Source organism: Manis javanica, chromosome 12 (assembly GCF_040802235.1).
Source record: "Manis javanica isolate MJ-LG chromosome 12, MJ_LKY, whole genome shotgun sequence".
In the NCBI taxonomy this organism is placed as follows: Eukaryota; Metazoa; Chordata; class Mammalia; order Pholidota; family Manidae; genus Manis; species Manis javanica.
This window is the reverse complement of record NC_133167.1, coordinates 16,475,189-16,534,757: the sequence shown is the minus strand read 5'-3', so window position 1 is coordinate 16,534,757 and position 59,569 is coordinate 16,475,189. Positions and strand designations below refer to the sequence as shown.

The 59,569-nt window shown below is 55.8% G+C and overlaps 5 protein-coding genes and 1 long non-coding RNA gene across 16 annotated transcripts; 3 read left to right on the top strand and 3 right to left on the bottom strand.

Annotated features, from left to right (window-relative positions):
• The first annotated feature begins 395 nt into the window (after positions 1 to 395).
• On the top strand, positions 396 to 21,628 carry ASIC4 (acid sensing ion channel subunit family member 4). The gene is made up of 10 exons (XM_017653427.3): positions 396 to 1,318; positions 15,507 to 15,651; positions 15,750 to 15,877; positions 16,067 to 16,229; positions 16,746 to 16,802; positions 18,764 to 18,917; positions 19,986 to 20,077; positions 20,160 to 20,239; positions 20,561 to 20,665; positions 20,836 to 21,628. The coding sequence occupies exons 1-10, from the start codon at positions 737 to 739 to the stop codon at positions 20,947 to 20,949; spliced, it is 1,620 nt and encodes a 539-aa protein (XP_017508916.2). The 5' UTR covers positions 396 to 736; the 3' UTR covers positions 20,950 to 21,628.
• Positions 21,629 to 21,784: 156 nt separating this feature from the next.
• CHPF (chondroitin polymerizing factor) lies at positions 21,785 to 26,408 on the bottom strand. Of its 2 annotated transcripts, XM_017659609.3 has the most exons (4): positions 26,095 to 26,408; positions 24,472 to 25,045; positions 23,775 to 23,954; positions 21,785 to 23,465 (listed from the first exon to the last, which is right to left on the bottom strand). In XM_017659609.3, the coding sequence occupies exons 1-4, from the start codon at positions 26,406 to 26,408 to the stop codon at positions 22,206 to 22,208; spliced, it is 2,328 nt and encodes a 775-aa protein (XP_017515098.3). In that variant the 3' UTR covers positions 21,785 to 22,205. The 2 variants fall into 2 exon arrangements, with proteins under 2 accessions (XP_017515098.3, XP_017515175.3); XM_017659686.3 differs by lacking the exon at positions 23,775 to 23,954.
• A 131-nt stretch (positions 26,409 to 26,539) lies between these two features.
• On the bottom strand, positions 26,540 to 52,351 carry OBSL1 (obscurin like cytoskeletal adaptor 1). 9 transcript variants are annotated; one of them, XM_017659302.3, is made up of 21 exons: positions 51,171 to 52,351; positions 49,415 to 49,684; positions 49,078 to 49,329; positions 48,611 to 48,913; positions 48,182 to 48,478; positions 46,947 to 47,219; positions 45,445 to 45,717; positions 44,539 to 44,811; positions 41,398 to 41,670; positions 40,333 to 40,608; positions 39,972 to 40,259; positions 39,504 to 39,779; positions 38,632 to 38,901; positions 38,201 to 38,473; positions 36,973 to 37,239; positions 36,048 to 36,160; positions 35,376 to 35,532; positions 35,041 to 35,202; positions 34,593 to 34,697; positions 34,040 to 34,309; positions 26,540 to 26,700 (listed from the first exon to the last, which is right to left on the bottom strand). In XM_017659302.3, exons 1-21 carry the CDS (start codon positions 52,180 to 52,182, stop codon positions 26,657 to 26,659), a joined length of 5,727 nt encoding a protein of 1,908 aa, XP_017514791.3. In that variant the 5' UTR covers positions 52,183 to 52,351; the 3' UTR covers positions 26,540 to 26,656. The 9 variants fall into 9 exon arrangements, with proteins under 9 accessions (XP_017514791.3, XP_036871748.2, XP_017514852.3 ...); XM_037015853.2 differs by lacking the exon at positions 26,540 to 26,700 and adding an exon at positions 33,190 to 33,554; XM_017659363.3 differs by lacking the exon at positions 26,540 to 26,700 and adding an exon at positions 33,190 to 33,324.
• Positions 26,973 to 32,915, top strand: TMEM198 (transmembrane protein 198). The gene is made up of 5 exons (XM_017659909.3): positions 26,973 to 27,214; positions 27,538 to 27,742; positions 29,982 to 30,557; positions 31,554 to 31,756; positions 32,139 to 32,915. Exons 2-5 carry the CDS (start codon positions 27,577 to 27,579, stop codon positions 32,274 to 32,276), a joined length of 1,083 nt encoding a protein of 360 aa, XP_017515398.1. The 5' UTR covers positions 26,973 to 27,214; positions 27,538 to 27,576; the 3' UTR covers positions 32,277 to 32,915.
• On the top strand, positions 51,684 to 55,939 carry INHA (inhibin subunit alpha). Of its 2 annotated transcripts, XM_037015858.2 has the most exons (4): positions 51,684 to 51,821; positions 52,530 to 53,245; positions 53,418 to 53,640; positions 54,944 to 55,939. In XM_037015858.2, the coding sequence occupies exons 2-4, from the start codon at positions 53,192 to 53,194 to the stop codon at positions 55,774 to 55,776; spliced, it is 1,110 nt and encodes a 369-aa protein (XP_036871753.2). In that variant the 5' UTR covers positions 51,684 to 51,821; positions 52,530 to 53,191; the 3' UTR covers positions 55,777 to 55,939. The 2 variants fall into 2 exon arrangements, with proteins under 2 accessions (XP_036871753.2, XP_017515286.3); XM_017659797.3 differs by lacking the exons at positions 51,684 to 51,821; positions 52,530 to 53,245 and having other exon boundaries at positions 53,274 to 53,640.
• A 40-nt stretch (positions 55,940 to 55,979) lies between these two features.
• On the bottom strand, positions 55,980 to 59,058 carry LOC140844938 (uncharacterized). Its single transcript, XR_012123522.1, has 3 exons — positions 58,659 to 59,058; positions 58,476 to 58,546; positions 55,980 to 56,438 (listed from the first exon to the last, which is right to left on the bottom strand). It is a non-coding gene; the product is annotated as an uncharacterized lncRNA (long non-coding RNA).
• Positions 59,059 to 59,569: the final 511 nt, after the last annotated feature.

Here is a 59,569-nt window from a genome sequence, read left to right as displayed (position 1 = left end):
TGGGATCAGGTGGTGGCTGGTGCTGGAGGCAAGAGTCAGCAGGCCACAGGTGGGGGATGGAGTTGGCTGACCCTTCCTGGGCCGTGGTCCCGAAAAGTGGCAGAAGGAGCTGAGGACTCTGGGTTCAGCACTCTTACCTGGGAGGCCTGGGAGTGGGGCCATTCAGGGACCCCATGAGTGGCTACGATATATATAGCAAGAGTGTGGGGGGCAGCCCATGAAAGCTCAGGAAGAGATGGGGAATCCCTGTCCTGGGCTGGGGGCTGCCCCCTCCCCTGGCCTGGCTCCTGCCGCCCATGCCGCTGGTGGAACGCTGTTGACATGTCCTGAATTATTAAGCATGGGGTGGGCTCCGGAGCACATGCTGAGCGGAGCGGCTGAGGCTGCACGGCGTGGCGGAGCAGCTCTCACTCCCTCGCTCACTCGCTCGCAGGGACACACGCAGGGGCTGACAGCTGTGCTGGTGCTGATAAGGGAAGCCACAAGGAGACGATCGAGGAGAGAGACAAGCGGCAGCAGAGGCACAGCAGAGGCAGCACCAGGGCTGCGGAGCTGCTGGGAGTGGGAGTGACTCCCCACCTCGGGCCCCCACCCTGTCCCTGTCCTCCTCCCGCTTGCCCTGAGTTTAGAAGAGCAGCCGCTGCCACCACCGCCACTCCGGAGGGCACCAGGGGTTTGCTGGCCAGGGAGGGACAGGGGCAGGGAGGCTCTGGCTGGTCCCAGAAGCCGGGGACAGATGCCGATCGAGATTGTGTGCAAAATCAAATTTGCAGAAGAGGATGCGAAACCCAAGGAGAAAGAGGCAGGGGATGAGCAGAGCCTCCTGGGGGCTGCGCGGGGGACAGCAGCCCCCCGGGACCTGGCCACCTTTGCGAGCACCAGCACTCTGCACGGGCTGGGCAGGGCCTGTGGCCCAGGCCCCCATGGACTTCGCAGAACCCTTTGGGCACTGGCCCTACTCACCTCACTGGCCACCTTCCTGTACCAGGCAGCCGGCCTGGCCCAGGGCTACCTGACCCGGCCTCACCTGGTGGCAATGGACCCTGCTGCCCCAGCCCCAGTGGCTGGCTTCCCAGCTGTCACCCTCTGCAACATCAACCGTTTCCGGCATTCAGCACTCAGCGACGCCGACATCTTCCACCTGGCCAATCTGACAGGGCTGCCCCCCAAAGACCGGGATGGGCACCGTGCCGCTGGCCTTCGCTACCCGGAGCCAGACATGGTAGACATCCTCAACCGCACTGGCCACCAGCTTGCTGACATGCTCAAGAGCTGCAACTTCAGTGGGCATCACTGCTCCGCCAGCAACTTCTCTGTGGTGAGTGCTGCCAGCTGGCCTGCCGGGCCTGGGGGTGGCCAGGAGCTGCTGGGGGCGGGGGCAGTGGTGTGCAGGGGCATCCTCAACAGAGCTTCCCTCCCTTCCTTCCACCACCAGAGGTTGGCCTTGTGTCTCCCAAGCCTGGTGTTTCCCTGGGCGTCCCAGCCACTCTCACAGGGGCTTACCCTGCTGCTCCTCTTCTTGGCTCTGTGGCTGCTGCAGCACCCAAGACTGGGGCCAGGGGTCTGGCCTGGGCCCCAGGGCCCTGAAGCTGCTCAGCTTGCAGGGAAGGGATGCACCATGCCAAGACAAGACCAAGTCTTCTCCTCACCAAAGAAGGGTGATGGGAAGATGGTGTTCTGGGGGCCCCAGCAAGGGAGGGAGTCAGGGCTGCCTCTTGGGGAACTGGCCCCACCGGCAGGCCGGAGAGAACTGAGCTTTGTGGACACTGGGGACCAGTGTCTCTTCTCTATCTCTGAGTCTCACACACACACCCCCTTTCACACTCTCTCACACATCCCTCTTTCATGCTGCCTCTCTGGCTTCTCCTGATTTCCCTCCCTCTGTTTTCCTGGTTCTTGCTTCTCCCTTGCCGGGCTCTGGCTCTTCCACTGAGAATCATTCATTCACTCTCATGTGCATGTCTCACCCTCACTGCTGCCCAGCGCGTGCACATACACACATGCCTACAGCTCAGGGACACAGTTTCCTACACACTCCCTCTCACACACACTCAGTGTCCCTGTCACTACACTCGCGTGCACACCTGCACACCCACACACCTAGAGAGCTACTCATCTCTGGGTCCACATCCCAGCTCTTACTTAGCTGCTGAGGACAGGGTAATGCTGTGGATGCTGTCTCCTCTTGTGACCACCCCTCATTCATCTCAATGCCTGCTCCTCATGGGGGACTGCTGGCGCCATCTCTCACATATGTGTGAACACAAACACACACCTCTCACAGGGCATAGAGAGTATCAGCTTGGGCTGCCCTCCCACAGTCAGGTGTGTGAGGTGAGGGGTGTGTCTTGTATGCTGTCTGTATGTGTGTGCTCCATTCATCCATAGTCATGGGGTATCTATTATTCCTGGTGCTTGAGATGCCTGGCCCTAGTCCACAGCTTACTTCCAGCACTGTGTGCGTGTCGGTTTCCATCCTTGTGACCACTGCCCAGTGCATATGCAAATGTGTGGCATCAACATGGTGCCCAGATGCCAGCCCCAGAGATGGGGGACTTCCCCTCCTTATGACCCAGGTTCTCATTAACTGCCTCAGTCTCACCAGGAAACACACTACCACTAGGTTCCTGGCCCCCACTATGCCTGCAGTCTCGGGGTCCGCCTGCCATGGTATGGGGGAGTCGGGTAGAAATAGAGGAAGTAATGAAGGAGGAGAGGACTGTGTTGTGAGAGGATTTGAGAGCCACTGGGTGCTTGTCCGGTTATACATCTCCTCTTCTAGGCAAGATCACCACTCCCGAAGCCAGGGCTGCGATAGTCCCCAAGGAGGTGGAGTACAGAGGGCGAGCGTGGCCTCTGGATCCATGCGGCTCCTCTGTCTGGGATCCTCGCCCCTCTGAGCTGAGAGTGACAGAGCCCAGTCTCAGCAGTTGCTGGGGCAGAAATCAATGGGGGCTTTGTGTCCCTGAGCTACAGAGCTTGCTTCTCAGGCCCTGGTTGGGGGTGGAAAGGGAAGGGAAAGTGTGAGGAAAGCTCAGTGTGGGGAGGGGAGAAAGAAATGGAGAGGGCAAAAAGGAAGGTGAGAGAGGCAGGGGTTTCCCTTCTGCTCCAGGAGAAGAGGAGGTGCCTGGAGGCTCTGGGAACAGGGAGTCTCTCTGAATCTTGGGGATAGCAGGGTGTGGGAGGGTAGACCTCCCACAGACCCTTCTATCTGTACAGCTGGAGAGAGGACAGTAGGTCTCAAGACTGAGGCTGAGGGGCAGAGGGGCAAAGCAAGCACTGAGGGACAGCAGTTCCCTTTTGGACCCTGTTTCCCCTGTATCTCATCCAGCCTGGACCCCATACCCTCTGCCCACATCCCGCGTGCTGAGTGTCACTCTCTTGAGCCTGGCATTCTAGGGCTGAGTCTGTGCAGATTCCCCAAGGCCTGGGATTATGGGTTGGGATAGGGGTACATGGCACTAGGGAAGACAGGAGTGTGTAATGGGGCAAGATTGAAGAAGGGGTATAGAGACGGAGACGTGGGCTCTCTGGCGGGAACATGAGGGCCAAAACAGACTCTGCAGTGAGAACATGGAGAGCACGATGGGGACCTGGGAGCTCTGGAGGGGAGATGGGTACAGGGACCAGTTGGAGGGTGACCTGCCAGAGCATGGTGGTGAGATGGTGGGTGACAGGGACAGGCTTTGTGTAAGGGGCTGTAAGTGTTTTCTGTTGCTTTCCCTGTTTCCTCCTTCCCACTCCCCACTCTGCTGTGACCTTTCCTCTGGAATCCAAGTTAATAAATGTCACATTTTCCAGCCTATTTTTACTCCGGGTAATGCACCCTCCCCCAGTCCCCTAAGCTGCTGTTCTTGCTTCTGTTACCACCGCAATCGCTCTTACCCCCACGCCCCATAATATCCCTCACTGACTCCTAATAGTCACCCACTCACTCAATCAACATGGCATGCTGAATGCCTACTATGTGCCAGGCTTCCCGCAAGGTGGTGTGTGGGGAAAACGAAGAAGGCATGCCCAGGTGCCCAGTCCCTGTCCTCAGGCAGCCTACTGTCTCGTGGCTGGAGTGGGAATAGGGATACTCTAAAGCTTAACCAAAGATGCAAGAGTTAACCAGCCATACAAGCACTGTCATGAGGTGCCAGGATTAATTGCCAAACGAGGTGCATGGCTAGTAAGAGCCTGAGCTTAGAGCAAGGCCACTCTGGGCTGAAGGAGGCTGGAGAGGCTTAAGGGATGAGGCAGGCAGGTGGGCAAGGTTTGGAGAATGGAGAGGAGGGAAGGAGGGAGAGAGAAGAGAGGGGCTCCTGGGTGGTGGGAATGCTGGCCCCATCTCTTCTCCTCTTGCTCTCCCCACAAAACTCATCTCATACCAACCCACGCCCCCTCCACATCCTGCTTCAACAACACCTGTATGTTCTCTGCCTTCCTCCCCAATTGCTACCACCATCAGCTGCCCCCACCCCAGTGCGCTGGGCCTCACACTTTCCCCCCTGCGGCTTGCTCTCAGCCTGCCCCCTTACTAAAAGGCAGAAATCACTCTTTCTCCCTAGGCTTCATTTCTTTAGCTATAAAATGCAAGGGTGGCTCTAAAATTCAGCATCTCCTCTCAGCTGGGGACTGTATGGTGCAGCGGTCAAGTGTGTGGGTCCTGGAGCCAGACCTCTGGATTCGAACCTTGGCTCTACCCTTTAAGCTGTATATCCTTGGAGAAGTCAAAAAAGCTTCTGTGAAAATTAGTTTCTGTATTCACTGAATCAAACATCAGAACCTAAAAAATTCAGGTGGTTATGAAGATTAGAGATAGCTGCAAAGAGCTTAGCACACTGCCCAGCATGCACACAGTGTGTACTCTGGAAGTGTCAGCTGTCATAAATGCCACCACCCCACCTCCTGCCTCTCTTACCTGACTGTCCCCAGTACCACCTGCTGTTTTCTGACCCATGTGCCGGCATCTTCTCTGCTCCCCATCACCTAGCCTTCCCCTCCTCTTGACCCTCTGGCCCTCCCCCTCCCCTCCCCTATTACAGCATTCCTGTGCTATCCAACCCTCCCAAATGTTCATCATGCGTGCATATATGCAGGAGTGTGCACACACACAGTAGAGATCAGTGCTCCCACAGAACATTCTGTGATGATGGACGTGTTCTGTATCTGTACTGTCCAACATGGCAGTCACTAGCCACACTGGCTATTGAACCTCTGAAATGTGATTGGTAAGACAGAGAAAATGATTGTTCCATTCAAATAGCTACACATGACTAGTGGCTGCTGCACTGGACAGTGCGGCTCCAGGTGGTCACAGAACAAGGTTCTGACTGCCAGATTAGACAGGGCTAGGAATTACAACTGGGAGCAAAGGATACAAGCTGATGGTTGTGGGCTATGACTGGAAGTCCAGCCACCTAATCTCTGGGCTGAGGCCCCAGGTTGAGGTGAGGATAGGGCTTGTGTCTGGGGACATCAAGGTGTCTGAAAACACCATATGAGCAGATTCACCTTTCTTCCACATACAGGACATGACCTTGGTCTTTTCCAGTCCATTGTTGGGAAGACTGAGGCATGGGGGAAGGGGAGAATCCTTGAGGAGTCAGGGTCAGGACCCAGCCCCACTCTGTAGGGTTCTCAGGGGTCCAGGCAGCCCCTAGGGGGGCAGGTAACCAGGGACCTGTGGGTGCTTCACTGTCTCCATCTCTCGGCTCTCAGACTTCCCTCCCCTCCCAGCCCTCCTTCCCCACACACTGGTGACTGCCGTGACTATTAATCACTCGCCCTCTTCTCTTCCTCTCTACTAATCAGGCACAATTAGACAAGGCCTCTTCCAGCTGGGCAGTGCCCCTCCCTGCCCTCCTCCTTCCTCCCCCCGCCCCACCCCAGCTGCCATCCAGGACAGCTCTGACGCAAGGCGAGCTGCAGGCGAGCCTTCTCACCCTCTCTGGCTTCCCCAGCCTCCGAGGCCCCTCAGCAACAGCCTGCCTTCCTTCCAAGCTTCCTCCCGAGCCCACCCCCTTCCCTGGTGGGGTCCGGCCAGTACTGGTAATCTCTACTACCTTGTTGGTTGGAGGAGGTGCTACTCCACAAACACCCCAACTCTCTGTCCTTGCCTCTGCAGGATCCTGCCTCTTGCCCCCTAGACACAGGAAGGGAGGAGTTCCCACTGAGGCTGGTCGGCTGGTCCAGGCCTCTTATCTATCAGATGAACGTATCTCTGACCCGTCCAACCCCCTGTCCCCTCTGGTCCCATCTTCTCAAGGCATAAAACTTGGGAACATTTAGTTCAGTATCTAGTTCAGGGGTGGTCCTGCCTTAGGAGCAAGCAGGTTAGGTAGGGAAGGGCACTAATAGGGATGGGTGGTGTGAGGAGAACTAAAGATCACTTACGAAGTGAGCCCTCTGCCCCAGCTGTTACCCTACGGTCAGAGATGCCCAGCGTTGGGGGGTTCCCAGTTTGTCCAGAGAAGCCTCAAATCTTGATTAATAAAAAATTTCCTGAACAAAACGAAAAAAAATTCCTTGAAAGCTATTTACAACTCAGATTGCAGAACACAGTGTGCTCGCCCCGGCCCCTGGCTGCTGCCCCTCACGCCCTCCTGAAGGGGGCGCGCTCAGCCTGGCTGCTTCCCATTGGCCAGTGGAATTGGAGGAAGGCATTTGAGTGGTGCGGCGGAGGGGCCACGGCGCAGGCGGTTACTGTTCCAGAGGGCTGGTCTGCGAGGGCAGCGGGGAGGGTCACGAGGGATGTGCCCCATCCGGCCCCACTCAGCAGCCCTGTGGCCTCTTCATTAATCAGGAATCAGCCCCGAGCTGGGCTCATTATCAGCTCAGCTTCTCGTGGCACTGCCGGAAGATGCTGATTAGCATTTGAAGAAATGGCCCACGCACGTCCCCCTCCTGTCTTCCCTCTTTCTCCCCTACCCTGGCGCCTTCCTGGACCCCCCACCCCTGCCCTTCTGCAGGGAAGAATCCGACCTCTCTCATGGCTGGCAGCAGTGCTGCTTCTGCCAGGCTCCGGCCGGGGGTTGAAGGACCAGGAATGGGGGGCAGGGAGGCAAGAGCACCCCAGAAGTCCTAGGAGTTCTGAGCCTCATGGCTGCTCAGGTTGCTGCCCCCGAGTCAGGAGGTCCCACTGGCAGAGCAGGGAAGCGAATGCGGGCTGGAGACAGGGTGGTAAGTGAGAGACGGACAGCCACCCTGGGGCAGGGGAGAAGGTAGCCTCAGGCTGGTGAGTTATCAGTATTTCCCTGCCCTTCCAGGATCTCTAGGCAATGCCACCGTTTTAGACCAGCTGGACAGAGGGAGTGGGGACAGCCAGAACAGCGGACAGGAGGCCTGAGTTTTTTTTTTGGCAAATCATGGTGGAGGCTTAGGGTCTTGGAGCCATCCCAGAGGGGTGGGGGTGGGAGGCAGGAGGAGGACAGAGACCTGGAGGGTGGAGATAGCAAAATTCAGAGTGCTCCCGTCTTTTCCGTTAGGGAAGGGGGTGTCTGCACTTCTCAAGCTGGGGCTGGAAGCGCTGGAAATTCAGCCCACCGCCCAAATGTTCATCATGCCCTTGGGACAGCCGTTTTGGGTTAGAGGGGGAGCAGTTCCAGAGAGACAGGCATAGTCTGCAGCAGCCGAGGCAGCAGCAAGAGTTCAGAGAGGAGCCACGGCATGATTAAGGGGAAATGGAGGATTGATTTAGGAGGAAAGATTAAAGGAGCTAAATCCGTGGCGCTTGGCTCAGCGGTGACTAAGCGTGGACAGGATAATAGCTTACAAATGTGTGAAAGGTGTAAATACCAAGTGGGGGGAGGGGAGGCGGCTCGGCGGGCCGAGGGAGCAGGGACGGGGGCTGGGCAGGCCCTCGGGAGTGCTGGGGGCTCCTGGGTGGCTGCTCTGCAGGGCTGGCCCTTCTCCACCGGGAGTGCGGGGTAAGGGGAGCAGGCTGTTGGGGAGCCCCGGCTTCCAAGCAGGGGTTCCGTTTCTGGGGCGCAACGTTGCCGACTAGGTGCTGACCACCACGTCCCACTCCCGCCCCTCTGAGGATCGGAGGTCGCGGGTTCAAATCCTGTCGGAATCCCTCTGTATCCCTCGGCACAAGGCCCTTCCCGCTGCTGCCCGGCTCGCCTACCGCTCCCGGCCCTGCAGCCACCTCCTCTGGCCTCCCGCCCAGCCGTCCCGGCTCGCACCCCCTCGCCCCTTCCCGGCCGCGGCGGCGGCAGTGTCTCCCTCCGTGGTGTGGAAGCCTCTCGCGGTGTTGTGTGCGGAGGTCACTTTGCCGAGGAGCCGGGAGCCAGGGGAATGCAAATGAGGTAAACCCAGGGAGGAGGGCGGAGGCGCCCGGAGGGAGGGCGCTCGGGCGCCTTGAAGGCTGCCTGCTCCGCGGGAGGGAGGAGGGGGCGACCAGGAGCGCTAGGCTGTGGGTGCGGTCTTCTGCGCGCGGCGAGCCGGGCCTGGACGCCCGAGTGCATGTGCCGAGCGGGGAGCGACGGGACCCGGAGCGGAGCACAGCCACCCACCGCCACCATCCCAGCCCGGGCTCCTGACCTCCCGTCCGGCAGCGAGTGTGTGCTCCACCGTGTAAGGAAAACTCTTGAAGAATAACTTTGCATCAAGGGGAGGGAATGTCAGGGAAGGCATTCGTTACAAACTACAAATATTCCCTGCTGGAGAACTGACCTTCTGGGCTTTCAGGCCTACGCGGGAGCTACTTGGTAACAGGTTTGGCGGTTTACCTGTTCTGGAGGCCCTGAGCTCTCGCCTCCCCCCGGAAACACGGAACGCGCCTGTATTCCCGGCCTTGTCCTGTGGCCCCAAGCTCTCCTGGGCCCCCAGCGGGTCTTAGCCTGTGTCTTGCAGCCTTGACCGTCTCCTACTTATCCTCCACCACAGCTCACACATTTACATTTGACCAAACACTATGCCCATGTCCTTCTGGACTCACAAGAAATTCTACCTGGGGGAGGACGTCTCCCTGAAAAGCTCTTGGAGGTGAGGGACTAAGGGGCTGTGTTGGCCATATGGTGGGGAGGGGCCAGGTCTCCTGGGGGGCGGGGAGGTGTATGTGGGGTATTCTCCCTCTGTTTTGACTGGAGCAGTATCTGATGCCCTTGCTGGGTGAGTGAGTGGGCTTACTCTAGGCAGCTTTACTCTCCAACCCAAATGGAACCCCTACTCCACTGTCCAAGGGCTTATGCCAACACCCCCACCCCGACCCATCACAGTACTAATCACAACAAGCAACAATCTGTGAATACCTGTGACTGTGGTTCTGTATTTTGCTCCCCATGCTGTACACCTGTGTGTGGACCTGGTTCATAGTGTGGTGGCTCAATAAACATGTTCTGAGTGAATGAACTGCCTCTGCAGCCAGAGAGCAAGCTCCTTTAGGGCAAAGACTTTCATTCTCTGAATCATCCCCAGCACCAAGCACAGTGCCTGCCACATTGTACAGCCTCAAGGAACAATGCTGGACAAATAAGTGTTGTGTGAATACCACCCATTTCTTGAGCACCTGCTATTTGTTGGTGCTGTGCCAGATGCATGTCATCACACAGTGGCTATAGGCACTGCCTCCAGTGCCAGATCTGCCATGTCATGACCCCGGCAGCTTCCTTACCCTCTCTGGTCCTCCATTATCTTGTCCGTAAAATGGAAATAATAAGAGACCTCTATTATAAGGTTTTTGTGAAGAGCAAGGAGTTTATTTATATACAGTGCTTGGCACAGAGTAAGCACTAAATAAATGCTTCATATTACTATTATTTATGTACATTATCTCTTTCCTTATAACACCTGTGAGGAGTGCCTATTATTCCCATTTTGCAGATGAAAAATGGAGGATCAGACAGGTTAAATGACTGAATCCACAGACAGTAAGGGCAGGTTCCTGATGGGTACCAGGTTGGACTGCAGGCCTGTACCTGTATGTGATTTCACTTTGTAGATGCCTTCCACATACTTTCTTTTGAGACTTAATGACCACCCTGTGAAATAAATCAGGCAGGAATTTTTATCCCTACTTGACTGATGAGGAAACTGAGGTCCAGAGAAGTCAATAAATCACACTATTAACTAAGGTTGTGCAGGCTATCACTGGTAGATCTGGAGCTGGGACCAGGTCTACTGAGTCTCAGCAGGGTCACTGAGATCGGTGAAGAATGCTGGGGTTGGCCGGGGAAGGGGACTGGATTCTAGTATTGAATTTGCCCTGTTTTTTTCTCTGTGCCCTTGGATATGTACCTTGCCATCTCTAGGCTTTTATTTTGGCTTTTGTACAAGAAGAGTTTTTGACTGAGTGACCAACCTTCAAGTTCTGTTCAGTGCAGATACCCCAGGTGTTTTGAGTTGGCGTCGTGGACCAACCATGGTGGTGCCATGGTTCCTTCCTCTGCCCCTGGTGAGGGTAGAGAAGTGGGAGTCTCTGAACCTGGACCACCCCTGAGTAAAGTGGGGGCCTGAGAGCTGTCTGCCCTGGGATGCTAGTCACTGTCCAGGGCAGATGAAGATGCACCCCCTTCCACTGGCCCACTCTGGACCCCAGGTCACTGCAGGGTTAAGGGGAGTTCATACCAGGAGCCTAAGTCAGAAGCATGGAGCCGGACCACATCAGGAGAGGGCTGATGGAATTTGAGAGATGAAGCTGCCATGGGAAAATGGGGTAGGGGAGATGCCAGGGCCTTGGCAGAGGCTGGGTGCCCAGAAGGCACTGGAGATAAAGCCCAGGCCTCAGATTAGCTCTGGGATTAGCCCAGCCTCGGCTGCTCTTGGCTGCTTCTTATCTCCTGCAGGCCTGGGGCCCTCTCCCAGACAGTCCTGGCCCTGCTAATTGTCTGTTAACCCTGTGGGCTCTGTGGCTGTAGGAGGATGAGATGGTGGAGAGGGGAGGGGAAGAATGCAAGCCAGCCAGCCAAGGGGAGCTTTCTGGGGGAAATGGGAGCTGTGGATAGATGCAACTCCAGGGACTGAGAGAAGCCACTGTTCAGGGAGCAAGCCCTGGACAGCTCTCTCCAGCCCCTGAGCCTTGTCTGGGGGTTGATCTGGATGACTGACAGGGAGAAGGAGGGGAAAAGACCCCTGGGAGGGTTCCTGGCTTGGGGGCTGGAGAGGAGTGCCTCAGGCCCTGGGAAAAGTCTAGGAGGAAGACAAGGGACCAGGGATTGGGCAGCTAGACTAAAAGATAAACAGGCTAGAGAAGCAAAGGGCAAGGGAACAGAGAGGCCAGGAGGCTGCCAGGCCAGTGGGAGAGAAAGACAGGCCAGGGGGCGTGGACAGCCAAACAGGGCAAAGGCCAGAGAACAGAGGCCAGATGAATAACTGATCAGATGCTGAGGACTGACAGGTCAGGAGGATAGAGAAGAACCTGAGAGACAGACTGAGGTCAGGCATCAGAGGCTAGGGAGACAGAGACCCAGCCTGGGGCCCAGGCCAAGAAAAGGCGAGGTGGTCCGAGAGGGACAAGTATAGGGCTGGCCAGAAGAAAGGTGGTGTGGGTGTCAGAGGGTCTGCATGCCGCACAGACAGATTCCTGTCTAGAAGCTTTTCAGTTTGGGGCCAGAGGGACTCTGGGAGGCCAGGTGCTCAGCCCAGGGCCTGGAGGGTGGGCCTGGGCACAAAGGCAGAGAGCAAGGTGGGGCCAAGAAGAAGCAGGGCCAGACTGGAGGAAGAGGTGGGGGTCTGAGATGGGGACCGGCCCAAAGGTTGTGGGCTGGTGGTGGGTGGTCTGGAGATAGACCCTCTTGGCACATCCTGGCCCTGAACCCGCCCCTTTTCGTGGCTGGGCACTAGACTCTCAACTCCAGCACACATACCCTCCTTCTGGGCCAGTGCATGGGGGACAGAGCTGTGGACAGCTGTGGGACCTTGTGGCTGAGCAGCCGTGCCGTCTCCATGGAAGAGGCTGTGGGCTGTGCCGCCACCTGAGTTCTGCCACTTAGGAGCCTGTGGCTCTGCCTGCCACTGCCTGCCTGGCCCAGGGACTGTCTCCAGGGCAACGCTCCGTTCTGCCCATCAGTTGGGTCTGACCTGGGTTGTGCAGGTAGCCCTGCTCTGTCAATCTGGCCTGTCCATTCCCTGCAGAGTATCTCCATCAGACCCAGACTACTGCCACCCATGTCTCTTGGTCTCCCCCACTCTGTACAGCTACCTCAAGGGCGTGGGTGCCAGAGGCTCCCTCCAAAGCCATTTGAGCCAAATCCTTCCTGGTTGGGGCTTCCTCACTCGGGGAGTGTGTCTGTGTGTATATATTGAAAGTATCGGGTAGGAAGGCTGCCCCAGCCCCACCCAGGGTTGGGATCCCACCACTCATTCATTTGCTGAACACCCAGCAGCAGGTGTTTTATAAGCACTAATCTGCTTTGGCATTGGGCTCAGTATTTTTGATTCTCTGCTGTCATTTTACTTGCTGTGTGCCTTCAGTCAAGTCACATTCCCTCTCTGAGCTTTCTTACCATTAAACAGGGCGATAATACTAATCTCATGTAGTTTGGAGGCTCAAAGGAGAAAGCAGACCAAAAGCGGCAAGCACAGGACCTGGTATTAAGTGGTGGTATTGGCTAGTGTCCATTTGGTATCCCTTCCCTCCACCTCACACCTTCTCCAAATTGTGCTGGGCTCTGGGGATGCCAAGATGGTAAAAGGGGGCCCCCAGCCTCAGGGGGTCCTTGGTCCTATGGGTGAGGGTGAGCTGTGGAGAGTCTATGATGGTGCCTGCTGGTCAGGGTCGGCTGGGATGGTGCTACAAGTGAGCAATGCACTACTTGGGTCCCCATGCAACCAACACATGGCTTTGTTTAGCCTCTCAACTAGAGTGCAAGCTCAAAACTAGCTGTGTCAGCAAGAGCTGATTCCACCATCTTCTTGGCTCTAAACAGGAAGAGGGTGGGTGTTTTGAGATTTGGGGCAAATACTTACGTATTCCCCCCATCTACCTTTCCCACACCACTGGCGACCTAAGAAGCTTGCACCCAGCTCCCACCCAGGTTGCCACTCTTCCAGTGAGATGTTATAAGAGTGCAGGTCTAGAGGGAGGGCTATGGCCCCTTCATATAGGGCTTTTCTACTCAAAGTGTGGTCTGCAGGTTTTCAGAAATGCAGAATCTCAGTCCTGCTCCCAATATACATTTGCTGAATCAGAATCTGCATTTTAACAAGATCCCCAGGGGCTTTGTGTGCACTTTAAAGTTTGAGAAGCATTGACCTTGGAGACCTTGAAACCAGCTCACCTCTCTTAGCCTCAGTTTCCTTATCTGTATGGTGTAAGGTGGTTGTGAGGATTCAGTTGGAAAGAGCACAGCAAGATTTAGCTCAGTGCCTGGGGCAGAGCAGCAATGTCCACTCGTGCCTCACAGATGGAGATACAGAGCTGGGAATTGACCGGCGTTATACAGACAGAGTCGAGGACTGGAACCCAGAAGCTGGTGAGGGTGCAGAAAGAGGAGGGGAGGGACAGGTAGGGAACTGAGAGGCAGCAGTTACAGAGAACAGAGTGGGGAAGATTAGAGACGTGGAGAGGAAGGGAAGGAAGACTTGGCGAAAAGGGGACAGGAGTTGAATCATATTCCAGTCTCATTGCAGCAGACTGGGGCTGGGACTTGGGTTAGGGTCGGCTTGGGGTTGGGTGGGGCAGACAGCTGCCAGCGATAGGTGGTGGGAACAGCTTGAATCTTGCATCTAAATGAGTTCCAACACTCCCACCAATTAGCTGTGTGACCTTGTGCAAATCACACCACCTCTCTGAGCTGTGATTTTCTCATCCATGGTAATCAGAGGAATTAAACCTACCTGGTACTGGAATTGCTAAGTAGATGAAATGGGACAGCAGAAGATGATATTGCTGTGTTTTATAAATTGCATGGTGCTTGTTATGAACCTGTTTTGTTTAGGGATCTGAGGCAGGGTATTTGGGTGATAGAAGAACCGTGTGGGGAGAGAGAGGGCCAGTGGCATGGGTAACCTAGCTGGGAGGGGAGACTTAACCCTGCCCCACTACAAGGGTGCCCCTAGGCACCCAGTGTTTCTTAGAACTCCTTACTCCCACTGTCCTCAAACCAGCCCCTCTCCCTTCTACACCCTACCTCTGATGTGAGGCATTTGGGGTGTCTTTTCCCCAACACTGCCTCCAGCCTTTTCTCCTGGCTTTTACCAGTGTGCAATGTTCCTATGGAGCGGGGAGGAGGAGGAGAGAGGGACTGAGCGCAATGTCCCATCGCCCCCAGGGAAGGTGCTGCCTGTGATGGGTTTGACCTGAGGGCTCCTTTCTTCAGGGTGAGCCTGGCGGGGGGAACTTGTATCCACCTCTCCCTCGATGCCTCCCCACCCCAGGTACTGCGCTTCTCCCTCCACTGTGAAGTCCGCAGTAGAAGCCTTAACTTCCATATCCGGGGCGCCACCACCATCTGGTGTCCATTCTGGAGAACACTCCACAGAGGAAAATGGCAAAGGGCTTCGTTCAGTGCAGCGTTATCAGCTTTTTAAATTGTCCCTTGGGCTCGGTCACTGCGCCAGGTGCTGGAGCCCCAGACAGGCTCACTGCTCCTGTGCAGCATAAACTCTGGGGATTGGATGGGAGATGGACTTTGAACAAGGAGACAGGTGAACAAGATCATCTTGGGTCTTGATAAGTACTTTGAGCAAACCAACAAACACATTGATGGGTGGACAGTGACACTGAACATGTGCGGTATGTGAGTGTGTGTCTGAAGAAGGAACACTTAAGCTGAGACTTAAGAAAGGGACAACTAGCTGTGCGGGGGGGTTGGGAAGCATTCCAGGAAAGGGAATGTGTGAATACAGGCCTGGGGGAGGAAGGCGCTCCCGTAAGTTTGAATTTGTCACAGAGAGGTGAGAGTGGAATATCAGGACAGGTAGTCAAGGATTACATCACATGGAAACCTTCAGGCTAGGGAAGGAGTTTGGCTTTATTCTCTGGGAAATGTTGGGTTTTAAGCCTGCAGGGGATTGATTGGTTCTAAGCACTTTAGATGAGCTCTCTGGCTGCTGTGTGGAGAACGGCCTGGAGCAAGAGGTGAGGGTGGATGAGGGGACACCAGCTAGGAGCCCACCACCATGGCCAGAGGAGTGGTGAAGGTGAAAGATGGGAAACAACATGGAAGGATATGGATGGATTCTAAATAGATTTCAGATGGAGAATTGCCTGGGACAACTGCTGGATTGGATGTAGGGGTGAGGGAGAGGGTGATTTCAGGGATTCTGACTTGAGAAACTAGGTAGATAGTATGCCCCTTTATTCAAAGGAGAATGGGGGTGGACAGCATTTGGAAAGACATCAAAAGTTCTGCTATTGGTATGCTGAGCTGGAGATACTTTTTTAATCATCTAGGAAAGGATGTCTATAGAAAAGATGGCATTCCAGGGGAAGCTGAGCTGTAGATTGGTTGCTGGAATATGGGACAGGGGTGGCCAAGCAGGTCTGGTGGCCCTTGAAGGGGACAGGGAGCCCTAAGCTTAAAGACTTGTCTTAGCCCCTCCTTCCATCTCCCCTCTTCCTCTCTCCCCACCCCCAGGTCTATACTCGCTATGGGAAGTGTTATACCTTCAATGCAGATCCACAGAACTGGCTGCCCAGCCGGGCTGGGGGCATGGGCAGTGGCCTGGAGATCATGCTGGACATCCAGCAGGAGGAGTACCTGCCCATCTGGAGAGAGACAAGTATGCAGGCGGGAAAGAGGCAGGGGCCAGGCTGGGGGCTCCAGCCTGGGTCCTCTTCCTGAGATGGGGTTCCAAAGGCCCCCATCTCCACTGTGCAGATGAGACATCATTTGAGGCCGGCATCCGAGTGCAGATCCACAGCCAGGAGGAGCCACCCTATATCCACCAGTTGGGCTTTGGTGTGTCCCCAGGCTTCCAGACCTTTGTCTCCTGCCAGGAACAGCGGGTGAGCACCTCCAGCTTACCTGGGTTGGGCACAGGGCTGGGCCTTTGGGCTCAGGGGGATGCTGGCCAGACCTGCCCTCCAGGAACTCACAGCCCACCAGCCCACCATGGACTTTGTTGGGGCTGTGGGGTGCTGGAGGGCTGGGTGGAATACTCTTGGGCATGACCCCACCGTGCCCCGCCTCTGCAGCTGACCTATCTGCCCCAGCCCTGGGGCAACTGCCGGGCCGAGAGTGGGCTCCGGGAGCCTGAGCTTCAGGGCTACTCAGCCTACAGTGTGTCTGCCTGCCGGCTGCGCTGTGAAAAGGAGGCTGTACTCCAGCGCTGCCACTGCCGGATGGTGCACATGCCAGGTGGGCATCCCGCCCCTCACCAGCCCTCAATGCTGCCTGACAGGCTCCAGGACCTCCAGGGGCAGAGCATTACTCATGTGCACAGGCACATGCATGTGTACAACAGCACGTGTGCATGTCTAGACCATGTAAGCGTGTATGTGTATGTGTTTGGGATTTTATAGGTGTTTTCACATATGCATATGGGAGTGCATGCATGCATGCTTGTGTGCATGTTAATACATATTTATGCATACATGTGCTTATGTACATCCGTGTGTGTGTACTTGTGGAGGTTGTGTGCATGTGCTTAAATAAGGGGAACATGTGTGCACATGTGTGCAAGTGTGCACGTTTGCATGCAAAAATGCATGCACACATTTTCATGCTTCTATGCACAAGCAGGTATACATTCATGTATGTATATGTATTTGCAAACTGGCACGTGTGTGTGCATGTTTCCATGTGCCCACATTGGGATTGTGCTGCAGGAGAGGGAATGGAACGATGGACTCCAGGAATTTTCTCTCCTTTCAGGCAATGAGACCATCTGCCCACCAAATATCTACATCGAATGTGCCGACCACACCCTGGGTCCGTGCTGCCTGCTGCCTTCTTCCCTACCTCTCCATCACCCTCCTCTTCATTTCTTTGTCCACCCTTCTCCTCACTGCCTTGGCCTCCTTCTTCCCTGGGGAGGGGTTTTTCCTGGGGGTTGAGCCTTATGCCACCTTCAGAGGGTTGGGGGGCGGTTCTGAGGACCTTTGCAGGTATGGACACTCCGGTAAGTGGCAGGGAGGGAGTTGCAGAGAACCCAGAACTCAGAGTAAAGGGTTGGGCTTCTCCACTTGGTTCAGCAAGTGAGCCTGCCCTTTCTGGAAAAATGAAATGATTTCTCTCCTGCTCTGAGGAAAGGTGCATTGCTGGCATCAGTGTGGGTAAGGCAAACCCCATCTATCCATAGATCTCACCTGGGCTGCAATTCATTCATTCATCCGTCCATCCATTCATTCATTCATTTATAGCCTAGGCTGGTGCTGAAGGTGAAGGTGGCAACAAGAACCCAACTTCTATGGGGCTTACTCCTCGGCAGGGATGTCAACATAATGCCATGTGTTAGTCCTTGGATAGAGGACCTCAGGGGTGCTACAAGTCCCCGGGGAGCATGCAGCTCCACTGGGAAGGCAGGGAGGATTCCTAAAGGAAGTGACAGATTAGCTGAGACTTGGAGGGTATGAAAGAGTCAGCCAGGTAGAAAGGGGGTCATGTTCTAGGTGGTGGGAACAACGTGTGCCGAAGACCTGTGCCCAGAGACAGCATGTGCATCTGGGGCACTGTAAGGTCAGTGTGACTGGAGGCAGAGAATGGAGGAGGGGGCAGAAAGAGTGGAGGAGGCTTTGGAAAGCCAACAATGACTTAAGGCAAGGAAAGAATGGCACCTGATTTTAGGCAGGTGATTGGGCCATGAGGAGGGAGAGAAAATGGGTTTGAGATCCTGGGACAGCAGATGCCATCAAGGCCCTCTGGGTCGCACACAACAACTTCCCCAGTCAAAGAGGTGATTGAAGAGTGTAAGATGAGGGAGCAGGTGTGTGAGCAGGGGTAAGGGAGCCATGGAAAATGGTGAAATGCCACAGAATGAGCAACACTAGGGAGCCTTCATCCCCCCAGGCCTGAAGGGGTAAAAGAAGGGTGTGCCTCTGGGAGCTGTTCAGTGCACATTGAATGAACACTGTGCTGAGGGACAGGGACAAGCTGACCTGCACTGAGGCTTGGGTCTGGTCCCCTGCAGCCAGTCTCAAAATGCTGAGCATCCTGTGGAGCACAGTGACATCCTTGTGGCTGAGACAGACAGGAGCCGTGGCCTCAAGAGAAGGAATGCAGCCTCTGCCACCCACGGCCTGGCAGTGAGGAAGCTGGGGGAGGAGATACCCTGAAATCTCTCTCCTCCTTGCCCTCTGACCCTACTGAGGCTTCCCACTGGCCAAACCCAACTCAAAGCCAGAGGACACGGAGTCCAGGTGATACATTTAGCAGATCAGTCTCCTAGACACAGAGCAAGGTAGAGGAGAGTGGAAAGGGGATCCGAAGGGGCAAACAGAGAAATCCAGCATACCAAGCACAGTATTTGTTCCTCTGTCCCTCCATCTACCCATCCATCTACTCATCCATCTGCCTATGTGAATATACCTAAAATCCCCTTCACCCCAACATCCTCTCCAAGCTCCTGTGTCTGAGGCCTTACGTGGTTGATGAGCTCTGGTGAATGGGCTGTGCCCTCCCTCTGAGCCAGGGGGACCTCTCTGCCAGTGGGTGGGAGGCAGAGGAATAAGCTGGCAGGAAGGTGCTGGGGGGCTCTCCCCTCACTCATTATCTGAAGCTGGTCCAGGAAGGGATCCCCAACTAGTCTCCTACAGGCAGCGCCAGGGTGGCCAGTAGAGACCGCAGTGTGGGCGTGCCTGCCTCAGGACAGCCCCTGGCCGTCTCCCTGCAGCCAGCTGGCCTCTGGGCCACCTGCCCCCACCCCCACTGCAGCTGGTGCCTCTGTGTTGCAGACTCCCTGGGTGGGGGTTCCGAGGGCCCATGTTTCTGCCCTACCCCCTGCAACCTGACCCGCTACGGGAAAGAGATCTCCATGGTCAGGATCCCCAACAGGGGCTCAGCCCGGTACCTGGCAAGGAAGTACAACCGCAATGAGACCTACATACGGTATGCGGGGGTGTGGGAGGAGGGCACCTTCAACAGGCTTGGTGCGCAGTGGAGGCTGGGAGTGGGCTGCATGTGTTAATAATGTCTTCTGCCAGGAATGCTTTTCATGATCCTTTTCTTCTAACTAACCGTACCCATCCTCCAAGTCATACCCTGTGTCTCCACCTCCAGGAAAGCCCTTCTCGGTCCAAATCCCCTTCATCCGAGCTCTCCCTGTACCCTGTACATATCTCTGTCATTGCCCTCACCCATCGTGTGGAGCCCTCTGGTCTATTTCCTCCCAGCAACCTGGGAGCTGTTCAGTGCATGTTGAGTGAATGCTGTGCTGAGGGAGGACAAGATGGCTTGCAGGAGATGCCACACCAAGCCTTGCATCTGATCCCCTGCAGCCAGTCTCAAATTGCTGAGCATCCTAAGGGGACAGGAATAATTACAATACAAAGCTCATGCCCCAATTTGTGGATGAGGCCATGTCTAATGGTGTGGCACTGATTCTCGGGCCCCAGCTGAGATCAATGTGGGTGGGGCAGGGGAAGCCGGGGAGGTGGGCAGACCTCTGAGGAGCCTGGGTTTGGGTCTGTGAGAAGACAGGGGAGGCATCCCAGCTACGAAATGTGGGATGATGCAGAGACCAGGCTGAGGCCCTGTGGAGAAAAGAGAAAGCAGTTTGACAGGAAGGCACACTGCAACAGGTCATGGGCAGTCTTGAAAATCCGGAAAAGGAATTTTGGAGAGGACTTGAGTGATAGGGCCACCGGAAGTTCTACAGAGGTATAGGGGTGAAGCAAAGTGAGCACTATTTGCTGCTTTTAAGAAGAGGCCAGGAAGGACTCCATCAGGCCCAGGAATTGTATTTTGTGCTTCTGGGCCCTTTGCTAACCCTCAAAATATGAAGCTGACATGCATCTGGGACTTTCTCCCCTCACAGCCTTTGGGAGTCTGAGGGTAGTCCCTGGCTTCTCAGCGCAGGGGCGTCAGATCAGGATCTGCTGGACCTGGGATGTCTCTTGCCAGCTGCCTTCTCAGGAAGATGGCTCTACAGGGACACCCTGCTTCCTGTCTCTGCAGGGAGAACTTCCTGGTCCTAGACATCTTTTTTGAAGCCCTGACCTCTGAGGCCATGGAGCAGCGAGCAGCCTATGGCCTATCAGCCCTGCTGGGTGAGACCTGGCCCTGGCCCAGATCTCAGCGGGGTGGACCAGCCCAGCCTGCTCCTTCTGACCCTACTCTTGTGCCCCCCAGGAGACCTTGGGGGACAGATGGGCCTGTTCATTGGGGCCAGCATCCTCACACTGCTGGAGATCCTTGACTACATCTATGAGGCAAGAGATGGGAGGTCTGGTGGGGGCCACCCAGAAAGGGCATACAGCGTGGGGGCTGTGGGAAAGCAGAGAGAAGGGCAGGCTTCTTGGTGGAGCTGGCCGGGCTAGGAAATCAAGCTTGGGGTTCTTTGCCAGGTTCCCTGACTGGCTGCAAGGCCTGAAGGTGGTAAGGGGTCTAGAGAAGGGGATGGAATAGGAGGGATGGGGAACCCTAGAGGGGGTTTGCGGGGGCAGCAAGTCCTGTAAGGTGCGCCTTGTGGGGCCCACCTTTCTCTACCAGTTTCCCTAGCCCATTGCTATTCTGTCACCCTGAACCCCAAGGTGTCCTGGGATCGACTGAAGAGGGTATGGCGGCGTCCCAGGACTCCCCTGAGGACCTCCACAGGGGGCATCTCCACTTTGGGGCTGCAGGAGCTGAAGGAGCAGGTGAGGACAGTGCCCCTCCCAGGTCTGAGTGCCTCCCTAACTGCTGAACTAGCCTGGGAGGGATTCTTGGGGTCCCCTGGTGCCTCTGCCCAAGGGGACAAGGAAAGGCTGGCTGTGGAAGGCTTGGGGACACAGCTTGTCCTCTCTCTGTCCCACTCTTCACCTTGCAGAGTCCCTGCCCAAGCCGGGGCCATGCTGAGGGTGGGGGAGCCAGCAGTCTGCTCCCCAACCACCACCACCCACGTGGACCCCCAGGAGGCCTCTTTGAAGACTTTGCCTGCTAGGACAGTGCTGTGTCTGAAAGGACCCAGGAGTCTGGGACCCCTCCCCATATCCTCAATATAGCCTCCTCCTGCTCCTGGGACAGGCCTGGGGGCAGCCCAGGACTGAGCGGGGGAGGGCGGTGCTCACAAGGAAGGTGGGGACTCGGTTCCTGCTCTTGCTGGCCCAGCGCCAGCTGCTTTGCACAAGGGTCCTTCTTGTCCACACCTCCCCACCCACTGGGCTGGTGCCCAGGGAGGCTGGAGGGGAGGAGAAGAAAGGAGAGACGTGAGAAAGGGGCCCACACCAGCAGGGGTGGAACCCTCTGTATATTTGTATATATTTAGGGGGGACAGGGTGGGGGTGGGGGTACAGATGTAGAAGGCAGGTAGGGCTACCAGGGTGGGTAATGCCAGCCAGGGTTCCAGCCCTAGAGTGCCACAGGAGAGGGCGAGCCCCTAGGGCTCAGGAGTGCTGGGCTGGTTCCTCTCCAGGCCCAGCTCCCCTTTGGCAGGGGGAGTGGGTGACCCAGCAGGCCTGGCCCCCACCTCCAGTCCCCTCCACAAAGAGCAGGCAGACCTTTCAGACCTTGGCTGAGCTTCGGGGTGGGGAAGGGAGCCTTCTCAGACCTCTCTGCCTCTAGCCTGGTTTTATAAAGTGCTGACGAAATTGGGAATAAAGAGGCATAAAGAATTCTCTGTGCATATGTGACCAAGCTGGGAGTTGGGGCAGGGCTGGGCATATGCACAACTTGGTCCCTGGGAAAACGAAACCCAGGCCCCAGCCAGGACAAGGGAACCTCATCCTGCCTGCCCTCCCTGCCCCCAGGCCTACCTTTCAAAAACTCAGAATCGCTAGTCCACACTCAGCCAGTTTATTAAAGGAAGGGAGCTTCATTGGGGTCCGGGAGGGAGAAGGTGGGAGGTGCCCTATCCCCCTTCTTGGCTCCCCACTTCAACTCATCTACAACCCAGCCCCCAGGATACCCTAGGAGACAGGCTGGCGTCAGGCAGAATGCACTGCATAAATACTTGGAGGCCACAGCCTGAATTAGCAGCGTCAAGGGGGCAGGGAGACCAGGTTTGGCGCAGGAAGGGATGGCTCTGAGGACACTTCCCCCAGGGACTGTCCTGGGCCCGAGGACCCACAAAGCCAGAGAGCGGGCCAGTGGGCTATCTGAGGCTGCAGCCAGCCCTGTCCAGTGAGGCTGGCAGGTGGCTCCGGGTTGCTGGGGAGGAGTGGGGTGCTGCCATGCCAGGGTTCTGGGTGCAGGGCAAGGTCAGGTGCTATTGCCCTGCTCCTGCTCAAAGAGCAGCATGGCCAGCTGGGTGCGGGAGCCCAGGCCCTCCAGCTCACTCTGGCGACAGCGGTGGTACAGGTCCTCACTGAGCCGCGCACTGCACGTCTGGGTCCGGTAGCGCTGCATCAGCGCTGGCTCCACCGCCCGCAGCACATGCAGGCCGGAGAAGCGCAGGAACAGCTCATACACATCCATACTCTCCAGCATCTCCTCCTCCTGCTCCGAGGCTGCTGCCAGCCGCCCACGAGCTGCCACGTAGTCAGAGTTGTAGAAGCAGGCTTCACTGGCTGCCTGGCGATCAAAGCGGCCTGTGTCTCGCCCCAGCTCTGGGGGCCCAGGCCCCTGTGGTGGGGCCACAGCTGGATGGAAGGCCTGGAAGTGCATGGGAAAGAAGGTCTGCCAGCCAGAGATGGCATGCATACGGCAGCGGTTCAGGAAGTCAGGTGTGAGCACCGTGTCTGGCCCGGCCAGCAAGAACAGCGTGTCTAGTGGGTGCTTCTTGGAGAGCAGATCCATGAGGCGCAGTGGTGAGGGTGCAGCTGTCTGCACACTGAGCCAGGGCACCCGGGCACCAGGGAAACGCTGCTCCAGCTCTGCTACGTGGGCCTTAACAGGTGCAAAGACATCTGCATGGGCTGCCCGCTGGGCCTGTCGTGGCTCATACAGTAACAAAAGGGTCAGGGCTGCTGCAGCATCACCAGGCTCTAGTGCTGCAGTTGCAAAGGCCTCTAGGAAGCCAGGGGCCAGGTCCCGTTCAGCTGCAGCCAGAGGCAGTAAAACAGTGAGACGGGAGGCCTCAGTGACATAGGGCACAGGCAAGATCTCCACACGGCTCAGTGGCCGTAGCAGCTGCACCCGGCGAGTCAGGGGCCAGCGGCCACCCTGGGGGGTCAGTGCCTCCAGCTGCAAGTCCAGGGTGTACTCCATCCCCCGGGCAGGATCAAAGCGTCTGTAGCCATTAACCAGCTGCTGCTTTTGGAGCCGGAGGGCCGGATGGTAGCGCCGGTTGAGCTCCTCCAGGGCTGCCCCGAGAACGTCGGCCACATCAGCTTGGTCGGCCCCATGCAGCGGGCAGCGGGGTGAGCCATCAGCACAAGAGAAAGCATGCTGCTCTGTGAAATAGTCCCAGCGCAACACCTCAAAGCGGGAGGCTGGGCGGGATGGTGCTGGAATGCCCACAGGCCAGGCGGCTGCCTGCTCCCCATCAGCTGCCAGGTGGCTGGTATTCTGGATCTCCCACTGGGTTGGAGAAACAGACTGTGAGCAAGGCATAAACCAAAGGGGCCAACGTACAGCTGTGGGGCTGAGCAGGCAGTAGGTGCTACTCAGGATGGGTCCCCAGTACCCTGCCAAGCTCTGCCCTCCCAATCCTCCACTTACCTTTTCCCTAGACTGAGGCAGGCTCAGAATTAAAAGGGGAGTTCCTGGAGGGACTTCCCAGAAAAGGCAGAAACAAACAGAGACCTGGGAAGCAGATCTCTTGTATTTCCCTGGGATCTCTGAGAATTCTCAGGACCTACCCCTTCTCTCCCTCAGCCCAGACCATACCTGCAGTTCCTGTATCTCCTGGTATGTGTGTTCCAGCTCAGCTCGGGCAAAAGCCTTGTGCAGCTGGTACATGTGCACTGGGTCATGTACAGGGTGGGCTGTCAGGGCGCTGCGGAAACGAGGGTCCCCCTCCTGCACAGGCCCCCCAGGGCTCAGCTCCAGATAGCTGTAGTGTACTCCCTGGGGAGAGGGAGGGAAGGGGTCCATAATGGGAAGAATGATGGGACAGTCTCCCCCTCACTTGATAATGTGTACCTTATCTCCCCATCCTATGACCTGTTTTGGACTTGGAATCAGAATTCTTTGGGTCTAAGTCTACCTCAACCAGTTGTGAGCTTGCGTGACTTTGGGTAAGCCTCTGCTAGCTCATCTGTGAAATGGACATGCACCCTATCTCAGAGCTGTCCAGCGGCCCAAATAAAATAACAGCCAATGCTGAACACCTACTATGTGCAAGTATCCATTATTTTTTCTATTCTTTGTAACAACCCTGAACAATAATTACTTCCATTGGTACGGGGTTGAGGATAGTGAAGCTCAGGAGACTCAGTAACTTAACCAAGGTCACAGGGATAGAAAATGACAGAACTTACAGGCATGAAAACCCAGGCCTGTAATTCCAACCACCCCTTTGCCCCTCAAGGAGAAGTGTGTAAATTCAGTTAGGAGGCACCAGTGGGGGAGCTTAAATTCCCACCTCATGGTCACCAGTGCAGCCCACCCCGGTGGCATCGAGGATGCAGCGTCCCAGCCACTCGTCTGGGTGTGCACTAACAATGTCGTTGCGGCAGCCTTCCAGATGGGGACGCAGCTGCTGTAGCAGTGTGCGGGACAGCAGTACTCCAAAGCCTCCGTGGCAGTAGCGGCCTGGGGTGGGCTCTCCACCGATGAAGTCCTGGGGCCGGCCCAGATAGAGGTGGGCAGAGGCTGCCAGGCTAAGGTGGCCAGTGAGACGGGCCAGTCCATGGGCCTCGGTGTAGGTGGCATCAGGCACTAGGAAGAACCAGTCAAAGTCATCTCCGTGCTTCTCCAGCAGGTGGCGTAGTGCCAGGTGCAAGTGCCCGATGGGTCGCTCCTCACCCAGCGTCACCACAGCCATGCCAGGTGGTGCCCTGCGGCCCCGTGAGCCCGTGAGGAACACCACGCGCTCTAGCCGGTGCCCCAGAGTGCGGTTCACAGCTACCCCTAGCGTGGGCAACGTGGCCTGTGAGGTCAGCACTGCCACCAGTAGCCTCTGCCTGATGCCCAGCTCTGTGCTGATGTAGCGGGTCCTGGGAGAGAAGAGGGCACAAAGTTATCAAAAGGACAGCAGGTCAGACAGGAGGCAACATACATACATAGGTTCTGGCAGGTCACATCCTCTCTGGCCTGTTTTCTCACCTATGAATAGGGTAAGAATAACACCTACCTTCCAGGAGTCATGAGGATTTAAAGTGAAATACTGGCCTTACCTATATAGTGCTTTGGAAAGATGGCAATACCCCTGCAGATATGAAATATATGGTGGGTATGATTCCATTTCACTACTTAGCAGTTGTATCTTTGAGCAAGTAATTTAACCTACCTTAGCCTCAGTAGCCTCATCTATGAAATGGGGTTTTTATCTACTTAAAATACCTGGCCAAATGCTCAGCACATAGGCGCTTCATACACAATACTTACTTCTTTATAAATATGCCATTATACCACAAATGCACCACATAAGTTATGTAAAGGAATATATGGCATAGAGATGTACTGAGTGCATTTGGGGGAGGGGCAAACGGGGGCTCAGGAGTTTCAGTAACTTACTTCCCAAAATGCAGAAAACAATTTGCAGAACTGGAATTTTGATTCAGTGTTACTTAGGAGACATTATTTCAGCTCAATGACAGGCATTAATGCGATAGGTACATCACCCTCCCCCACCCCAACACACACACACACACAAATCTCACCCCGAGGTGCCCCACATGGAACAAGGGATACAGGTAAATCCTAGTTCTCTTTTCTCTTTCCCTTTTTCTATGCACCCACCCTATATACCAGTAATTTTTCTAAACCCAACGGCCGACCTAAGGAGCTAAGAGGATCTTTGGGGGACCATGGGGTCGAGCCTGTTTAGGACAGAAGAGGGTAAGCTCAGCCCTGGACCGGACTGAGCCCAGAAGAGCCTCAGATGGGCTCCACAGCTCCCGGGGAAGCAGAGCCATAGGAAATTATCGGGGCCAAAGACTTCCTGGCCGGCCAGCCCCTTCCTTCCGGAGCCTGACCCGGCCCCCGGCGGCCTCCGTGGCGCGCCCGTCCCGGCTAGTGCCCAGGGGGTGGGGATGATCCCTACCTGACAGCCTTTTTGGCGGCCTGGCCAGGCGGTGCAGGGTGGTAGGGCAAGACACGCGGCTCCCAGTTCTCCCCAGCGCCTGCTCCGGCCCCAGGCCTTTCGCGCTCCGCTCCTGGCTGCACCGAATTGGGCCGGCGTGCCGCGTTGGTGTTGCCGCGCAGCGGCAGCTCAGGATCTCCAGGTTGAGGCGGCCCTGGGCCGCACGGCTCCTCCACCCAGGTGACGCTGAGCAGGCTCAGAGTGAAGCCTAAGGAGATGCCCACGGCCACGGGCCCTGCGGGCCGCAGCACCGACAGCAGCAGTGATGCCCGCATGGCGCCCGGACCGTGGGCCCCAGGCTGGGGAGCAGCCCCAGAACCGCCAGAGGCTCCGAGGGGGCGGGACCGGGGAGGGGGCGGATCCGTAGGGCCCGGCCACAGAGGCGGGCCCACTCCCTCCCCGCTGAGCAGAGACCGCGGTCCGAGGTGAACACCCGGCGCCGCTCACTGAAGCTCCAGTATATCGCGCTGGGTTCCTGCGCTAAGCTCGAGAGCCTCCGCCTCCGCCGCCGCTGTCCGACGTGTCACTGCGAGGACCCCGCCCCCGGGGTGGGGTCTTGGGCTCCAGCTACCGGAGAGGGAGAAGGGGGAGGTTAAAGAGGAGGGACCCCCGGAAGTGCCCCCTCCTCAGTGCAAGAGAGGGAATGGCTGGGGGCGGAGTCCCAGACGTGGTTGGTGCATCCCAGGTGACGTAAAGCAGCCAGCTCCTCCCAGAATGGTGCGCCCTGAGTGACGTCAGGAGCAGAGGCCGGAGCTGTCCATCAGCACCAAAGGCCGCGGGCGGGCTCAGGGCATGGGGCCGCAGCTCCGGGGCAGCCCAAGCCCCAGCTCCTGCTCCTTTCCCTTCCCCAGGCCCAGCCCGAGTACCCGGACGCCGCGGGACTGGAGTGCCAGCCGGTGCTGGAGGCGGAGTAGCGACCCCGCGGCGCAGCGACCTGTTTCTCCGGCCCCGCAGCCCTCTCCCCGAACGGCGGACTTTTACTGGACCCCAGTCAACTGGGCCTCTGGCTCCCCGCAACCCCGGATCCTCTGGCCCCTGCACAGCCTCTTTCGCTCAGAAGCCCAGCTCGCCTCCAGCCCAGGTAGATCTTAGACAATCCCAGATTTAGCCGCCCACAGAGGAGTCTCCTGGCTGCCTCCTCACAGGCAGCACACTGCCCTCACCACCCGCCTCCCGCCCCAACCCAGCCTCCCTTTTAACTTCTTCATCCCAGCCCCATCTAGCCAGGCACTTTTGTTTCCCTTTGTCTTTTGCTCCCTACTTCAGGGATGCTTCCAGAGCTGCATGATGTGTGCACCATTCCTTTGTCCACTGTGTCCTTGCCTAGTTTTCCCACTCCCAATTCTCACGGGCATCCTAGTGAAACCCAGGACTCCTTCTTGATCCCAACTTCCTTTTTGTCAGGCTGACCTAGGAGGGTGACTCCCTTCCATTCCCAGCACTATGCCGGGCACTATGGCACCACTGCGGTTCCAGCTGCTGCCCCCTGAGCCAGATGATGCCTTCTGGGGTGCACCCTGTGAACAGCCCCTGGAGCGCAGGTACCAGGCACTGCCAGCCCTCATCTGCATCATGTGCTGTCTGTTTGGAGTCGTCTACTGCTTCTTTGGTGAGACCCCCATCTCATACTTCACCTGAGCTTCCCATTGTTACCCGTTATTTTTTTGAGGTACCCCAAATCTTCTCTAGAATTGTCACCACCACCATGAATAACTATCTTTCTCTCTTTCATCCTGCACTGTGTTCATAGATCATCTGGATTTTAAATCCTGGAGAACACAGGTTTTTGAATTAGGCATGCTCAAATCTGAACCTGGCTCCACATGTTACTAATTGTGATGCCTTGGGCATATTAACCTGTCTGAGCCTTAGTTTTCTCATCTGAACAGTGGGAACAACGATATTTGTCTTTCATAGCATTGTTGTGAGAACTAGTAGGCATTCAAAAATTAATAGCTATTGTAGTGAAGATGTGTTTGGATCACTGTGCTAGGTAGGCACTGAAAACATTTAGCAGGTAATTAAAAATGATCTCTTACCACAGGGCATAGATATTTCTACACACATGTAGATAGCCTACAAGGCAGGCTTTGGTAACCGAGTTCCTGTGGACAGTTGTATAGGATGGGCACTGCACAAGGGAGTCCAGCTGAATAGGCAAGTGGGGGCTGAAATCCCAACCATGCACCACTTGCCAAACTCTAGACCTTGACACAAGGCAGCTCTACCTAGAGGAAGGCACAACTTTTTCTGATTTACATAAAAGTGCCAGATGGGCTAGTAGAGAGTAAGAGCCCAGGGACTACAGCGTGAGTTACAGAACTTCAGAGAGGCAAGTGAGCTCTATGAGCTGGGGGTCCAAGGAAGGCCTCCAGGAAGAGTATAGGTGATGAGAACAGGTGTAGAGGCTTGGAGATCTAGGTTCCAGGCTGTGCAGAGGTGGGGTGGAGACTCATGCTCTGCAGGCTCTACAACTCCCGCTAGAATGCTGGGTAGTAGAAAGGAATGGGAAGTAGATGGCCCCTCCCCTTCTATCCCCAAACTCTGGTCTGAACAACTGTGGAGTGGGCAGGAGGGCCCTTCTAAGGGTTCAGGACACATTCTGAATCTCCAAGGGGTCTGTGTGACTTCATCCCCTGCAATACCCATGCCCATTCCCTCTGCAATTATCAATGAAGCCTGGCATTCCTTTTCTGGGGCTTCCCTGCCATCCTACCCCTCTAGGATACCCCCACTCCCAGGGTCGTGGATTTGGAGCCCTTATGCATGCCCTACTCCTCTTTGTGACCCCAGAACCTCCTGGACTCCTCCTCAATGTGCTTCCCCTCATTCCTAGAACTGAATCTCTTCATTCTGACCTTTCTCTTTTGGCATTTTCACACTGTGACCCCCGTCTCTGACTTCTATCTTCCCAGCTGTTCAGGATCTACAAGTCCCTTATCCTTCCAAGGCCCTTAATGGCCCTATAACCTCCATTTTTCTGAAACTCCATGACCACTATTTCCCCTTATAATCCTCCTTGACTCTCCATGAACACTTGTAAGCCCTAGTGACTCTCAACCACCCCCAGTTATCTTCTTACTTTCCATCCCTCTGACTCCCTCTATTATTCCTAATTACCTGATACCTATGACCCCATTGTCGGATCACCCCTCCCCTCACCATGATCTCAATGATCCCATTTCTCTGGCCTTAATAGTGCCCTCTCTCAGAAAAACTAATATTCTCAATGATTCCACATCTGTCAATTCCCCTAACTTGCAAAGACTTCATCTCCTGAAACCCCTCCCCAATAACCCTGCTTCTCTGTTTTCTTTGTAACCTTTTAATAATATCCAATCTCTGAAGCCCTGTGACCCTCAAAGAATGACCTCATCTTTCTGAACCTATGTGACCCTCATCTTTCAGGTTCTTTCTGAGTTCCAAATACCTCATCTTTCTGAACAATCCCTTCCCCAAAGCCCCCAATGACTGTATTCTTAATCCCTTTGTTACCCCCAGTGACCTATCTCCCTGACCCCTATGATCCCAAAGACCCCAATGACCCCTATCGCTAATTCACTCTTGATTCTAATGCTTTATCTCTGACTCCTCTGACCCCCAAAAACCCAGTGCTCATCTCAGTGGCTGTTTTCCCAGTGACTCCCAATGACCTGTCTCTCTGACCTCCATCATGATGCCAATGGTCCCATCACTGATGCTCTCAGGACCCTGGTGACTCCCAATTCTCTGATCTTAGTGTCCTGCCTCTGGTTTCCCTGTGATTTCAAATCCCTGATCCCTCTGACCTCCTGCCTCCAGCCAGGTGACTTCATTTTGGCCCCTCACTAGCCCCTGTTCCCCTCCAGGTTACCGATGCTTCAAGGCAGTGCTCTTCCTCACTGGGTTGCTGTTTGGCTCAGTGGTCATCTTCCTGTTGTGCTACCGAGAGCGGGTGCTGGAGACACAGCTGAGTGCCGGGGCAAGTGCAGGCATCGCACTGGGCATTGGGTTGCTCTGCGGGCTGGTGGCCATGCTAGTACGCAGCGTGGGCCTTTTCCTAGTGGGGCTGCTGCTCGGTCTGCTGCTCGCTGCTGCTGCCCTGCTGGGCTCTGCACCCTACTACCAGCCGGGCTCTGTCTGGGGCCCACTAGGGCTGCTGCTGGGTGGCGGCCTACTCTGCGCCCTGCTCACGCTGCGCTGGCCCCGACCGCTCACCACCCTGGCCACTGCTGTGACTGGTGCTGCTCTCATCGCCACCGCCACAGACTATTTTGCAGAGCTGCTGCTGCTGGGACGCTATGTAGTGGAACGACTACGGGCCGCCCCTGTGCCCCCGCTCTGCTGGCGGAGCTGGGCCCTGCTGGCACTTTGGCCCCTGCTCAGCCTGATGGGCATTCTGGTGCAGTGGAGGGTGACGGCTGAGAGGGACTCCCACACGGAAGGTGAGAGGGCACAGGCCAGGGTGGGTGTGAGAGAAATGGGTGATCAGGGATCGTGGTGGGGGGTGCTGAGAGACTGGAACATGGTAGGGGGAGAAGCTGTACACAACAGTAGTGGAAGGCCTCAATATGGTTAGAGAGCTGATGAGCTCGGGATTTGGGAAGACAGGACCCAGTGCCACCATTCATTCTACAACAACATACAAAGCAGCAGCTCCGTGCCAAGCCAATTCCAGGCACTGGGGATCCAGCAGAGACAAAAGAGAAAATGTCCCTGTTCTTATGGGGTTCTATTCAGATATGGAGAGATAGACAATACACACTCAAACAAAGAAGATAATTCCAGCTGTATGGAGTAATACGAAAGATATATGCAGGGTGATATACATGAGTAAGAGTGACCTCTAGAGGCTATTAGAGATAGGGTAGTCAAGGAGGGCCATTTGGAGGAGGTGACATTTAAGTAGAGTCCAGAAGGGTAAGAAGCTAGCCATGCAAAGAGCAAGAGAAAAGGGGACAGCAATGTCAGGGCCTCAGAAGGAATCAGCTGGGCTTGATGAGAGAGTGGGGCTGTAGTGGATGGCTGAAGGTGCCAATTGGGTGAGCCCTGGAGATGTCATTGGAATGTTAAAGTAGAAAGCATCTAATCTAATCTATTAGCATTTGGGATGCTCATTTTGGGTGCTGAAGAAGGACACACAAAAGGGGAAATCAGTGAGGTGGCAGATGTAGTCTAGTTGAGATGATGGCTGGTCTAGGATTGGGAGAGGGACAATAATTGGGAGAGGATACCTAGAAGTCTAGCAATCTTGCAGGAAGACCTTCAGAAGAAAAGAACAACTGAAGGAAGTCCCATCTGGGAGGTGGAAAAGGAAAGGGGAGGGGAAAACATACAGGGGAATCTGGAAGCATCAGCCCCTAGGTAGGAAAGGTCAGGGAAAGTCTAGGGAGGTGAGGTATGTGGTCCTCTGAGACCCTTCTCTGCCCATCCCTTCACAGTGGTAATCAGCCGGCAGCGACGACGTGTGCAGCTGATGCGTATTCGGCAGCAGGAAGAGCGCAAGGAGAAGCGGCGGAGGAAGAGACACCCTCGGGTTCCCCCCAGAGGCCCCAGAGCTCCTCCAAGGCCTGGGCCCCCTGACCCTGCTTATCGGCGCAGGCCAGTGCCCATCAAACGCTTCAATGGAGACGTCCTCTCCCCAGTGAGCAAACCAAGCCCTCTGGCCTGAACAGGGGAAAAGGGAGAGTTGTAGACTGTCCTACTAGGGCTGGGCCTTCCCCGGAGGCTGATCACTGCCTAGAAAGCCTAGTGTTTGTCTGCCCAGCATAACGCCTGCACCAGGAGCTTGATGGGTCCAGCTCTAGGTGTGTGGGAAAGGTGTCCTGAGTATAGAGTTTTAATGAGTGATGGTATGGGGTTGGGTCTCAGGGCTATGGACTATAGGTGTGGTGAGATCCTGGGCCTAAGGCACTCAGGTGTGTGTCTCAGGTTTGGGAGGGCCAGTGCAGGGAGAAGATGTCTACCTGAAGTGGGTTTCAGGCAGGGGTTCAGTGGCACTCACACCTGTGTTTACTTCCCCACAGAGCTACATCCAGAGCTTCCGGGACCGGCAGACAGGGAGCTCACTGAGCTCCTTCATGGCTTCGCCCACAGATGTGGACTATGAGTATGGGTCGCAGGGCCCACTGACAGCCTGCTCGGGGCCCCCTGTGCGGGTATAGCAGTATAGCTGTTTCTGCCCACCTAGACTCTGTGGTCACCAGCTCTGCCAGCTTGGGGAGGTCTGCTGGGCCACCACCCAGCCAATCTGGCCCTTGGCTGTCCCTTTCCCCACCTTCAAGCAAGCTGGCCTGACTGCTGGAAGGGAGACCTGTCTCAGGCTAAGCTAGGCCTGGGGGGAAAGCCCGCTCTCAACTTCCCAAGGGGCTCCTGAAGAACGCAGGGTGTGAGCCCCACTGGGGTATGCTCAGGGTTGTGAGTGTGTTGCCTCTGTGTGCGTGTGTGTGTGTGTGTGTGTGTGTGTGTGTGTGTGTGTGTGTGTAGGGGTGGGTTTAGAGGGGACACTGGGACCTTTGCCTTAGATTTCTGATTGGTGGAGCTTTTCCAAGGCTGGCCCTGCCTCCTCTCCCACTGCTGGGCTCCCATGGACCACTCTCCTGCATGTCTAAGTGGAGGAGGTCTGCTTTCCTCCCCCGACACGCCACCTCTCAACCAGACTCGTCTAAGGCTTCTTGTCCTTGTCCATGGGGCTAACTTCAGCACCTCACCCTGATCCCCTGTCTCTGCAAAGCCACCAGCCTGAGGGCAGTGGTAGGGGATGGAGGTGAGGGGTGCTACTCTGGGCTGGGCTGGGGAGGGGAACTGGGGAAGGGGCCTTAAATGCACGGTGCATGTCTGGTGTCTGTCTTGCCACCCTGGACACCTCATGCTTCTGTCTCCCCATGCCCCACCCTGTTTTACATCTTTTATAAATGTGCCAAACTGTGTGGCTTCTGCCAAGAGTTATGGTCTTCGGTGGCTGGCACCTCCATAGGCCAAGTTGGAAGCACTGCAGCCCTTTGGTTCCTTGTGTCACTTATTATACAGGGGCTCCAGGCAAGTTCTGCCATCCTACACTACACAGAGAGCCAGGGAAAAGGGCTGTACCACTTTTATTGTCTCCCAACACCTCTGGTTTCCCTGCCGCCCCACCCCTGCCTGGGGTAAGGGCATGCGCCTTCCAAGTTGTCCGAGAGCACCTGCCTGGCCTGGTTCGGTCCTCCTAGCTACCTGCAGAGGAATGACTCTGCGTAGGGCCGGGGAGATAGTGGGTACCACTGTCCTCTCCCCTGGCAGATCCTGGGCACTCAAACAGGAAGAGCTGGGCCCTCACCCTCTGCCCCACATTTTCTGGACCTCTGTTAGCACTGTCTGTGGGGCAGGAAAGTGGGGGTCAGAGGTAGGGCAAGGCACAGCACCTGGAGGGAATGCAGGAATGTGGGTGGAGGGTGGGGCATCTCCTAGGTGGAAGAGGAAAGAAATGGGACTAGCTCAGCAGCCCTCTGGTGAGGCTTATGTTAAACTCACTGAGATGGGCAGAAGCCAGCTAAGGAGAGGGCAGGAGGGCTGAGGGACAGGTGTGGGGGAGACTAGGGGCTGGTAGGTGGGAAGGAGAGAAACGGGTACAAATGGGGCATTCAGGAGAGACAAACATGGTCCAGAGACAGGAGGGAGTGAGAAGCCTGGAGAGGAAAGGTCATAGAAAGGTGGGAACAGCTAACCTGAACCAAATGGTTCCTGCTGAGAACACAGGGCTCCCTCCTCTCCCCAACCCTGGGTGTGACCTACCCCCTCCCCCACTGCCAACAGATCCCAGAACCAACTTGACACCCCAAGTCCTGGAAAGCCTCTGGTAGGTGTGTCTCAGCTCACCAGCTCTTAGCGACCCCTTCTGCCTGGCCAGCCAGGCTGCCCCTCTGACCTCTGCCCAGTCAGCTTCACTCACCCTCTACCAGCAGTCGTGTTTCAGCGCTGTCCTGACCGGTCTGGCAGCAATAGATGCCCTGGTCCTCAGGTAGCACGTCACGGATGACCAGGCTGTGGGTAGGGCCGTGGCTGTGCAGCTCGTACTTGTCTCCGGGGCACAGCTCAATCCCCTCCCGTAACCAGCACACGTGGCCCCCCGAACGGGACAGAGTCACCTCCAGCACTGCCCTGCGGCCGACCAGAACCGTCTTCTCGCAAGGGGGGCGGCGGCACATCTGGAGGGGCAGTGCTTGGGGATGGAGGACGAGGGCTTGAGTTAATAGGGACACGCAGGACCCCCTGAGAAGAGACGCATTTTCCCTCCTCGCGACCACCACTCCTGGTTTTAGGTCTCTGTGTCACCAATAGGTTCCCCTGTCCCCCTAATCCAAAGTCTCCTCATCTCCCTCCTACCCAAGGAAATGCACTGCCCTCTGTGAACCACCCGGGCACAGTCCCTCGAGGAAGAGAGGGGAGGGCGTTTTTAGGGCCAGCCGCCAGCCGGCTTGCCAGTCTGGGCCCCAGCTGCTTACCCTCCACCTCCAGCTGCGCCACGGACTGGGCGGGTCCCGCCTGGAAGCGGACCTCACCGGCGTCCTCCGCGCGTAGCTCGCTCAGCACCAGAATATGTTTCTTCTCTGGAGTGGGGGGAGGGAGGCGGGGAGGAGGAGTTAGCTAGGCCTACACCGCCTCTGGGGAGCATTCAGGAATGGGGGTGGCGCCGGAGTAGGTCCCCGGACCGGTTCGGACGCCTCAAATATGAGCTGTTTTGGGCGGAATTGGTAAGTTGAAGGGGAGGAGGAGCGGTCCAGGACCAAAGCCTCAGAGCTTAGGGGCCGGGGAAAGATGATGAGACAGCTCTTTGGGCCGTGGGGCGGGGCCCATCCTAGTTGGAGGCGGGGCTTATCCCAGCAGGGCGGGGCCTGCCTGTCCCGGGGGCGGGGCAGCAAGGGGCCAGAGCTGGTAGAACGTCGGCCAGACCTTCCTGTCGGATGCGGACGCGGCCTCCAGGTCTCAACGGGCGCCCTTTGAGCTCCCAATTCCCAGGGGTCTCGACCTCCGACACAGTGCACTCGAACGTGGCGCCGTCACCTTCGCGGGCGCGCACCGACCGGAGCTGGGAGAGCACTAACACCATGCGCTCTGGGGCGGAGCCAGGGGCGTGAGGCGGGGAGGGTCGGAGGGGGCGGCACCCGACCACGCCCACTCCCCGCCCCTCTGTCTAGAAGTACCAGATCAGTCACTCCCTGGGAAAGTCAGATCCGGGGAACCCACTCCCTCAGCAGTGTCCGGCCGGGGCAGCGCCCGGTACCCACCGCGCACGACCAGGCGCACGGGCCCTGCGTGAGCCGTCCCCACCGCGCAGCTGTAGGACCCAGCGTCCAAAAGGTTGCAGCGCCGCAGCTGGAGAAAGCGGCGCGTGCCGAGGGACTGGAGCTTCAGCCGGGGGCTGGGGATGAGCGGGCACCCGTCCTACGGGCAGGAGTTGTATAGGGTAGGAGTGAACTTAGCTGGGCGGAAGCGGCGGCGCCGTGTTGATGCCAAGAGGTTTCGAGGCTGATTTATGCCCGTCTGTGTCCTCCAGGCTGGGGTCGGACCACCCCGCACCTTTGGGGCAACACCAGGAGCCTCATTGGGGAGGTGTCACCCTTTGGGGACGTGAGGGCTGAAAAGGGGTGCCATAGTCTCTGGGAGCCCGGAGTCATGTACTGATCATACCAGCTATGGGCATGGATTCTGGAATAAGGCAAATCTGGATTCAAATATGAGCTCTGCCCCTGGTCAATAATTGACTCAATTGAACCTCAGTCTCCTAGAGATAACACGGAGACATGACTTATTTCATAGGGTTGTTGCAAAGATTAGCTCATTAAATGTAAAGTGCATGAGGCACTTCTGCTCAGCGAGTATTAATGTTTCTGTTTGGGGAATCATTAATGTTATTGTTAGGATGCTGGGGTAGACTGGGCTAGGGCTGCTGCTCTGACCTTCTCCCAGGTAACATCAGCCAAGGCCTGGGAAAGCTTGCACTCCATCGTAGCCGTGTCTCCCTCAGTCACCTCTAGGTCCTGTGGCCCCCACACAATGGTCACTGGGGCCTCTGGGAGTGGGAGAAGGAGGACACACTTGGGTACAAGGGGTTAGTGGTGGACACACTTAGACAAGGTGGTCATTGTATACTAGTGAGCAGGGGATGTGCTGGGACAAGTGGTCCAAGGGGAACGCTGGTCAGTGGAAAGCACAGCCAGGAAACAAGGGTCAACAGGGCAGGAGTGGCCAGCTAGGGGTCACATTTTAGGGTGGTTAGTGGGGACATACTGAGGGGAACTGGGGCAGAGGTGCCAGAGGAGTCACCCATAGGCAGGCATGGTCACTGGGAGCCACACTTGGCTAGAATGGACAGGTGATACTGGCCAGGGTGGAGCATAATGGAGTCAGAGGAGCATTGGGGGAACCCTAGAGCAGGTGTGGTCAATGGAGAACATACTGGGCTGGAAGCAGAACTGGGGGCACTGAGACAGAGTTGCTAGGGGAGTCACCCTCAGGCAGCCAGTTGTTTGTTGGGACTTGAATGGTCGGAAGGGTACACTCAGACAAGCAGAGGGGGCCACAGCAGGCAGGCATGGTCAGTGGGGTCACATGCAGGGTAGTCAGTGAGGCCACGGTCAGCAGGCAGACAGTAGTGACCACACTGGCACAGGCATGCTCACAGTGGCACAGTCGGTGGTTTGCAGGGACTGAGTCAGTGGGGCTGCACTGGATCAGACTGGCCGGAGAAGTCACACTCTGCTAGGGAGGTCAGTGAGAGTCACAGTGGGACAGGCATGCTCAGCAGGGGCCACACAGGTAGTGGGATCAGTAGAGTAACACCCAGGGTGGTCAGCAGGCAAGTGGCCATCCCGGAGGCCGCACCTCTCACAGTGAGTCTGGCTGCACAGCGCAGGGAATCTGCAGTGAAGGAGATGCATCCCGAGTCTGCCAGGCCCAGGCCACTGAGGACCAGGCCGTGAGTATGGCCTTCTGCATGAAGGTGGCACTTGGGCCCTGGCTGCAGCCGTACTCCACCACGGGCCCACTCTCCAGTCACACCCTCCTGGGACAGCTCTAGCTGGAAGGTGGCGCTGCCCCCCTCAATGACAGTCACATCCTGCAGAGGCTGCAGAACCCTTAGCTGCCTCGCTGGTTGGGGGAGATGGGGAGAGAGGGAGGATGAGGGCTCCAGCTCTGGGCAGGGGTTTCAGAGGGCTCACACACCCTTTGGCCTTGCCTGTACCACCTCTAACACTTAACCTCAGGCCCTACAGAACAAAGTTCGGAACCAGGGTGCAAGGGAAAGGGAGCACAGCAGGCCAGACTTGGTGAGTATATAGGGGCTTATTGGGGTTAGGAGAGGGGATAAGTTGTGGTTAGGGGGTTGAGGAGTCTTGGGGAAGGTTGCTATGACACTGGAAGGAGCACAGAATTTGGAGTCAGACACATTTGGAGTCTAGCTCTGCCACATAATTTGTATGCTGTGTGACCTTTGGCAACTGCTTGGCCTCTCTGGGCCTTAGTTTTCCCATCTGTACAAGGTGAATAGCATTAAGAGATGGGTTTATTGTGATTAAATGAATGAAATAAATTGGAAGAGAGTATGTATCACCACCATCAAGAATTTACCAAGTTCCTTGTGAGCTTTTTCATGTTATCTCAATTAATGCTCCCCAAAACCCTTGAAGTAGGGATTAGGTCCATTTTTAAGAAGAAGTGGTTTCAAGAGATTAAGTAAATTGCACAAAGTCACACAGTTAAAAGAGGGCTCCAGCCTCCAGGGTGGGGCTGCTATTTCCCAAATGGGCCCATGTATCCTTGGGCACATCACTGGGGGTGAAGGATAAACATGGGAAGTCTTTCTGGAGTATGATATTTATGTGTAGAGCAAAGCCAACTTGAACATACAAAATGGAATGCAGAATCCACATGGACTTCTGGGGTAAATAAAAAACATTATAATTTGCTTTGGGCAGGCTGCTGCAGGTCACACTCCTGGAGGCCAGCGGGGGCTGACTAGCCTCAGTGGTGAGGGGCACTTTGGTGGGGACTTGAGGGGCCCTGGGCCAGCCAGAAAAGGCAATGTGTTAGGACAGGATAGGGCACTCACGCCTCACGCTGAGCCTGGCCAGGGTGCGGTCGTGGTGGCTTTCACATCCGTAGGTGCCCTGATCAACTAGCATGACACCGTGGATGAAGAGGCGGTAGATGTGGCCATCCTGGGCCATGGATACGCGAGAGTCATGGGGTAAGGGCTCCCCGCCTCGTACCCAGCGCACAGCACTTGCTGCGCCCACTCGGCCTGTCTCCACTTCGAGGCACACATCCTGGCCTTCTTCTGCCCGCACATCCTGCAGCCGCCGCAGGAACAGCAGTTCCATTTCTGGGGAGGAAGGGGGAAGGGACTATGGTGGGGCCTGGAGGTTGACCCCTTGCTCATGCCACTGGTCTGTCCCTGGACAGAAGGGCAAGGCTGCTAGGGCCAGGGCTGGGAGAATAGGTACAGGGCAGAAAACCATTCCATCCCCATCAGGACCAAACCTCTAACGTGGAGCCGCGCACTTGTAGCTGTGCTCCCTGCTCGGGCGGTCACAGTCCCTGCATCCTCAAGCTGGCAACCTCTCACAGTCAGTGTGCGGCTTGAACCATCCTGGGCCATCTCTAGCTGGGGCCCTGGAGTGACAACAGCCCCATTGCGCAGCCAGGTGACATCGGCGTCTGGTGGGGAGACTTCACACCGGAATGTGGCATCGTCGCCCTCATGGACAGTTAGTGGCGTTAGCTCAGAGACCAGCTTCGCCAGTGGTGGTTCTGGGGGCAGTCAGGCAGTAAGGTGGGCAAAGTGTCTTTCCCTCTTCTTTTCATCCCATGCTAAGGTATATGCTCTCTTGTTACTTAACAGACCTGTCCTGAGGATCTACAGTGTGTCAGCCACAGGGGGTGTCCCAAAGGGTAAGATGCTAACTCTCTGCCATTCCCTCTCAATCCTGGCCTGGCTCTGCACCTCTCTGATGCCCTAATAACAATGAATCATTTGCCATGTACCCTATTTATCTCATGTAATTGCTACAACATCCCTGTAAGTCAAGCACTATCTCCCCATTTCAGAAATGGGGCTCAGAGAGGTTAGGCCACTTGCCAGTCACACAACCCCTGGGAAAGAGAATCCCAGTTGTAGACTGGGTGGGTTGACTCCAGAGCCCCTGCTTTAAACCAGTGGACTATGCCTCATCCTACTGGAGGGCTCCTGAAAAAGGGTGCCCAGAGCCCTCAGCCAGCTAACAGCTTTGCATGCACTAGTTGGAGCAAGAGGCAGTAAGGAGGGGTTTGGTAGTTTAGTGGGGCCCAGAATGGTGCATAGGTGTGGTCCTAGGGGGTGCCAGGGCCCAAAGAGTATTGGGGGTGCATGTTACCTTCCACATGGACGAGGAAGATGCGGCTGTCCTGGGGTGCGTCGCACAGGTACTCCCCAGCATCCCTGCTCCGGGCCCCCTGTACCCGCAGCACCTGCCTTGCCCCAGCCTGCTCCAGCTGCACCCGCCCCTGGCTGGCCAGGCGCTCCCCATCCTTGTACCAGCGCACAGGGCCCCCCGGCCCAGAAAGGTGCACCACCAGCTCTAGGTCCCCGCCTGGGGTGCTGCGAACCCTCGTTTGGGCAGCCTCTGGGGTCACCACCCGCACAGGGGGCTCTGTGGGGTCAGAGTTGGGGGTCACTAGGAGGGAGAGACTCAAGGGCTTCATTCAAGGAGGGTGGTGGTAGGCAAGATGGGGAGAGGTACTGAGAGAGGTGGGCTAGGGACGGAAGAGGTGTGCTGGGGAAGTGGGGAAGCTAAGGGGCCTGAAGGTGCAACTCCCAGGCTTTTTGCACAAGCTATACTCACCAGCCACCTGGACACTGAAGGTACAGCTGGGGCCCCCTGGGCCTGCCCCAGACTGGCAGGTGTAGAGCCCTGCATGAGCAGGGTTTGCAGCCTGGATACAGAGGACGCGGCGAGGTCCCTCAGCTTGGAGTTCCAGGCCCTCTCCCTCCTGCACCGGCCTCCCATTGTGACTCCAGAAAACAAGTGCGCCAGCCCGAGACAATTCACAGCTCAGCACCACCGGTTCCCCAGGGGCCACACAGAGTGGGCCAGGGGCTTCCTCTGGGGCAAGGAACTGGACTGGGGCCTCTGGAGAGAAAGAGGAAGGTGTCAGCTCGGGCTTGCCCCAACCCGCCACCCAGGGCTGGCCGGAAGCACCCACCAGCCAGGCTGACATTGAAGGTGACAGCTTCATCACGAGTCTCGCACACATACTCCCCGGCATCTTCAGGTTGGGCATGGGGCAGGGTTAGGGTGCGAACAGGCCCCTCAGCACCCAGCTGCAGGGTGTCCGATGCTTCCACCTCCAGCCCATCCTTGAACCAGCACACCTGGGACCCGGCAGGGGCCACCTCGCAGCGCAGCTCCACACGCCCTGGAGCACCGAACTGTAGGTCCAGGGAGCGGGCAGCTGGGTGCACAATCCTCTCTGGTGGGGCTGGTGGCCAGACAGAGGGGCACTAGGGCTGACTCAGTCACCAGCCTCTACCCACCTCATCTGCTAGCTTCTCTGCCCTCTTCCCTTGCAGCACTGCACTTGGAACTTCTGGCACCAGCCACAATCCGTGGGTGCCTACTGTGTGCCAGGTGCTGTGCTAAGCCCATTTGCAACTCTTCTCAGCCACTTGCGATACTCTCTACAAAGCGTACTCCTGTAGGCTTCACTTTACAGATAAGGACCTTGGGACTCTTTGGAGGGAAGTGATCTGTCCAAGGTCACATGGACAGAAAGAGGTAGACCCCCACTCCCACCCAGAGCCATCTGACTCCAATGCACACCCTTCCCGACTGTGTCCCCATTTCATACTCCCTTTCCCTGCCTTGCCTCCAATGCACAGAACACCTGAGACAGCATCCATTTTACTTTTCTGGGGTCTGTCCATCCTCACCGGAATGCAGCTCTAAGACAAGATATTTTCTCTTATTGGCTCACTACTCTAGTCCTCAGCATCCAGAATAGGGCCAAGTACATAGCAGGTGCTCAATAAGTACTTGTTGAATGAACGAACGCTCCTAATTGCTGGCTCTCTCCACCAGGCCTCCAGTCACTGTCCCAGCCTGATCTGGGCAAGCCAGAGCTCTGTGAAGGCTGAGACTGAGGGAGCTGGGGAAGGGCGGCGGGCAGAAGGAACAGGCTGTGAGCAGCAGCTGGGGGACCCCAGGATGTGGGAAAGGGGGGTTGGGTCCCTCAGCCTCCTGCCTCTCTAGCTCCCCAGAGACTGCCCACCTATGACAGTGACAGTGAAGAAGGCTGAGTCATCCCCGGCGTCACACACGAACTCGCCCCCGTCCTCAGGCTGGGCAGCGGGCAGCACCAGGCGGTGGTGCAGCCCATCATTCTCCAGCACCAGGGCCTCGCTCTCCTCCACCTCTAGCCCATCCTTGTACCAGCGCACGGGGGCGTCCTCCCGAGACAGCTCACACATCAGCACCACACACTGCAAGCTCACGGCGATCAAGGTCACCTCATCCTGGGGGTATATGATGCGTACCGGAGGCTCTGTTGAGGGGGACAACCACAGACTGTCACAATGTCACCTTTAGCCTCCCTGGAGCCACCTGGTACCATGAAGTTCCTGTCACCCACAATAATAAGAGCAATAGGATAATAACAATGAGGAAAAATAGGTCTGTAATCTGCTCTTTGAAATTCCCAGGGCCAGAGGTGTGACAGAATCCAGAATGCTTTGGATTCCAGAAATGGTGCATATTTATCCTATCACATACCTATGCCCCCACTGGGCAAAATAATTAACCACATTGACATTTCTGCAGTGTAACACAGATGTATTCACTCCTAGCAGGATAATTAAAGCATAGAAATGGTTTCACAGCTGCTAATTCAGGTTTCACAAAAACGACTTTGAATATCAAACTACAAAAAGCCTTTTGATTTGGATTTTTTTGGATTTTGTAGTTGTGGATAAGCGATCATGGATCTGTAATAGCAAATACTTATATGCCATTTCCTAAGGTTCCAGGAACCATCCTAAGCACTTTACATGTTGAACCCTCACAGCAATTCTAGGAGGTAGGTATTATTTTATCCCAGTTTTCCAGATGAGAAAATTAAGGCACAGAATGATTATGCAACTTCCTTAAGGCCACCAGCAGATACACCTACTCTAGGGCAGGAGGAAAAACCACTCTGTTAAAGGGAGACTCCGAATCTGCACGTAGTGGTAGGGATTCCAAGCCAAGGCCTGCAGGAATTCAGTAATGATTTTTGCATCTGTGCATAAGAGTTGCCAACACCTGTCTGACAGTTCCCCAAGGAGGCTAAATGCTGACTGGGGGAGTTCATTTCCAACTGTTGCAAAGTTGTCATATATCCACAAGGGAGCTATGTCGACATTGGAGGTGACCAGTGCACTGAGCCCAGGCCTGCCCACGCACCTGCGCACCCTGGAGGTGTCCCAGAATCTTTGTTTCCAGGACACATTAGCCCACCTTCAGCATTCAGCCCCCTTATGGCTAGGCTGGGGAACTGCTAGCTTCCCGGTCTTAAGTTTTTGCAGAGGTGTGCATGGGCAGATGTGGACAGACTTGCTTGCCAGCACACAGCCCTCTGCCTCTGCAATCCACCTCCCTAAATGGACTTGTTAAGAATCTAGAGGACACAGGCTGGTTCTCTGGGGCCCAGCAAGGCTGGAATATTACAGAGTGTGGCTGCCTGAGGGGTGGGGGAGTTGACGGGGACCGTGGGGTGAGGACAGGGTGCTGTGATGGGGCTGGGGTGTCTGTACAGCTTTGGGGTCTCAGCTTAGCATCAGACTTGATTCTCTTTGGTCCACAGCCAAGTTGATGCTTGTGTGAGGTTCCCCATGAAGAATCTGGTGTTCTGTGGGGAGGCCAAGTGTAGGCTGAAATGTGTGTGGCTGTGGCCATTATGTCTGGCTTGGGCTTGGGGTGGGAGAGGTTGGGGATTCACTACAGAAAGGCCTTTTTGGTTTTGTGGGCTTGTGTGTGCCAGGATGCACTATCTGGAGTACAGGGAGCCGGGGTGGAAGGGGTTCTGGGGTGGGGTTGGGGGCCTAGGTAGCCCCAGGTCTGGGGTGTCAATTCCTAGGACAGGGCAGGGAAGAGAGCAACGAGACTGTGCCAGAAGCAGGATCATTGCTCCAGTACAGTCACTGGGGTTCTTCTGTGCCTCCCAGAGCTGCCTAGGCCCTAAGATGCCCCAATACCCCACAAGCCCACACATACACCCCAGGATTGGTGCTGTGGGCTTCAGCCCCCAGGTGTCCAGCACAGAACCGCCATCACTTCCATAGTCATCATCCTGTGTGTTTCCCACTTTGACCATTCTCCCTGTACCTTCAGCCAAACCCACTTAGTTAATTAGCCCCGTGCTCCAAGTATCTGGTTTGAAGGCATTTCCTGCCTGCAGACCAGGTTAGCAGCCTCCAGCTTGGACTCCCACTTGCGCCCTATCACAACACTCAACATCCCACACTCCAGATGCTGTAATGTGTCTGGCTTTCCTGCCAGGCTGTGCACTCCTGGAGGGGAAGTGTGTCTGTCTGCGTGCTGCCAGGTATCCGGAGCTCAGCCCAGGGCAGGCTCCTGCAGGTGGCATGGTGACTTTCTCTGAGGCCCTTCCTGACTCTCTTGTTTGACATTCTTGAGCCCTCTGCCCTTAACAGCACTTGTCACAAGGTGTCACTGTTATATTTATTTGTGTGTTTATTGATTTAACACAGGGGTCGCAAACTCAAAAGCCCACAGGGGCCAGGTAGGTAGGGTCAGTGGCTGAAGCAGTGTGGGGAGAGGCAAAAAGGAATGGCAGAGAGGGAGGGACAGAGGAATGTGGGCCCCGTAATATGGGGCAGCTGCTACTCAGTGCCAGCTGTTCGTCGCCATGGGGGGAAGCGGGACCAGAGTCGCCGGGTCTTCGGCTTTTTCAAGAGGACGCATAACTCCGGATTGTTATTTGGACTGTCCTGACTTTGGTAAGACTCTGCAGACCAAACAAAACACATCTGTGGGCTGGATGGGGCCCTAAGGACTGCCCGTTTGCGACCCCTGGTTAACACCTGCCTCCCCAGCTAGACTGGCAGCATTTGGAGAATAGGGACCACGTGTCCATCATGCACTAATTACCCGCGACACCTGGCCTGGCACCCAAAGCATTGAAAGTACTCAGTAAAGGAGCTGGTGGAGCGTATCTGTTCCCAGCCTCAGGTGCCGGGGAGGAGCCTACTTAATAGAATAGGGGCCCTGGGTAGGGAGCCCTGGTACATGCACCCACAGCCCCTCCTTCCTCCTCCCTCCTCCCCAGCATGCTAGCTAGTGGGTATGCGGCCAGCTCCCCTAAGGGCTCAGGACTGTCCTTTGGTGACCCTGGGTAGCCGGGGTGGGCCCACACCTGTGACAGTGACAGTGAAGGAGGCTGACTCGTCATCGATTTCACACAAGTACTCGCCGGAGTCCTCGAGCTGGACAGCAGGTAACACTAAGCGGCGGACAGTGTCCTCCTTCTGCAGGAGCAACGCCGGGCTCTCCAGCACCTCTTCCCCATCCTTGGTCCAGCGCACTTCGGCCCAGGGCCGGCACAACTCACAGGTCAGCACCACGCGCTCCAGGCGCACAGCGGCCACATACACCTTGCCGCTGGGGTACACGATCCACGAGGAGACATCTGGAGGATAGGGATGGCCACAGCTGGGTGTCAGTGCACCCTGCTGCTCTCCGATCCATGCCTGTTCTCTAGTCCTGGAGAGTGGCCCCATGGACTGTGTGTCCCAGCTGCTTGGACAGTTACACACAGCTGGAGACACAACCACAGCCCCCAAAGCACATCAGGGGCACAGCAGCACAGGGGGACCATGGTGTCAGCCTCACCTATAGAAATGTTCCACATTCTCTGGGTTGGGACAGGAATGGGATGAAGGGTGGGACTGGGAAGAGGAGGGTTGGGTGCCGACAGAACTGGGTCTTCCACAGGCCTCTGAGATCTTCTGATTCCTCTAGTGCTTGGGTCCACTCGCTCTAGACCCTGCCCTGCAGAACTGCCATTCCTGAAGGTTCCCCAGGAGCAGGCAGGACCTTCTTGTCATGCATCCTGCCTTGACCAGTGCATTTAGAACAATGCATTTCCTGTGGGGGACTGAACCTCAGGGTACAGACTGTGGGTGGGGGGAGAAGGGGGTCATGGGATCAACTGAGGCGGGGAAGTAGGGCCTGGGAATACTGGCCCAGCATGAGAGTGCGGCAGCTGCACGGCCAGGGGCAGAGAGCACCTTCCCGACCCATGGGCCCACCCGGCCCCCACCTGTGATGGTGACAGTGAAGCAGGCACGCTCATCTCCAGCGACGCACTGAAACTCGCCCCCATCTGGAGGCTGGGCAGTGGGCAGCACCAGGCGGTGGCGGGGCCCTTCGTCTTCCAGCACCACGAAGTCATTCTCCTCCACCTCCTGCCCATCCTTGTACCAGTGCACAGGGGCGTCCTCTCGGTCTACCTCACACGTCAGCATGACACACTCAGAGGTTATGGCGTGCACAAACACATGCTCCTGGGGATCCAGGATGTGCACTGGGGGATCTGGCAGGGAGCAGACGTGGAGTCACACAGACACCCCACACATGGGAGACAGGAGCCCGTGCTAGCTGCTTGGCCAGGAGATAGTCTCCTTCCAGGAGGAGGAGGGGGAAGGCCATGTTGTCTAGAGGGCTCTGGGGCAATGACATTGGATACCAATGGCATAGCAGGTGAGGACTGACAGGAGATCATGACACCTGAGTGCTCTATGGGTACCCAGAGGAGTAGAGGTGGCTGCGTGGGGACAGAGAGGGAGGGAGGCACAGAGAGCCTTTGAGCTGAGAAAAGGTCACTATGCAGGCTACATCAAGGCCACGCTTACTGCTGCTTTTATAAGGAAGCCCCCAGTGTGCTGGTCCCAGAACACGTGGGAGGTAGGCACGACTTGGCAGTGCCACAGTGGGACAGTCACTCCCTACAGGTAGGGCGTTTCCTGTTACTGAGTGAGTGCAGGCAGCTGCTAAAAGATCACCTGGCGATGGGGTTGAAACAGGATCCCTATTCAAAGGGAGAAGGTGAGCTCTATCACTGTTTCCTGAGCTGCCCTGCCCTCCCGGAGTGGACCCTCAGGCTCTGTCCTAGATATCCTGGCTTTGGAGGTATTGGGGGGGGCCTGGGCATCTGCATTTATAACAAGCTTCCAGGGTGGTTATGCAGCAGCCAGTACATGGACTGGCTTCTGAGAACCATGGCACCACTACACTGAAAAGCTTCCCTTTGGCCCTGGCCACCTGGGGAGTGGGATAAGCACACACCTGGGTGTGAACTCAGCTATGGTGTTTGCTGGCTGCATGATAATGGACAGGTACATAACCTCTCTGAACCTCGGTTTCTTCATCTGTGAAGTGGTGCTACGTTGCCCCTTATCTGGTTGTGAAGATTACATAAAATAATATATATTTGAAGTATCTAGAATGGTATTACTTGGCTTATGGTAGGTACCCAAAGACTGTTAGCTCCCATCTCTCCTTCCCTGAAGTAAATTTAGTTTCCTGACCCTACCCTCTGCAGAGGGTACGTATGGGGCAAGTATACCAGGCGGTGGCACAGCCCTTCGTCGTCCAGCACCACGTGCATGGGACAATTAACGAGCAAGTAGAGAGTGATCGAATACATGTCCCCTAGCCCACTAGGCCCTCCCTGGAAGAGACCCCCACCATAAGCAGGCAGGGTTTGCACAGCCCCCAGGGCCAGCCTCGGCTGAAGGGACCCAGGTCACCATGATTCCTGACCTCGGACAGTGACACTGAAGAAGGCCGAGATCCCTTCTGTTCTGCACTCAAACTCGCCACTGTCCTGGACTTCGGCTGCAGGCAGGATCAGGCGGTGTTTGCGTCCATCCATCTTCACCACCAGTGACTCGCTCTCCTCTACCTTCTGCCCATCCTTGTACCAGCTTGCCGGGAAGTCCACCCGCGAGAGCTCACAGATTAGTACCACCGGCTCTGAGGTTGTAAAGGTCAACACCACCTTGTCCTGGGGACTCAGGATGTGCACGGGGCTCTCTGCGTGGGAGAAGCATGGTCACAGGCAGCGTCCTCATCATGCTCTGCCTGGGGTAAGCAGCCCCTCCTGGTGCAGGAGGGTGGGCACTTCAGGCCAGACAGCTGCTGTCGATGGACTTGTTGGAGTTAAAAAAGAAAGTAACTTGGGGCTTACACACCAACTCTTAAGAGCAGCAGTTTTCGTGTGCAGAAGTTCCTAGGGAGCCTACTAAAAATGCAGATTCTTAGACACATTCCTACCCCCACCCCACCCCCACCTGGGAAATGTGCAAGGGCCAGGGAATCTGCATTATAAACTAGCCCTCAGGGCAACTCTGATATAGGTGATCCCAGGTCACATTTTGAAAATCTTCACTGGCTGCTGGTTATTTCTCACCTTGCCCCCGTCCTGGGATGCTGACAGCCAAATGCCTCAAGACGCTATGCTTGGGTGCCAAGGAGTTCCTTCATTGGCTTTATAAACTCCAGCAATGGTGAGATGGCAAGTGCCAGCAGGTTCCCTGAACTATCAGATGCCCACCAAAAGCTGTCCTCAGGGATGCCGCATTCCCTTCCAACTGTGTTAATTCTCCATGTAAAGTGATTAGGATTGTGCCTCACAGCAAGGAAGTTGCTCTGACAAAGTGTTAGCAATTACATGAGAGGGCAGGAAACAATCAGGGACTAGGGGCCAGGGTCCATGTCCCTGAGATGACAAACATGATAGGATTCTATAAACCACAAAATGCTCCAGAAAATTTGGATATGATGCTGATGAGCATAACAAGGGGTCCCCTGTACATTACATATGGGTTGAAATCTTTCTGGACCACCGAGCCCTCTACCTGAGCCCACTATGATGCTCCGTACTCTTCCTGCCCAGGTGTGAGAAATGGGAACAGAATCTGCCTCGTTTTGCCAATAGTACTTCTGTATCTTGACCCTCCCTATGTGCCCACCAGCTGGTCCCCGCCACCACCAACCTTGGATGGTGAGGGCAGCTGAGTCCTGCACCCCGGGGCAGCTGAAGCCGACCAGGGCCCCACTGTCCTGGTGCTTAACGGCTTGCAGGATGAGTCTGTGCTGCAGGCCCTTCTGCTCCATACGGTATCGCAGGGCTCCAGGGCCCATCTGGCCCTCTGGCTCATTACTCTTGAGCTCTTCCCCATTAAGGAACCAGGTGCCCTGGATGATGGTGGAGAGATCGAGGGAGAAAACAGCATCTTCCCCATTGTATACCTGCACATCCTCCAGACCTGACACCAGGCGAGCTGTGGGCACTGAGATGGGGACAGAGTGCAGCCATCAGAATCACAAGGTAGGCAAGTGGTGGGTGTGTAAGAGGACAGGGAGAGTGTGACTTGGGGTTACAGACACTGATGGACAGGATGGCTCTGGAAGGGCCAACTTACCAAGGTGAGCAGACCCATGGAACACAACGTGGGGACTGCGGCCATGTTCACTGACTGTGCAGACGCGGAAGCGGTAGTCACCCTCGGAGGGCACACAGTCTCCCGGCACCTCCACAGCTCCAGCCTTCTCAATGCTGAAGCACTGGACCCAGTCTTCCGAGCCCAACTCCTGCCGCTCCAGCCGGTAGATGAAGGGGGTCTCAGGAGCTGGCTCAGGAGGCTTCCAGGTAAGCAGGACAGTGTTCTTGTGGCCCTTAAACATCTCTGCCAACACGGGGGGTCCCGGGGGGCTGTGCTTGATGCCTGAGACAAAGGCAGGATTTGCATTCCAGCATGCTCCAACCTCCCACAGGGCCTCCCAATTAAGTCTGCTTTGACAACCCAGGCTCTGGCACCTGGTCACCCTCCTGCCCTGGCCCTCCTGTTGGACCCTTGAGGAATTGTCCCAGGGGCTTTCCTGCCCTCACATTTGACTCTGAGCAGAGTGGTGGTACGGGAGTTGCCCAGGCTAAAGGTGACCTCGCCGGCATCTTCTCGGGTGACCGCTGGAAGGACCAGAGCATGCATGTGACCCGAGCTGCTCTGGCATGTGGTAGGCAACTCCTCCCCATCACGGCTCCAGTGTCCCTGGACATCAGCCTCTCGTGTCTCCACCAGCAGCACAGCATTCTCTCCCTCCAGGACATCAAGCTTCCGGGGCAGCCGCTTCAGGATGGGCCCTGAGACATAGACAGAAATCCCTCAGTCCAGGGGTCTGGGCACCAGCCTGCCTTGGCCTCAGCCTCCTCCTACTGGCCAGCCAACCTTTGACTGTCACATTGGCCACGGTGCGCACCCGGCCCCGCATCTCGCACAGGTAGACACCGTCGTCATCCGCCTTCAGCCTGTGGATGACGAGGCGCCGCACTGCGCCCTCCTCTATCTGCTCATACTTGCGGCAGGGGAGCAGCCGCTGGTCCTCACGGAACCAGGCCGTGGGGATGCGTGAGTTGGGTACTTTACACTCCAGCACGGCAATTCCATGCTCCCGGCCCTCCACATCTTGCAGGGGCCTTGTGAAGCGGAGGCGGGGCTCTGTGGAGAGGGGAGAGACAAGAGAAGGCTCTGGTCAGACCAGGAGGACTCCCTTGCACCACTGACCACCTAACCCACATTAGCCTATACTGTTTGTATTTCTCCCAGAGCAAGCAGGCATTTGGAATCACAGAGAAACCACCAGAAGGGAAGTCAGGTGGCCTAAATTCTCATCTGACCCTGACACTCAGTAGCCACATCATCTTGAGCAAGGCCATTTCAGTCATCCTGGGCCTCAGTCTCTTATATTAAAGTAGGGAAAAGGATGGAAGGGCTTGGAGCACATCTCATTTTCTAGCTATTCTCCGAGGCACTGCACAAATTCTGTAAGGGTCTGAGTTGAATTTCATTTTTAAATCATTTTAACCATTTTTAAAACTGCATTTTATGAAAAGAAAGCATGATGATGGGAACGAACAGTGGGTTAACTTGGCTGCTGGAGAAGCACATTTGTTCTCCAGCTCTGGGAAGCTCTGCCTTCTTGCTGGGCTTTTCTTTCCTGATAGTGTTAAGAGCTCAGTGTGGCCCAGCGAGTTTGTACACATCAAACCGTACCACTGCAGCACAGGTGCCCCATGCTTGACTGCATGCCAGGCAGGGCTAGGGAGATTAGCCAACTTTTTTTTCCTTGAGGGAAAAAGCTGGGCAATAATTAGTAAAGGTAAAATACCGTGTTATGATGCACTCCTATTATGGAGAACTTCAGCTTCCAGTGAGAGTTTGGGTGTTTCCCCCCCTGAAATTTTCTGTTTCTGAGCAACATTAAGCACTTATCAGATACTGCTGGGGACTCAACTTTGAAATATAAATTTCCTCTCCTTCACCTCCCTCTTCTTCCAAACATGGAGAACAGTTTAATGAAAGGGCATTTTTCCATCCTCAAATTTACCTTTGGCATGCCTCCGGAATTCTTATGCCTGTGTCCAGGCCCTTCATGGGGCTTATAGATTAAACCCAGCTATGACTGCAGCCTCTACTTACAATGTGAATTGAATAAAATAGCTTCCTTGGTGTTACTGATTTGCTTTATAAAAATTGGCTTTATATAAATCTGGAGTTAGAAATTTACACCCACAAAATGTTCCTTTCATCATTCTTATATAGTGGGGCCCCAGTCGCGATTATCCATTGGGGGGAGGGGAAATCGAATAACAGAAAACTATTGAGCCAAAGAGTTCCCTCTCCGTTTGTACAATAATCACTCCTTAAAGCCCTTTTCAAAGTGTGGTTTTCCACCATCTGCCTCAGAATCACTTGGGGAGTTTGCTAAAAAGTTCCTGGGTGTGTGCAGACCTACTAAATCGGAATCCTTGGTGGGGTGAGAGGCGGGCAGGATGTGGAATTTTAGTGTTCTGCCTCCCCCACCCCTTACCGCTGGGCGCTGAGCGATGGGAGCTGGGTCATATGGGGAGGTGGAGCAAGGAGGGCCTCGGAGGGCACAGGAGGCCCCTTCCCAGGCCCCTGCCGCCCTTGGGCCCCGCAGTACCTTTGACATGCAGCTGCACAGCACTGAGCGTCTGGCCCGCCGAGTTGCGCGCCGCGCACACGTAGAGCCCGCGGTCCTTGGCCTGGCAGTAGAGCACCTTGAGCACAAAGCCGCCGTCGCGGTCGCGGTACATGAGGCGGCGGCGATCGGGGAGCAGCAGGCGGCTCTCCCAGTGCCATTCGATCTCGGGCTCGGGCTTGCCCATCACGTAGCAGCGGAACTTGGCGTGCTTGCCCTCGTTCACCCAGAAGGTCTTGGGCGCGCACTTGAGCGGCTCCACCACGGGCTTGGAGGCCTCGTCGGGGTCACAGGGAGGGCTTTCGGGGGGCTGGTTCACCTGGAGCAGCGCGCCGGCCTGCGTGTGGCCGTGCGCGTTGCGCGCGTGGCATACGTAGACGCCCGAGTCGGGCAACCGCGCCGCCAGGATGCGCAGCGCCAGGCTCGCTCCCGGGCCGCCCTCGGCGCGGCCCGGCTCGAGAGCGAAGTGACTGCTGTCCCACACTTCGTCCAGGGCCATCCCATCCTTCTCCCAGTACAGGATGGGCGCCGGGAGGCCCCCCACCTGGCACGTCAGCACCACCTCCGCCCCCCGCAGCACCCACTGGGACTGAGGCCCTGTTAGGAATACCGGGGCGCCCTCCCCGGCCCCAGGTGGGGGCAGCGGGCGCTCAGCGGGCTGGGGCTCGGGCTCAGGGGCCAGCGGCTCCAGCACGGTGACGGCGGCTGCCGCGTAGGCCTCTCCGGCCGCGTTGCGAGCGCGACACACGTAGACCCCCGCGTCGGTGGGCAGCGCGCTGCTCAGCAGCAGGCCGTGCTCGGCGCCGTCCGCCGGGAAGCTCAGTCGCTCCGAGGCCGCCAGCTGCTGCCCGCCCTTCTCCCACACGACAGTGGGAGGCGGCTCCCCCAGGACCACGCACTTGAGCTCGGCCTCACCGCCACTTACCACCCGCACGGGCCGCGGGAAGCGCAGGAAGCACGGGGGGCTCCCCTGATCCCCCGAGCCTGCCTTCATCGCGGCGGCTGCGGACGGCCTGCGGGGCGCGGGGGACAGGCGAGCGGCGGACGCGCAGAGGCCGGGAGCGGCAGCAGGAACCTGGGAGGCGGGGCGCGTCTGGGGACTCGGCGCGGGGACCCGCGGAGCTCCCCTCCTTACCCTCCGCCCGGAGCTGCAGCTCTGCGGCGGCAAGATTCCCGGGCCTGGAGCCCAGAGCTCAGGGGGCAGTCCTTCCTGTTTGCCTTTACAACGAGGGGCCCCACAGCCTCCCCTGCCCGCGGCCTGGCTTCCTGCTCCTGAGAGCCTCCCTTCCCAGCCCCCTCCCACAGCCTGGGCCTCTTTCCCCTCCTCCCTCCCGCCTCCAGCCTCCAGGTTCCCAACCGACCGCCAGGCTTGGGCCTGAGTGGCAGAGGCGCCTGCAGCTGCCAATCCCCAAAATATTCTCTGATGACACAGCTGGAGGACAAGGGCCTAGAGTGGCTCCTCCAAGCTAAGTATAGAGCAGGCGGGACCACCTGCCCCGTTCCCTAGCCCCAGTTCTAGTCCCAGCCTCAGCGCATCCCCCATGACTGGCCCAGCAGCTGCTAGGTTGAAAGGGGCCCCAGAAGGTCTGAGGGGTAGGCGCATTCTGTCTTCCTGACAAATAGCACTTTTAGGAGCTGGCAGACCCCAGCTCCCAGGCTCCTATCCCACCTGTTGTCACCTTTGTGCTGCATGCTGGGATGTGACTCACACTGTGTGTGTGTGTGTGTGTGTGTGTGTGTGTGTGTGTGTGTGTGTGTGTGTGTGTGTGTGTGTGTGTGTGTGTGTGTGTGTGTGTGTGTCTGTCTGTCTATGGAAAGGGGTTGTATCTGTGGGTCAGGTCGTGTGTGTGTGTGTGTCTATGGAAAGGGGTTGTATCTGTGGGTCAGGTCACTTGGGGTAAAAACCCTCCCTGGCCTCTCCCCTCCCCCAGATTCCTGGCGGGAGTGGGAGATAAGGCTCAGGGCCACAGACGTGTGCGTCAGAGATAGGAGGTCTCAATGCCATGGGCAGGGGCAACTCGGTCTGCAGGGCGTGGGAAGGACTGGGGAAGACTGGGGTGAGCAGGGTAGAAGAGGGCGGGTGGTGGGATGGGGAGGGGAGAGTGGGGAGGCGCTGGGCAGACTCTGACAGAAGGGGCACAGGCCGGGTGTGGGTTCACTGTCGGCAGGCCCAGGTGAGCTATGATGCCCCAGCTGCCACTGCTGCTCTTCTTGCTGCTGACCTTACAGGGTGGGCATGGCTGCCATGGGCCAGACCTGGACCGGGAACTTGTTCTGGCCAAGGTGAGGGCCCTGTTCCTGGATGTCTTGGGGCCCCCAGCAGTGACTGGGGAAGGTGGGGATCCTGGACGCAGGCGTCTGCTCCGAAGACATGCCCAGGGGGCCCTCCTGCGCAGGAGCTCTGAGCCCGAGGAAGAGGATGTCTCCCAGGCCATCCTTTTCCCTGTTACAGGTAACAAGGGTGGGGAACGGCAGGGAGACTTTGAGAAGCAGCTTGGTTAAGCATGGGCTTGGGAGGCTGGCAGATCTGGGTTTGAATCCCAACCTGTGACTCAATTGGCTCTTTGCAACAATGGACGAGTTAATAAACTTCTCTGAGCATCTGTCTCACCTCTAAGATGGACAGTAATGCCTACTGCTCAGGATCAAGTGAGATGGCGTATCTAAAGTGCATGGCTCATAGGAGGCGTTTGGGAGGCAGTTGTCTGGGAAACCAGGTGTCTGTGGGTATGGGCCCCTTTCTGCCACCTTTCCTTCTTTCTCTGGTCCTGCTGCATGCTCCAAATCTTGTTTCAAAAGCCGAAGTAGCTGAGACTTGAGAAGGTATCAGGAATATAGGAGAAAAATTAATTGGGAAACTCCTGGAAAATATGTCTACCTTCTCTTGAATTCCCTTCTCATATCCTTACGTCCCCATGTTCCACTGACAGAACAAGTCAAGCTCTTGTCTGGGTGGACTTTGTTTTAATCTGGCCCACCTTTCCCTTAAAGGGACATTGTTTCCCTCTGCCTCAGCAAAGTGAGTAAACATAGGGCTTTGGGATCAGGCAGAACCCTAGCCTGGACACTTAGTAGTTAAATGTCACTTCACTTTTCTAACCCTCAGTTCCCTTATCTACAAAATGGGTCGATTATTGTGAGGTTCATAATGAAATAACCCATGTAACAGTATTGCTCCAATCGCCAGTCCTTCAACTGACACTGGTCGGTGGTTGTTTGGTATAATCTATGTACCTGTCATTGAAAGGATACCAACTGCCCTGCCCTCTATCCTGAGTTATATTCTTTCCTCTCCTTCCTCCATCTTCTTTTTGGTGTTAATCTTTTTAAAGTGGAATTATTTTAAATAATTTATCATGCAATATTTCTGACATTAAAAAGATATATAAAGTAATATAACAAATGCCTATGTACACACCATTCAAGGTACCATTTCACATTATCAGAGGAACAGAAATTCAAGTCTAATAATTTTAAGTGATGTTGAAGGTAGAGCGTTACACATTGCTGATGGGAATATTACTTGGTAAAACCACTTCAGCGAGAAGTTGGCAACTTCTTGTATTTTTAAAGTCCTTTAATGATAAAATAATAAATGGGGAGCCTCTTGACAGTTCCCTCAAGGCTTCAGGGAGGCCCCAAGTCTGGCAGAGCACTTGGCAGGCTCATGAATGACAGCATCTCCATTTTGAAGAGGAGTTATCCCAGGTCCTGCCAGTCAAGGCTGCCCTCGCTCCCCTCTCTGTCTCTTGCAGGTGTCACCTGTGAGGAAGAGCCAGCTGCTGGAGAGCTGTCCCAGGAGGCGGAGGAGGGCCTCTTCAAGTACATGTTCTGGCCGTCCCAGCACACGCTCAGCCGCCAGGTGACTTCGGCCCAGCTGTGGTTCCATACAGGACTGGACAGGCAGGCCACAGCAGCCTCTAATAGTTCTGGGCCCCTGGTGGGCCTGCTGGCACTATCATCCAGGGGTCCCAAGACTGTGCCCATGTCACTGGGCCAGGCACCCCCTCGCTGGGCTGTGCTGCACCTGGCCACCTCTGCTCTCCCTCTGCTAACCCACCCCATCCTGGTGCTACTGTTGCGCTGCCCTCTCTGTTCCTGCTCAGCCCAGCCTGAGACCACACCCTTTCTGGTGGCCCACACACGGGCCAAGCTGCCCAGTGGAGGGGAGAGAGCCCGACGCTCGGCTTCCCCACTGCCCTGGCCTTGGTCTCCCGCTGCGCTGCGCCTGCTCCAGAGGCCTCCAGAGGACCCCGCTGTCCATGCTGACTGCCACAGGGCAGCTCTCAACATCTCCTTCCAGGAGCTGGGCTGGGACCAGTGGATCGTGCACCCACCCAGCTTCATCTTCCACTATTGTCATGGAGGCTGTGGGCTGTCTACTCCACCAGACCTGCCCCTGCCAGTCCATGGGGCTCCCCCTACTCCTATCCAGCCCCTTTCTTTGGTGCCGGGGGCCCAGCCCTGCTGTGCTGCTCTGCCGGGGACTATGAGGCCCCTCCATGTCCGCACCACCTCAGATGGAGGTTACTCTTTCAAATATGAGACAGTGCCCAACCTTCTCACGCAGCACTGTGCCTGCATCTAAGGGAGTCGTGCTGGTGGCCAGGTCCCCGCCATCAACAACTGGGAGCAAGGGTAGGGTTTGGAAAACATGGTTCCCACTTTTCTGCCTGAGGTCTCCCCTCCCCACCCCACCCCACCCCATCCCGTGGGTAACACGACAATAAACAATAGTGCAGAAGACTTGACATGCATTCTCAGGCTTCTCTGATATGGTGGGGCAGTGGGCAGGTCTGGGCCCTGGGAGCATGGGATTTGGGATCTCAGGTCACTCAGCCTCACTTGACACCAGAGATATGGAGTTCAGGAGCTATAGTTGAATGTGTATCTGGTGGGAGGCTACAGTGGTTGGGGATGACACAAAGGTGCTCCAAGCTCCTGATGGCCATTCTGGAGACAGAACTGGCCCCTGTGCAAGCAGAACCTGACCTGGCAATCAGGTTGTCTGCCTGTCACATCTGAAGACCCCTGCTGTACTCATAGTGCCAACATCTAAGCGGCCACAAGCCCTGCCCACCATCCTCTGCCCTAGCTAATGGACACCCAGCTCAAGATCAGGTGACTGGTAGATGACCAGAGATCACGGCTTTTGGGCCCCACTGAGACAGATGTTCAGAGTTGGTCAAATCTTGGCCTTCTCAGGATCTTGAGTGTGAAGTAAGGGAAAGACATCTGAGTTGGCAGCATCTGAAAGTGGACAAGGACAGACAGGTGGAAGACCAAAGATCTGAGTCAATTTGCTGAGGGCCTTGGGACTCCTTCATCTCTATTATCACTGACTCTTGACATGGAGTCGTGAGGTCTGGCTGTACTGGGATTCAGGTTCCTGAAGTCTTTGGCTCCCCTCATGCACCCTGTGTATCTTTATGTGATCCCTTAACTCAGTCCTCAATGTTGGAAGTGTGGAAAGGCAGAACCTACTGCCTGTGCTCTTTTGTGAATTTGTGTACACTCTGTGCATGTGCTGAGAGTCCAGAGCAGGGCACAGAGTCCCTTTCTTTTCTCATTGTGTCTCCTACTCATTCTGCCCTGGACTGATTGGGCTCTGCTTCCCTGGCTTCCTCACTGCTCTTCATTCTCCTCTGGTCTTGTTATCCTCCACCCAGCCCCAGGGTCCTGGCTCTCAGCAGGTTGGTTCCACCCATCCCTTTCCGGGAGTTTGGGCCCCTCACACTCGAGAGCCCTCTGATAGTGAGTGCACTGCTGCAGTGTGTGCTTGTGCTGACAGTGGGCTCATCAAACACTCACTCCAACTAACTCAGCTTAACAGGGTGGTGGGGTAAGCACCTGCCCCGGGAAGGGGATGTGGAGGGGAGAGAAGCCCATGTCCTCACCCTTAGGCTAACACCTTTCACCTGCTTGAGCTGAGCAGAATGTGCTACTGTACCCTGAAGCCTTAGAGCCTGCCGGAGCAGCTCATGTCTGCTGTCCTGCACCAGCCTCCATCTCTGTTGACCCAAATCCCCAAGGAAAATCCCCAAGGAGACTCTGCTGCTCTGGAGGGGCGAACATGCCTGTTTGCAGTCCTGAGTCTGTCCCGGTACCTTCATCTAGACCCAGCACTGCAACCAGTCTGTGCTCAGAGCTCCTGTTCAAGAGGTGAACTGACAAGAGGACTGGTTGGGCTTGGCCATTGGCGGGAATGGAAGATTCTCCTCAAGCCTGCCTGAGCTCCATGCTCTCTCTGTCTGGCTTCCTTACCAGATCCTCCCTGCCCTGAGTGAGGCCTTTCCCTGGAACCTTCAATCCTTCTACTGGGCATAGGATCCTTCTTCCTGCTGAGGACAACCCTTGTTGACCAGACTTTCCCTGTCCCAGCGATGTGATGAGATCTGAGGGCTTGGGTCTCTCTACTGAGGATCAGTGACATTGTCCTCCACTAGACCAGTTAGCAGGTTGGTGTCGCTAGATCCCCCATTGTTGAGATAGTGAGAAGAGTACAATGTAGTGCCTTTCACAAAGCCCAGGGTTCATCTTACAGGGCTATTCTTTAAAGTTATCCTTCCTGTGTGTGTGTGTGTGTGTGTGTGTGTGTGTGTGTGTGTGTGTGTGTGTGTGTGTGAAAGTATTATTTCTTTTATGATATGGTGATGATAGAAAGTAGTGGGTTTTGTTTTACTTTATTTTAAAGTTTGAACTTAAGTTAAAACTGGGCAATTCTAACTGGGACTCCAAGATTTTTCTTTGCAATTTTGCTGATGAAGTCTGTGAAATCTACAAATCTGGCCCCTCTCTGGGATCTCTAAAGCCTTACAACAAACTTAGCAAATCAGGAAGATGTGTGCAGTGCTCGTAAGAGGGGCTGACAGTGGCTGGGCACACCTTTCTGTCCTTACTCCTTGCCATGGGACTAAGTAGTGTTCTTCAGAGGTGCTCCATGGCCCCAGTGCCAGTCATTAGGGACACTCTGAACACTCTTAATACAGTCAGTTTGAACAGAAAGTGCAACTCAAAGTGACATAAACAAAACAAAACAATTTAATCTAAATAAAATTAAATAAACTTTAAAATTAGATTATTTAAAAAGTAAATTAAAAATTAAAAAAATTTAAATCACTGACTCATGACAAGTCCATGACCACAGCTGGCTAAGATATAGCTTGATTCTGACTGCAAAAGGCTCTACTTCCTTTCGGTTGACTCCATCTCAGGTCCATGGTGGCCTGGGAATCTCCCAGCCTCCCATCATGATGCGCTCGGTCTAGCGGGAGGAAGTTTACTTACAGAAGTCCCAGAGTGGGTCTTAGTGTCCCAACCATCCAGACTGAGGCAATGTGCTTCTCCAGGAAAGGTGGCTGAGGGAACAGAACGAGTTCATGACTTAGATCATGTGTCTTACCCCTGGAGCTCAGAGCCTAAAGTATAGGTAGGGGCTAAAGTGATATTCCCACAGCAGTGTACATTTACCACAAAAGGGTGGGCTAGACGTTGAGGGCTGGTTCCTCCCCTTCTCTCAAATCAAACTCTTTGTCTCCCCACATAGACATTCTTCTGTCCCTTCAGGAGCAGCTCTTGGTTGGGCAATGCAGCCGTCTCCCTGACCAGTCTCGGAGTGCCCACTCCTCATCTCTCAAGTCTGTGTGCCACCTGGCTGCCAAGGGATACTTCTTTTGTGATCGTGTCCCTTAGGTGTCCTAAAAATTGTCTACCCAAGGTTCAACCTCCTTTGTGTGTTATCTCAGCCCTTTACAATCAGTCCTAAATCCATCCTTACAGCCTGACCTTATTCCCATTCCGCCCTTCCCCTCCCCACCCAACCACACACGCCCAAACTCTGTCGATTCAAATTCTGGTCATTCCACAAATACATCACAGAATTCTCAAGCTTCTGTGTTGTCAGGGTGTCTCCTTTACTTAGGCAATACCTCCTTGGAGATCCAGTTCTGAGGTCATCTCTTCTGTGACCTCCCTTGACTCTCAGAGGGCAGAGCTAGTTATACCTTCCTCACTGCTTCCCGGGCACTTTGCTTTTCAAGGTTGTTTTTCCAAAAATGTTACTTAAAAATTTTTTTTTCACAAATAACACATAGATACGTTCTCACAGTAGATTCAAATATTTAAAATTATGCCAACACTCCCTTCGTTGTTTCTCCCAATTCCAGTCCCCTCCACAGGGATGAGTATCCTGCCAGACATATTTCTATGAGTTTACATCTATCCATCCATCTACAGAAATAGTCTTTCATCCTCCACAAATGGTACCCTGCCTTCTGTATTGTGCTGCAGCTCATGTTCAAAGAGCTTTCTTTGACTTTATTTTCCAGTCCTAATATTACTTTTTTTTCTTTGCAATCACCCTCCCCCAAGAAATAAACTTC

Coding starts and splice junctions, on each gene's coding strand:
- INHA (XM_037015858.2), top strand. CDS start 53,192: ATGGGCAGGGGCAACTCGGTCTGCAGGGCGTGGGAAGGACTGGGGAAG. Junction 53,246..53,417: donor AAGGACTGGGGAAGACTGGG/GTGAGCAGGGTA, acceptor CTGACCTTACAG/GGTGGGCATGGCTGCCATGG. Junction 53,641..54,943: donor CATCCTTTTCCCTGTTACAG/GTAACAAGGGTG, acceptor TGTCTCTTGCAG/GTGTCACCTGTGAGGAAGAG.
- TMEM198 (XM_017659909.3), top strand. CDS start 27,577: ATGCCGGGCACTATGGCACCACTGCGGTTCCAGCTGCTGCCCCCTGAG. Junction 27,743..29,981: donor AGTCGTCTACTGCTTCTTTG/GTGAGACCCCCA, acceptor GTTCCCCTCCAG/GTTACCGATGCTTCAAGGCA. Junction 30,558..31,553: donor GAGGGACTCCCACACGGAAG/GTGAGAGGGCAC, acceptor ATCCCTTCACAG/TGGTAATCAGCCGGCAGCGA.
- OBSL1 (XM_037015853.2), bottom strand. CDS start 52,182: ATGAAGGCAGGCTCGGGGGATCAGGGGAGCCCCCCGTGCTTCCTGCGC. Junction 47,220..48,181: donor AGCTGCCCTCACCATCCAAG/GTTGGTGGTGGC, acceptor TCTCCCACGCAG/AGAGCCCCGTGCACATCCTG. Junction 39,780..39,971: donor CTTCAGTGTCCAGGTGGCTG/GTGAGTATAGCT, acceptor CTGACCCCACAG/AGCCCCCTGTGCGGGTGGTG.
- CHPF (XM_017659609.3), bottom strand. CDS start 26,408: ATGCGGGCATCACTGCTGCTGTCGGTGCTGCGGCCCGCAGGGCCCGTG. Junction 23,955..24,471: donor GCTGCACTGGTGACCATGAG/GTGGGAATTTAA, acceptor CCCTCTCCCCAG/GGAGTACACTACAGCTATCT. Junction 23,466..23,774: donor AGGAGATACAGGAACTGCAG/GTATGGTCTGGG, acceptor TCTCCAACCCAG/TGGGAGATCCAGAATACCAG.
- ASIC4 (XM_017653427.3), top strand. CDS start 737: ATGCCGATCGAGATTGTGTGCAAAATCAAATTTGCAGAAGAGGATGCG. Junction 1,319..15,506: donor CCGCCAGCAACTTCTCTGTG/GTGAGTGCTGCC, acceptor CCCCACCCCCAG/GTCTATACTCGCTATGGGAA. Junction 16,803..18,763: donor ATGTGCCGACCACACCCTGG/GTCCGTGCTGCC, acceptor TCTGTGTTGCAG/ACTCCCTGGGTGGGGGTTCC.